Source organism: Silurus aristotelis (genome assembly GCF_946808225.1).
Source record: "Silurus aristotelis genome assembly, chromosome: 27".
Lineage (NCBI taxonomy): Eukaryota > Metazoa > Chordata > Actinopteri > Siluriformes > Siluridae > Silurus > Silurus aristotelis.
The window spans coordinates 1,143,162-1,215,250 of record NC_139600.1 but is presented as its reverse complement, the minus strand read 5'-3'; the positions used below and the strand labels follow the sequence as shown (position 1 = coordinate 1,215,250).

The 72,089-nt window shown below is 39.5% G+C and overlaps 2 protein-coding genes and 1 long non-coding RNA gene across 7 annotated transcripts; all 3 read right to left on the bottom strand.

The window, feature by feature from the left end:
- Positions 1-15,770: 15,770 nt before the first annotated feature.
- LOC310721010 (putative C-type lectin domain family 20 member A) lies at positions 15,771-65,332 on the bottom strand. 4 transcript variants are annotated; one of them, XM_083532204.1, is made up of 8 exons: positions 65,261-65,313; positions 64,437-64,494; positions 21,480-21,872; positions 20,849-21,190; positions 19,918-20,006; positions 18,416-18,519; positions 16,811-16,827; positions 15,771-16,245 (listed from the first exon to the last, which is right to left on the bottom strand). In XM_083532204.1, the coding sequence occupies exons 2-8, from the start codon at positions 64,480-64,482 to the stop codon at positions 16,241-16,243; spliced, it is 996 nt and encodes a 331-aa protein (XP_083388330.1). In that variant the 5' UTR covers positions 64,483-64,494; positions 65,261-65,313; the 3' UTR covers positions 15,771-16,240. The 4 variants fall into 4 exon arrangements, with proteins under 4 accessions (XP_083388330.1, XP_083388329.1, XP_083388328.1 ...); XM_083532203.1 differs by lacking the exon at positions 64,437-64,494 and adding an exon at positions 22,486-22,543 and having other exon boundaries at positions 65,261-65,297; XM_083532202.1 differs by lacking the exons at positions 64,437-64,494; positions 65,261-65,313 and adding exons at positions 22,486-22,543; positions 23,282-23,341.
- On the bottom strand, positions 29,391-32,105 carry LOC310721012 (putative C-type lectin domain family 20 member A). 2 transcript variants are annotated; one of them, XM_083532209.1, is made up of 5 exons: positions 32,056-32,105; positions 31,172-31,567; positions 30,119-30,460; positions 29,775-29,866; positions 29,391-29,639 (listed from the first exon to the last, which is right to left on the bottom strand). In XM_083532209.1, exons 1-5 carry the CDS (start codon positions 32,090-32,092, stop codon positions 29,532-29,534), a joined length of 975 nt encoding a protein of 324 aa, XP_083388335.1. In that variant the 5' UTR covers positions 32,093-32,105; the 3' UTR covers positions 29,391-29,531. The 2 variants fall into 2 exon arrangements, with proteins under 2 accessions (XP_083388335.1, XP_083388334.1); XM_083532208.1 differs by lacking the exon at positions 32,056-32,105 and having other exon boundaries at positions 31,172-31,635.
- On the bottom strand, positions 39,350-40,629 carry LOC310721571. The gene is made up of 3 exons (XR_014532101.1): positions 39,779-40,629; positions 39,590-39,701; positions 39,350-39,503 (listed from the first exon to the last, which is right to left on the bottom strand). It is a non-coding gene; the product is annotated as an uncharacterized lncRNA (long non-coding RNA).
- Positions 65,333-72,089: the final 6,757 nt, after the last annotated feature.

Below are 72,089 nucleotides of genomic sequence, written 5' to 3'. Positions count from 1 at the left end.
ATACAGGTGAAGTCTGATGGGAGTGTGTTTGATGCTGCTTTACAGCAATCCATTTTAGAGCTGGTGAGTGACATTTATACTTTAAGCTATGGCAACCTTTTATTATGTGATATTATGCACATTCCTCACATATGCCAGGGAAATGACTGGTTGGACCCAAATGCAGGATGCAGACAAGGTACAATTAAAGGTAAACGTCAATGAAAGAAGCAGGCAGAGATACACAGTCCGAAAAACAGTCTTAAGTTCGAGAGCCAGTAAGCAGAGCAATGCAGGAGAAACAAAAAAACAGAGTCCAAAAACACGGTGTGTATAATTTAATTTAGTTAAGGTAATGGCATGTCTTGGAATTAAGGACTGTCCAAGCAGTAATAGCAGTCATAAGCTATCTTTGGGAAAAAGAATATTGATCAGCCATCAAATTAAATCCAGTTACTTATTTTGACTGGGTCCTTCTTGTCACTAAAACTGCTTTGACGCATCAAAGCCTGAACACCACAAAAATTCAGAAATATCAGAAGATGACTTCTATAAATTGTGAGTTCGGGCCTTAATAGATCAGACATGCTTGGCAATCATATCCCACATACACTCGATCGGACCAAGAACAAGGGACTTTGGAGGCCGAGTCAACACTATCAAAGTTACCCAGGTTCTTAGATTGTTTTATTTAGTTATAAAATTCTCCTGTATTAATATATTACTTTTTTAGGTGAAGCAGAAACTGGCACGACATGGCATGTTGGGGATCTCGACAGTGACCTGGAAGTTGCAGCCAGATGAAAACATTTTTCACTTTGATTGATCTGTGCAATAAAAATATAACAATTATATATGGTATATTAATAAAACTTCATTTTTTTTGTAGTTTTTCTGCCTGTTGAAGAAAAAAAGCATTTGTAGCTATAAGGCAGTTAATAATCTTGCTAATGTATTTATATTGAGATTGTATGACACTTTAATGGATCACAGGGCAACTCCATGTTACTAGTTACAGCTGAACTAAATTTGGGCTTTCCTGTCAATAAAGGGAAATAATTATGCTAACATGATTGAACTGGTATTTATTTGTAAATGCTTTTTGCAAACTACACATTTCTTTCCACATCAATAAAGCTACTTTGATTTTCTCAACTATACAGTTCATCAACAGTTTTTATTTTAAGAATTTAGAAGAGAAACAGTGAGCTTCATGAATGAGGGGCTAGCTGTGGGATCGGAAAAAAAATCCTATACAATATATATATATATATATATATATATACATACACACTCACCGGCCACTTTATTAGGTACACCTTACTAGTACCGGGTTGGACCTTCTTTTGCCTTCAGAACTGCTTTAATCCTTCGTGGCATAGATTCAACAAGGTACTGGAAACATTCCTCAAAGATTTTGGTCCATATTGACATGATAGCATCACGCAGTTGCTGCTGATTTGTCGGCTGCACATCCATGATGGGAATCTCCCATTCCACCACATCCAAAAGTTGCTCTATTGGATTCAGATCTGGTGACTGTGAAGGCCATTTGAGTACAGTGAACTCATTGTCATGTTCAAGAAACCAGTCTGAGATGATTCGCGCTTTATGACATGGCACGTTATCCTGCTGGAAGTAGCCATCAGAAGATGGGTACATTATGGCCACAATGTACCCATCAGAAGATGGGTACATTGTGGCCATAATGGGATGGACAAGATCTACATGCAACCTGCAAGTCAAAACAAACATCAACAAATGCTGGAATTAACTGGATTTAAACAACCAACCTATGAGTCCAGCAGCAAGGCTTTTACCACTGAGGCACCAAGTACCACGCTCGGTGACAGTGCTCCTGGCACTTTTTATCTTTTAAAATTACACCTGAAAAAACTCAATGAAATTGTTTTCCTCTTCTGCCAATCACACACCTCCACTGTCACTGTCTCTACTAATTGAGAGGATTGGGGACAGTGAAACTGTTCCAACACTTTCTCATGAACTTCTAAGGAGGCACAATGAAGAACATACAGTCATGCTGCATTTCAACACTAATTTCCAGCTGCACAACATGGCTCGAAGCCAAACATCTGACTGACTTCACCCCCAGAGAAGCTAAGTGGTGTGTTTGATTGCGTATGTTTTTTGTTTTTTTTAAAAAAACCTAATATATAACCTGTTCTTAGTACAGATTGACATAAAAAAAAAGTGTTTCCTTGAAAATCAGAACACAATGTTTGCTAGCTGTTTATTTTATGACTAGCAGTAGAATACAGACCCACACACACACACACCAAAACAAACTGTATATTCAGAACAGTATCAGTAGAAATCAGAGTTAAATCAGTGCTTTATCAGTGCTTCTGAAACAGTGTATTATTAAACGTCAAGAGCAGACTGTTCACCTGCTGCATATGTTGCTTCTGTCTTGGTAACTGTTGTCTAATGGTAGTGTCCCCTTCCAGTAGCTCCTTGCACATCCACACTACAACACTCTGTTCAGGAACGAGTGGAGAACCTGACTCAAAAACTCAGGGTGTTGACCATCAAACTGCCCAGATCTCAGATAAAAAATTAAAAAAGGCTTTATGAGTACCTCCTAATATCAGAAATCGCTTCCCCTTGTGTGCTGAACTTTAAAAGTACCTCCTAATATCATATAGCTCCCCCTTGTGTGCTATCAAGGCCAATTTCATTATATGTTTTTTTCAGGTTTTGTTTTAAAAGATCAAACTGCCAGGAGCACCGTCACTAAGTGTGGGTGTTGGTGATACAGTGGTAAAATTCTTGCCTCTGGGCTCAGCGGTTGCTGGTTTGACTTTAGCTAACTCTGCCCTTTACTGATGCTTATTTTGACTTGCAGGTTGCGAAAAAATATCAAGTTTCAAAGATGAGCAGCTTGTAAGAGTTCCTGTGGCTCTTACGGCTGAGCGCGGACACTAATTCAAACCCTGGTAAAGACTCTAAGGGATAAGCATGTAAGCTTTCAGGAACATTGGCAGGGTCTGTGAAAGAGGGCAGAATGTGTAAAGAAAGTTTGGATGTTATATAAGTCTTCAAGTTCCATAAGCCTCTAGTACTCCTGCTCTGGACCTGGTGGGGGTGGAGGGAAGCAGTGCAGATATAGCCCCACATTTTGGTAATGCTCTCCAGCCATTTTTTTTTTCAATCAAGCATCCAGACACTTTTGGCTTGCAAGCTTTCTTTACACATATCCAGTCACTGTTTCTGGAAAATTTCACACTCCTACTCTGGGGTCCTTGCCAGGGTTTGAACCAGCAACCTCTTGCACAAGAGGCAAAGCTCATCCAGCTGAGCCACAGGTAAGCAGATATTTTTTTTTTTCTTCAAGATCTTGTACCCCAGATCTAAAACAAGAAGGCAAGTTGAAGGAAAAAATAATGAACTAAAGGGATGAGTTAAATTCCAACCTGAAACATCTTGCTTGAGAGGAAAAGCTCATCCACATGAGCCATAGGAGGTTGTATAAACAGTTTTTTAAAGGTCTTTTAACCCAGATCTTATGTTAACTGGATGTCAAAATAAACATTAATACATGGCAGCAGGACTCAAACTAGCAAACTCTGAGGCTTAAGGCAAGGATTTTACCACTGGACCACATGCAACATCACTGCCCCTGGCACTTTTATCTTAGAAAATTACATCCCAAAAATAATAAATAAATAAGCCAGAATTTTAAAAGTACCTCCTAATATAACACGTGTGCTATCAAGGCCAGGATTTTACACAACCTCTAAAGGAGTGCTGTGGTATCTGGCACCAAGACTTCAGCAGCAGAGCCTTTAAGTCTTTTGGGTGTGAGGTGAAACCTATTTAAATCAGACTCGTTTCACCAGACACCTGATTGGACTGAGATCTGTGCAGTTTGAAGGTCAACACCCTGAGTTTTTGAGTAAGGTTCTCCTGAACAGAGTGTTGCAGTGTGGATGTGCATGGAGCTACTGGAAGAGGACACTGCCATTAGAGAACAGTTATCATGACAGAAGCAACATGGTGTCTGCAACTCACCTGCAAATCACCTTCTTCTTACATATTCATTGAGAGGGTTGGTGATGTTGATCATGGCGTCCGTTCTGTCACTTGTGAGGGTGCCTGATTCACTACGCAGCAGTTGAGCAGTCTGCTCTCGACATTGAATAAGGCAAAGCTAGAGAGGGAAAATATTATATGTCATTCAATAACACACATGGCATCAAAAACATTGCGTGGCTCTGGGGAAAAGGTGGAGATAGGTTGTGGCTCTTAGTCTACACACTTTTCTTTTACAGCATGTTTGGCAGAGACCCTTATTCAGAGCAACTGACAATCACACTACTTATACAACAGTCAGGTTGAGACTCAAACCCACAACCTTCCAGCCAGAAGTCCAACATCTTAACCATTGAGCCACTAAGTACCTCTGTAATTGCCCTTCAGGATTTAGATATTGATCCTGAGCTCTACTAGCAGAAGAGCCCCTGTAGCACCAACTGCTGAAGAAATTCATGCTAGTTCTACACACCCTGAGTTTTTGAGTCATGTTTCTACAGCCATGCTTGAACAGAGTTTTGCAGTGTGGATGTTCAGGGAGCTGCTAGAAGAGAACACTGCCATTAGAAAGCAGTTACCATGAAGGGAGGAACAAAACGTCTGCAACTCACCTGCAATTCAGCTTCTTCTTACATATCCATTGACAGTGTTGGTGTTTTGATGTTGATCTTGGTGTCCGTCGTGGCACCTGTGAGAGGGTCTGATTCATTACACAGCAAGTGAGCAGTCTTTTCTCAACGTTAAATAAGGCAAAGTTAGAGAGGAAAAAGATTATATATCATTCAGTAACACACATGGCATCGAAAAAACATCGCGTGGCCTCTCTAAAGAAAAGCTAGAGATACTTCACTGCTCTTGGTCTACACACAGTTTTTAACGGCATGTTTGACAGAAGCCCTTATTCAGAGCAACTGACAATCACAACATTTACACACCTACAGGTTTGAGACTCAATCTCCAATAACCATTGAGCCACTAAGTACCGCTGTAGAGTCTCTTCAAGATTACCAGTTTTGATCCCCTCTAGTTCAAACTGCTGAAAAGGTCCTGCTGGTTCTAAACAAATAAGTCAGAACACACAGGGCATCACAGTTTGCTCTGTATAAAGCAATTTAGCTGCAAAGCTATATGTTCATGCTGACCATGTAAACCACCTAAAGCTCATACAATCATGGTTGTAGAGAGGAGATGGCTTTAGAATGCAATATGAAGAGAAGAACAAAACATGAAAACAAGATTAATCAGGCCGGACCATCTTCTTTTAGTATGGTCTCTCTGGAGCTACACAGCTCCATTGTGCTCCATATGACTGATCTTTGCCTCTGGTCCTAGAGGTTGCTGGTTTGAACCCAGCAATGCCTCTGGAACCTGTTATGCTTATACCCAGGATTTTTTGTCAGGAATTGAACCAGTGACCTCATGCACAAGAGGTGAAGCTCATGTAACTGAGCCACATGAACGCACGAAAACAACCTTTTTTTAAAGATCTTTTAACCCGAATCTAAAACAATTATAGAAGTTGAAGAAAAATAATGAAATTAATGGATGAGCTGGATTTGAACCAGGAACCTCTTGCTCAAGAGACAAAGCTCATCCACATGAGCCATAGGGCCTTGTACTAACAGTGTTTTTTAAAGGTCTTTTAACCAGATCTTCTGCTTACTGCATGTCAAAACAAACATTAGAACATGGCAGCAGGAGCTGGACTTAACCCAGCAAACTTTGAGTCCAGAGATAAGGTTTCTACCACTGAACCACCAAGTACCACATGCATTAACACTGTCCCTGGTGTTTTTATCTTATAAAATGACATGCCAAAATAAATAGAAATAAAATACAAAAAATCTGCCAGAACTTTAAAAAGTATCTCCTAATATCACATAGCTTCCCCTTGTGTGCCTTGACCTTCTTATACACACTTTTTACAGTATGTTTGGCGAGACCCTTATTCAGAGCGACAAACAATAACACCATTTACACACTGCCTGACATGAGACTCAAACTCATGATCTTCTGTTCAGAAGACCAACAGCTTATACACTGAGCTGAGTTTCCTGGTCACCATTAGTCATCTTTATTTAGACCTTCCGAAGAGAGCATTTGAGTTAAGCAGGACTTGAAGCAGTGTAACTATGAAGAAGGTTCTGTGATGAATAAACCACTGTGTGTTTGCTGCCGTGATGGGAAACTCATCAGTAAATGGGTGCTGTGATGGAGTGGAGCATAAAAAGTGAAAGCTAGCCCATCTGATCCGATTCCACAGAAGAGTCCCTGTAGCACTAACTGCTGAAGAAGTTCATGCTGGTTCTAATAACTGTGAGTTTTTAAGTTATGTTTTGGTTACGTTCCCTACTGTGATCCTGATAAGATTGTAGGTGCTGCGGAGGTCGAGCTTAGTGAAGAAACGTGTTTCCCAGAGCTGTTTGAGAGCAGATGGCACCAGAAGGAGTGGGTATGGCACAGTGATGGAATTTAAGCCTCTGTAGTCATTACAAGTTCAAAGATCTCTATTCTTTTTCTCCAAAAAGAGAAAGAGTCAGCCACAAGAGTTATGTTGATTTTGGAGGATCAGGTTGCCTGGCTGGCATAGCGTGGAAAGCTTGTAGTGAGTGGTATTTATAGTACTGATAAGCCTTCAGCTACTTCAGTTAAGCTGCCAGGATTTCTTGACAGCTTGCATTTGCTGAATTCTCCAGGTTTCTAATTAATCTGTGAGGTAGACTTGGAGTCCAATTGTGTAGAATCCATGTTGAGGTTTAATAAATCCAAACAAAAATAATCCACAAGCACAGAACATGAAAAGGCAGGGTGATTAGTCAGAAACAATAGCAGGGGCGATGCACAGTAGATGGAAGAACTGGCTTGGCATGAGCTAGGAGACATGATACTAAGCAACTTTTCTTAGCATGAGCACTAGCTAAAAACACTAAAAACGAGAAGTGAACTTTGTCTCAAAGGTGTTTAAAACTTGAGTGATGGCTCCCTCTGGTGGGGCAGCTGGGCAACTGTATATGGAATTGTTACAGTTTGAGGAAATTTCTGGAGAGCGAGGATATGCTGCAATCAGATCTACAGCTGTGCTGTGATGGTAATCCAAGTCTGATGGATATCTGGATTAGATTGTATTTGCCTGATTGGATAGAAACTTCAACATAAACAGACATTCAAAACTATGAAATGAAGACAAAGTTTGGGAAAAATTTAATACATATTTATGGACAAAAATATATTACAACTTAAGCCAGTGACTCTAATAACGTTCACATCACAATAAAATATCACAAAATCTGAACAGCAAAACTTCAAACGAAAATAAATCAATTGTGTGGAAGTTATTGTATGTGGAAATAAATTCATCTTGGGATGAAATTACAATTTGGTGACTTTTTTAGTAATCGAGTAATACATGAATCTTGAAAGTAAATAAAAGTGAGCAAAATTTTAAAAACTAATCACAATCTGAAAATAAAACAATGAAAACATTTTACACAATTTATGGACAAAATGGTAATAAAAGTTAAATATCAAATAAATCATACTCTGCACTATAAACTGATAGCAGCAAATAGTTTTTTTCTTGAATGGTTCTATAAAATGTTCTAAATTAAAATGGGGGAAGAAGGGGGGGGGGATCTTATAAGAGCAAATGGGAACTAAATGTAGAATTTGGAAGCTCAAAAAGAAGCACATAGAGATCTTATGTTTAGACTCTGATTTACTTTTGAATAACATTTCACACTATGCACAGGTGTTTGATTTATTCCACACATTCTTCAAAGCTACAAATGGAATCGTCAGCAACACAAAGAAATGCACACGAACTCAGGAAGACAGGAGACACAGGGAGACTCGAGAAGGGAAAACTAAAGAAGCCAGGAGACTCAAACCAACACTGATCCAGATTCAAATAGAATTATAAAGTCAGAAAAATAACAAGACATATCTAAAGACAAATCTAAAGATTATTAAAAAATCTAAAGACATATCTAAAGACAACAAGAGCCAAGGCGAGAGGGGTAACTTAAATACACACCACTAACGAGGAGCAGGTGGGAGATTAAAAAAGAGTTAGGGGCTAGGGAGTAGGGAATAAGGGGCCCAATGGCGGCATCTGGTGGCCAAAGCAAAAATTAACAACCCAAAATGGCCAGACCCCTACACCACATGCTTGTTTTCTGGCAGTATTATCAGGCTGTAATTTACAGACCAGCGCCAGCTATTGATATCATTGTACAATCCGACTCAGGGAGATGTTGCTAGACCTTTGCTTCTTTTTTCAGTCGCAAACAATTAAGATCACTTTGGTTTGCATCCAGGTCAGTGTACATCACCCTGCAGTGTTGTGCCATGACACTCTTGTCAGTATCAGGTCATAATTGTGAGGGACACTTCTAATTAAGGATACACTGGTTGGAAGAAGACCATTTGGAAGCATTTTAATTGAATAAAACGCACAAATTCTTTTTGAAAGACCAGAGGGCAACCTCTTTATGCCCTCCCCAAGCCCCCAGGTCCAACATTTAATACATTCATTAATAAATAAATTCATATCATCTGTAGAAAATTAAATTTTTTTCTGTACATACTTCACAGTTATGCAAAGGGGGTGGGGTGGTGGGGGGGTGGGTCGAAATAAAATTCAGATGCATCATGACCATATGCAATTTGTACAGATTTACATTAAAATTACATTTTTAAATGCAGTTTCATATTTAAATGATCAAATTAAGTTTTGCATTAAAAAATTAAAAGGAAGTAATTTGAATTGAAGATATTTGCTTATTCAAACTTTATTATTATTATTATTATTATTATTATTATTATTATTATTATTATTATTATTATTATTATTATTATATTTTAAAAGATAAATTGAAATAATTCTTAAATCATTAATCAAAATTGTCTTTTAATTAATGATACTGATTGCTATTTTTTTTAGTTCAGTCTGTTCTACCAGTTTGGATAAGCATTGAGAATTAAAACATACCTGGGATATGGAAATTGGTGTTCTGGGTTTGCTTTACTAGTTCTGTTTCAGATCTTGCCTCTCTAAAAAGAATCTCTTTACTTCACCTGTCCACTTAATTCTGGAAAGATTACGACATGGACAGATTTCCATTTGTCTTCTTTTTTCCTTCACACTCCCGAATCCTTATTTCAACACAAACAAATGCTGACCCACCATGATGTAGTGAAGCCCAGAAACAGGTCAGCACACGAATCTTACAATGTTATTTCAACTGCATTCTTACTGTTTGAATAGATTTTCTTGGCAAATGAAAAGTAGCTCCATTCTCCAGTGTTGGATTTACAGCTAAAACAAACCTCAGCTTCGACTCTACAACTATAAAAACAACGAGTGCTGTTTTCCATAGGAAAAGTGTAACCTAAAACCAGCTTTCAGTGTCACAGGTCTAAATGTAAGAGTTTATGTCTGTGTACAGACAGAGTAGCTTGTTAAAAAAAAACTACAATTAAAAGTAAATCAATTGTACAAATAAAAGTAAAACATGATGCCAATATGATTAATTGCTAATATATGATATACATAAAATGAAAATGATCAATTCTCACCTTCAATCCAATGTGGAAACTGTGATGTATTGTCATTTTTCACAAAGTTTCTTTGGGTACAGCTTTGGCCTCTATAGATCTACTGCATCAGCAAGGTCTCTCCTGAGCAAAGATCTCAAGATATGCTCTTAAAGCTACTTTGAGGAAGCACAAAGAAACAGGCAATGTTGAGGAACATAGATGCAGTGTTCGGTCAAGAAAACTTAGCAGATCCATATCCCTTCAACATTGGAAGATGTTTAGTGGTTCCATCACCAAAGACTGGCAGAAATCAGTGGGACTCAGGTACAAACTTCTACTATCCAGAGCAGTCTGGCCAGAAGTGGTCTACATGGAAGAATTGTGATTAAAAGCCATACCTCCAACATGGAAACAAGGTTAAGAGTCTCAACTATGCACAAAAACAGGAACTGGGGAGCAGAAAGTCTGAAATCTTCGGCTATAGTAAAAAATCAAGTTGTTTGCTTAAGGCCTGGAGAGCAATACAATGATGGGTAAACAGTGAAGCATGGTGGAGGTTTCCTTGCAAGTTTGGAGCTGGTGTTTTTGATGTTGAGAAAAATAAACAGATGCTTCTCCATCATGCAGAACCATCAAGGAGGCATCTTATTGACCCAGAATTTATTCCACAGCAGGACAATGACTTCAAACATACAGTGAATGTCATTAAGAACTCTCCTCGATGTGGAGAAGAACAAGTCCTGGAAAAGTTTTTGCCTGATCTCAAAATCATAGATTCTGTTTGGGATTAACTGAAGAGAAGGAAGTAGGTGTCTACATCCCCATAAGATCTGTGGTTAGTTCAAGATGTTTGGACCAAACTACCTTTAAATACTGTGTGCACTTGTACCCAGAGGTTTTCATGCTGTTTTGGAGGCAAAGGAAAGTCACACCAAATATTGATTTGGATTTTTCTTCTGTTTGTTTACCTTCTATTTAGTCAATTGATATAAATAAACTATTAACACTAATTTGTGAAAGCTTTTTTACTTTACAGCATTTTTTTCACAAGTGCCTAAAATGTTTGCACAGTACTACAAGCATGCATTAGAAGCAAACTGGTTATTACATTTGACATAGCAGGTATATTATACATGACTATTTAAGGCACACATACACACAGTCTATTAGCTGCTTCTGTCACATTCTATATTGTTTCTTATTAAAATGTTTATTTAATATTACACAGTAATAGATTCAATCCTGGGCTCCAGTATTTAAAAATGGTCGCGTTTGTACCCATGCTAAGTACTCGCTTCCAATAAACAATAAGAATATGCAATATTTAATATTTGTCATAAAATTGACAATCCGAAATTTGAGGTAAAAAATGTTTACAAGCAGTAAAAAAAAAAAACATTCTCTCTTAATTCCTTCACTTGTAGCAAATCCCTGAAACCCCCTTCTGAGTAAAAGTATAAATTAATGGAACTTCTTTGAGTTTGTTACCTACTTGACATGAAGGTGAGCATCTAGACTTTAGGTTACATTTTAATTACAGTTTAATTTCAGGTCATCTTTTTCTTTCTTGCGGAAGATGTTTCCATCTGACTGCACCTTCCAGGTGATGGTAGTGTTCATCAACATGCCATTTTTCGCCAGTTTCTGCTTTATCTAAGGATTGAAACCAGGATTTTATCAGTAAACAAATAAAGAAGACAAATACTTTTCACCTGGAAGCCAAAAATTTGCAAATTAGATTATTATAATTTTTTTTTTTGGAATATCAGAAATTTGAGCCATTGATCACATTGGTGTTGAAGCATTAAATTTGAGACATCATGTGACTCACTTGCTCAAAAATGGAAGATTTCATGGCTGCAGGATCGAAGACACTCCCATTAGACATCACCTGCAGTCTCACTGTCTGACTTCTTTTTGGGGAAACTGTGGAATACACACACATTATATATATATATATATATATATATATATATATATATATATATATATATATATATATATATATATATATAAAAACCCCTCTGTTTACATTGATAGGAAGTTGGATCAATAAGTACTTACTGTTATCACAGAAAAAATTCAACTGACTGGTGCATACTTCGCCAGATATATATCCGTTTTGAAGCACTGCGCAGTCTTTAGAGCCGTATAAACTGTCAGGTTCTCCAGGACTCCATGGGACGTTCAAAGCCTCGGTCCCGTCTGACCACTTCCAAATGTCCATGGTCCTATGCAGACCAATCCAGGAATCACCCTGGGAAAGTCTAAACTGCACGCAAATGTCATCGTCTTTACTGTTAAGAATGATGGCCAGGTCCGAGTGATATGTGCGGCAGTAAACCTGGGCATCAGGCCAGGTCATTGAAGAACCGATTGGAACGAACCTTGCAGCGCCAATGAATTGAGCTGTGAAATAGCAAAAAATAAATCATATAAATAAATTGATAATAAGGCACACATGCACAGTAAATATAAAACCAACAAAACAGGACATTGTCTCACCATCGTAGCAGATGAATGGTCGTAGTATGTAACAATCTATATCATACCACTGATTATTTCCTGCTATTATAGTACACATTTCCATTTTCCAATAATTATCAGGTTGTCCCGGGTACCAATTTGTATAAATGGTATCGGTCAGTGAGACGTTATTTATGGTCCAGCGCCAGTTATAGATATCATTATACAATCCACTCCAGGCAGGAGTTATCAGACCCTTGCTTGTAGATACTTTCTTCACTCTTAACCAATCAGTATCACTTAGGACGGTTGCCAGGTCAGTGTACATCAACCTGCAGTAAGCCTGTGCATCTTTCCATGTTGATGGTGTCATTATCAGGTCATAATGGTGAGGGACGGTTTTCAGGACGGATACAGAGACTGGAAAGAGACCTGTTGGTAACAGTATGTTCAGTCAAACACAAAATATATTTACACTTGTCAGCAATTTATTATAAATATTTGTAAAAATAAAATAGTGAGGTGAAAGAAGAAATATTTTAATGGACACCGTCGAATTATTTGTCTTGTTCTGATTCTTTAGTATTCAATGAACATAATGTGTGTTGCATTACAACCCTTTTATTGTAATTATGTTGTATTGGGATGACTGAAGCATTTACACTGTCGATTTATATCCCAGTCTGCAAAACATAAATCATTCCTATGGTGTGTTCACGTGTTTATTTAGTAGAATCTGGAGCTCATACAGTATTTATTGTGTTATAATATATCACATCAGGGTACAAACAATTCTAAAAATATTTGTGAGACTCCTGTTATTGTATTGTAAAAAATTAGAATAAATATAAATTATTATACAGACAGAGAAAGAAGAAATAAAAAATAAAAAAAAAAACGAGTTTTGAAAAGTGAAAAATAAAATTACCAAAAGGACAGTAAGGACAACTTTTTTTATTTAATACTTATTTATTTATTTATTTATTTATTTATTTATTTATTTATTTATTATTATTATTATTATTATTATTATTATTATTATTATTATTATTTTTATTTTTTTACTTTTATTTCTATGTTGGGTTGGTTAAAACTTCTACTATCAGTATTTATCATTTGGAGAATGTTATGTAGTTTAGCAAAACTAAAAATAATAAAAAATAAAAATAGTGATCTCTGTAATATTGATTATATTAAGTAGCAAAAAACATGTAGTTTATAAAAAGCTCTCACCAGTGAAACACAGGATCAGAAAAGGATTTAGCTTCATGATGGAAATGTGGCTTTGGAGTCTAAACAAATAAACAAAAATAAAAGATAAAAGAATAAAGTACAAAATAATGAAATAATTGATTTTAGTCATTAAAATGACTGACCATAAAAAGTCATTCATTTATGCATAGAATTAAAATTATGGAATTTATTAATACACCAGTGAATCATAGAAATTTGTGAGAATCTGCAAGATTTTCAATAAAATCAGAAATTATTTTAGTTTTAAGCAATTTCAGTGATAAAAATAAAGCATACCTTTAACATGGAAACTCTGAAGACGGGTTTCTTCAAATCTCCATTTTAGCTTTTCGGAACGTTCTACAAAACCGATCTGTTACTTCACCTGTCCACGTCTTACATGTGACAAGTGTGACGCAGACTGATTTCCATATTGGTTGAACTTTTTCCCAGACTCCAGATTTCTTATTTAAAAATAATATAAATACTGAAAAAATACTTTACATTTGATCCCAGAAAGGAGTCATGAGGTTACATTCCGTGTGTCGATAATCAGATCCAACATCCAGCACGTGCAACGTTATCAAGACGGAGTTATATGTTGCAGTCGTCTTCAAAGTCGTCTTGAAAGGATATTATTCATGAAGAAAAATCCGCAAGATGCAGTAAAGGCCAGAAACAGGTCAGGGCTCGATTCTTACACACCTCACAAACTTATGAGAGGCTTTGTGTAAAAGACATTTCGTGTAAAAAAAACTCTTCATGTTGCACTTAACAACTATAGAAACAAAAAGTCTTGTTTTCCATAAGCAAAGGAGTGTCACCTGAGCTCAGCCTCCACAGCTGGAAATGTCACAGGAATGATCTGTAATTACACAGTTTAGGCTTTAAACAAGTCTGCAAACTGAATGACAGATTCAATTGTAAACAAGCCACATTGCACTTTTTTTTTAATTTCATCACATATTTCTATATACGATTCTTTTTCAATGCCATTATATTGTGATTTATACTTTATTTATCTGTCTTCTTTTTCTTTGTTTTATTTTTTTTCCCCATCCTATTCCCTCATGCCAGACCGTCGTAAAAAGCATTTCACTCTATGTCGTACCCTGTATGTATGTGTATGTGACAAATAAAATTTGATTTAATCATACTAAGTTCATGAATATACACATAATAGCCAAGTCCAGTAACTCACACACTATTAATAAAGTCAATCACCCCAATACAGTGTGTTAGTTCATGATGTCTTACTTAGATGCTAATTTTAACTGCTAAACGTTTCTCCATGTGATATTTTCATAGTATTGTGTGCCTGCTTGTAGGATGCTGGGATCAGGGGCAAACGTCCAGCAGGAGGAGGAAAAATGCAGGGAACTGGAGTTGGAACTGGAGTTCACTAACAGTGACAAAAGAGTGATTTGTGATTTAATATTGTTTTACTTGTTTTTTTTTTTTGTTTTTGTTTACTACCCTTTATATCTCCATACCCTTACATATCTCCATACACTTGTTGAGCACTTTATTAGAACCACCTGTACACTTACACTTTCATGCAATCATCTAATCAGCCCTATTATGCAGTAGCAGTACGATCGATCAATCGATAGATAGATAGATAGATAGATAGATAGATAGATAGATAGATAGATAGATAGATAGATAGATAGACAGACAGACAGACAGACAGACAGACAGACAGACAGACAGACAGACAGACAGACACAAGGCTCTAAGCGACTCCGGGTCCATAATGAATGATTAATTGAACAGGGGTCACCAACAACCGGGCACCAGGTCGCCTGCCAGGACCACACGAGTCGCCCGCGATCCTTTTCTAAAAATATCTCACCATAGCGCCACTTACCAGTCAAGTCAAGTTCAAGTTTATTTCTATTGCGCTTTTCACAACAGACATTGTCTCAAAGCAGCTTTACAGAAATCAACAGTGAAGGTGAATGGTGTGCGTTTATCCCTGATGAGCAGCCGTGGCGACTGTGACAAGGAAAAACTCCCTTAGATGATATGAGGAAGAAACCTTGAGAGGAACCAGACTCAAAAGAGGAACCCATCCTCATTTGGGTGACATCAAGAGTTTGATCATAAATCCTTCAACAGTACAGAACACTGGAGAGTGAGAACTAACATGATTAGTGGAGTGTGTGATTATAATTAGTTCATTCTACAGTCTTAAACAGTCTTTATGGTTATAAAACTAGGAGCTACTAAGCAACCTACCAGTGAGATGCATCAATTTTTTTTTGTTGCTATCCTTTTTTAAATCACACTTACATTGGATTCATGTAACAAATTGATATCCATTTCAGTAATTCTTTACAGCAGTGCGAGAAACACTAACACGCAGCAAACCTTCACCCGCACCAGCAGATTCCTTCGTCTCCTTACAGCTCTTACAACAGATGATCATTTGCAGTAATGAGTTTAAAGTTTACTGTGGAATTTAAGAAGTGGCTGAAAGAAAACAGGTGAATTATTGATTCACAGTACATTTTTATTTATGGCATTCAGCAGACACACTTATCCAGAGCAATGTATTAAAGTAATGAGGTTACAGTCAGAGGTGTTTTACTACTTTGACTAATGCATGATATTGTATTGTGGTACTGATCCCAGTCTCACAGCCACGACTAAACCAACACAACAGGACCGACTTGCAGTCAAAAAACTTCTATATCACAATAATGTGGTTATTTGCAGTATAATAAAACCATATTCATATTTGAGTTCGATCAGAAAAGCAGAAAAATGTTATGTGATTGTTAAAGTATACCAGTGTCATTAAGAAGCAGGTTGATTACAGAGAGCATGAAAGTGTTAAAAAGAGAAAATGTTTAAACATAACAGGTTACAGATCTTGTTTTTTTTCTTGTAAATGTGGTTTCCATCAGGCCACAGCCTCCAGGTCACTCTGGTGTTCGCAAGCATTTCATCCCGGTTATGTTTCTTTCTAATCTGGAAAATAGAATTTTTATATAACTAATATATATATATATAAATAACCCCTACATTATAATTGTACTCTCTACATAAACATCCTGTGGTGTAACAGCAGTTTAGAACCGCTGCATAAACACTCATTAAGTATACACAACTGTATGTGCATTTCTCCTAATTAAAGAATTTTTTTTTTATTAATTATAATAATTTTGCATTTTTAATTCTATGAAAAATAGTTTTTTATTTCCATTGGATTTAAATTGTTTTTTTATTGCCATCTTTTTTTTTTCTTTTCTACTTTCTTTCTTTCCTTTTTTTTCAAATCACTTAAAAGCTTTTTTGTTTCTAATTAATTCTCATTTTGGAATCACAAAAAAACTGTATATTAAAATTCCAGCAGGGACCCAAGAAGGTGGAATTTAAACAGCATATATCTGGTTTTCAGCCTTTCATGTGGATCGATGTACAATTACCATTCTAACAATGCTCGCGTTCCTACAATTCTTATACTTTATATCAAATTTGGCTCAGGAGATCTTGAAAAGCTGCCTGAACACAAAGTTTTTAATGAAATACTCACAGCAGCTCGGATATGTCCTGGGAAAGTAAAAAAGAAAAAAGAAAACATGAGGGTGTATCTCAGCAACGCATCCAAACATTATCATGAAACGTACAAATGTTTTAATGATCTAATGATCGCACTCTAAAGTTTCGTACAAATACTTTGTTATTGCGTTAAAGTGGATTTGTTTCTGGTATCGGTATTTTACTTCACTATTTATTCGTCTGACAACTTTTTACTTTCACTCATCAAAATCGTACACAAATTTCTGTACATTTTTGCTTACATTTTCAAACCTCGTTACTTTAGTTTTAATCGATTTGCTGACATGATCAATATGTTTGACAATAAAGCTTGACTTTGAAATGGACTAATTCACATCGAATAAAAATATTCTCTGATTCTGTAATACGTGAAATAAAACTTTCTTTGGTGTCACCTCATTAAGCGTCCGTGTGGAAAAAACAGCGAAGGTTCCGTTTGGTGTCCTGATCATTTATGTCATTTAAAACACCATAATTATTTAAAAACCTTTACAGGAATATTTTGTCATCGTGCCCTTTGTTGAGTTCAGTTTTGCTAATAATAAACATACGTTTACATAAAACATCTGCATGTTGATTTAAATATAAAAAAAAATAGAAAAGTATGAATTGAAGGTACAGATAAACAGATAAAATGTGCGATTAAGTTGTGATTAATCGCAAATTATCACATGACAATCATTCGATTATTTGCGATTAAATATTTTGATCGGTTGACAGCCCTAATATTGATATGACGTGAGGTCCAGGTACCAGCGTGACACTAAAACAGGTAGTAGTAAAGGTCACTTTTTACTGAAGTACATCTCAGAGCCCAAACTTCTTTACTTAGTCAGAACTTTTAGAGTCTTTTAAATCTGCACTTTGAATAAAGTGAATGATGTGTGTACTTTTTCCATCTCTGTCATACACCATCTTCCCAACAGCAGTAGCATTGGAACACCTTGACTACCACTTCCCTCTTTACTTCTATAATTGCACACATCATGAGTGAATCTTCATATTACTCTTGAATCCCTTTGCATAAACTAACAGCTAAGACAGGAGGTGGAGCTGGAGGTAGCAGAGCTGAAGATGTTGAGATGTTCATTGTTAGGGAAGATGATGGACAGGATTAGAAATGAGTTTATTAGAGGGACAGCGCATGTAGGACGTTTTGGAGACAAGGTGAGGGAGGTGAGATTGAGATGGTTTGGACATGTGCAGAGGAGGGACATGGGGTATATCAGTAGGAGAATGCTGAGGATGGAAACACCAGGAAGGAGGAAAAGAGAAAGACCAAGGAGGAGGTTAATGGTTGTGGTGAAGAAAGACATGCAGGTAGTTGGATAGAGGACAGAGGGGGTATGGAGATGGATGATCCTCTGTGGCGCCCCCTAATAGGAGAAGCCAAAAGAAGAAGAAGAAGAGTTGTTGTAGACGTGTGAATGCATGTCTCAGGGATTGTCACTGGCATGTTTCATTAACTAGTTTCATTAAGACTGTAGTTTGATTGTAGTTGGCAAAATTGAAACTTTAGAGTAAACGCGATCCGTAAAAAAACAAAAAAAAAACAAAAGAGTGACCGTTTAGACATTACAAGTATTGTGTTTTTATCTTGTGAAAGACGTTTCCATCCGGCTGCACCCTCCAGGTCACTGTGGTGTTCTCCAACATGCCATTCTGATCAAGTTTCTGCCTGATCTGAAAAACAGAAACAGAATTTTGATTGCTCAGTACCATTCGGATATAATTACACATAACTCTTGGACATTACAATTTCTACATTAACTTACTACTGATTTCAGAAAATAATCTTTATTCCTAAAACCTTTGTTCAAACTGTTTTCATGTCGGTCCCCGGAATGTAAAAAAAGGACCAGTAAAATTTTCTCTGTGGTTCCAGAATGAAAGTCTTTTTTGATGCCTTAATTCTGGAATCACAGATCAATTTCAGTCATTCATTGGTTATTCTTTTTTTAATCCTCGCAATCCTTAAAACAGTCTGAATAAATAGTTTTTGTGAGCGGTGCCAAGCCACCAATCCGTAACTTAAACATCATTTCCTGTATGGTTTCTTATTGGTTTATGTATTTAGGCAAACGCTATGCACTTGAGGCTCTAGTTGATACGTCACCATTAAGAGATACTGTAGCTCTTAATGAATATACTTGTTCAGTATTGATTTATTCATTCACTGGGGACTTCAAAGCAACTTTTGTACGTCCCTCTGAAAAAGGGTGTCTGCTAAATATCCCAAATTCAAAAACAAATGTTGTGTTTTGGATTCGGGGTGTTACATCACCCTCATCACTCTTGATTTTGATGTCCATCAACCAGAGTTTTTGGGGAGATGCCATTTCATTATACATTTTTATGAATAAAAATAAAAGATTATTACTTTCCCAAATAGGTTAAAGTCAAAAATACATAATCAGTAGACATAATATATTTTTTAATTATCAATATATATATATAATTGGCACAGTACAATTTGTGTAAATCAAACATGATTTGCTCTGGAATGACAAACAATTGCTGCGCTCGTACAAATGCAGAGACTTATCCAGACTGCAGTAGTAGAGACAGTAACGCTGAAGACCCACTGTATTGTTTTGACAAAGATGTCAATCATGTAAGTAGACTAGTGTTTGCTTCTTAATCACCAGTATCTTTTTTTGGTTGTTTAGATTTATTTTATTTTAAAATGTCCCCCTGCCTGTAGATGGCGCCCTAAACAAAATTTTTAAGGAAGTAAACTGAACAGATAGGAAAAAACTACTGTGTTGGTATTGATTTGTTTTTAGGTTTTATACTTTTAAAGTTTGTTATGCAGAATTAGATGTTCAGCCTGTAGTGAAGGTTATCTGATTTTCAAGATAATCAAAATATTTACCAAAATTTACATTTAATAAAAAATCTTGACAGTCATTAGATCTAATCAACCCTGCAGTCAGTCAAGGATACCGAGTGTCAAGCACAAGAAACCCAACAGTAGCAAACAAAAACCCACAAAGAGAACGATCTCATTCGAGAAGCTGAACAGTGGGAAATTCAAATTGCTGCATTGTAACACAATTTGAAAGGAAGTCGGCGACTCACCTGCTCTAAAATAAACGACTGCAGAACTGAATCAAACACACTGTCATCACCCTTCACCTGCAGTTTGATGTAAGTCCTCACTGGTGGAACTGTGGAAAACACACATCCATTCGTATTTTTATTTTTATTATTTATTAGAAAGAGTGTGTGTGTGTGTGTAAAATCTCTTCAATTTTAGATGATTATTAATATTATTCAATTTGGAAATACAAATTATTGAGGCATTTCCCTTCATGAACTTTGTTCTGATTCATTTCCTGCCATCATTTATTTTTGACTGTAATCTACACTATGGGTTTGGAGGCACCTGACCATAAGTATGCAATGTGTTTTATTGTATATCGCGTTCCACATTTAGTCTCCATTTGCTGATGTAATTTATTTTGGGGTGCATCCAGTGCTTATCTTCCTCCCAAAGATCTTCATGAAGGTCAGAGCTCTATAGCAGGAGATCTTCCACTCTTACCCATTCAAAGCAAATCATCCTTGTGCACTGGGGCATTGTCATGCGCTAATATTTTGGAGTTTTCTAGATCAAATAAAGGAAATGATTCATGCTAGCACATTAAACAGACAAACTACACAATTGTGTCCAACTTTGTGCTAACAGTTTGGGGATGAACCACATGTGCTTTTTAAGGTCAGGTGTCCCAATACTTTTTTTGTTTGTCCATATAGCGAACTTTTGCAACATACAAATATTTGAATTGTCCCTCATCAACTGTCCCTCCTTCTACTTTGTTATAAAAGATCTTGGGGAACACCAGCGGCATTGCAAACGACAAAATACACAGAAAGCTTTTTATAAGCAGAAACAGGCGCAATTGTTATATTCCTTATTTCTTAGCTACGATTCTGAAAAAGGTGATTTTCATTTAAATGGCTCTTCATCATCATCAGCAAAAATAAAACCAAGCAAACCAAGACTCACTGGTGTGACAGAAGAAGTAGTTCAGGTTATAGCAGGATTCATCAGAGAACAGCCCATTACTAACTGATGCACAGCTCCCCCAAACTCTCGCAGCATTATTCGGTTTTCCAGAAGCCCAAAAGAGGGTTGTAACATTGGTCCTGTCTGACCACTTCCAAGTTTCCCTGGATAGGCCAATCCAAGAATCACCCTGGGCCTCTTGCAGCGCCGCCAGCAAGCTTTGGTCCGAGCTGTTAAGTGAGCTGGCCAAATTTGTGTAGTGCAATCGGCAATAAGCTTGAGCTGCAGCCCAGGTCATTTGTGTGTTGATGGCTACGAACTTTTTATCATCAGTGAAATTAGCTGTAAAATGGAGAAAGAAAAAGATCTGAATAAAATGAGCAAACATATTGTATCCACCTCGAATGTGATCCCAATACTCTTTATTACTTATTTGATATTTCACAGTTTAATTATTTGTGTTTACCTACAGGGCAGAGAAACCTTAGATCCTGTATTATAATACAATTACTAATAAAGTATAGATACTATAATAATAATAGTTAAATAATCACAACAGAAAAATGCATGGAAAAGTCTTGGCCTCTCAACCAGTACTTAAACAAAAAAAATGAGCAGGATATTGACTCACCGTTGTAGCACACGATGGCTCGTACAAAATAACACGCCGTATCGTACCAATTACCATTGACACCTAAAGCAACACATGATTCTAATGACACAGCATTATTAGGCTGTCCAGAGGACCAAGAAGTATAACCAACATCAAGCAGTAGGAGGTTGTTCAAGGACCAGCGCCAGCTTTTGATATCATCATACAAACCAACCCAGGCAGGTGTGGCCAGACCTTTGCTTGCAGCTTCTTTGTTCAGTCTTCGCGAATCAGCATTACTAACGACTGTTGCGATGTCAGTGTACTTTTGTCTGCAGTAGATCTGTGCATCTGCCCATGACATCTTTGTCATGATTAGATCATACTTATGAGGAATCCCTTCTGGGAGTAAGACATCAACTGGGACGAAACCTGTTGGGTACATTTTATAGTTGAAATTTGTGTTAAATTAAATTATGGATGATTTCAGAAAAGCTCCAAAGCAACTAAGAAAAAAAAACAGCCACAATGGAGGGTTTTCAAAAAATAAATGTCCTGTTTATGGTCCTGCCACAGCATCACATTTAGATTTAAGTCTGGACATTGACACTCCAAAACCTTTTTTTAATTTTAGTTTTTTTGTTTTTTAAATAATGAAATCAAATTTTTAAAACTGCATTTTGTATCTACTTGGGTTTTCTTTGTGCATTATTAAAAATTAGCTTGGAAAAAAAAAAGTGGGGAAAATTCCAGCATAGTAAATAGACCTACATGTATGCAATGTATTACTGCTCACCAGCTTTAGAACCGAATTTACAATCAAGCCAAAACAGCTTCAAATGTTCAACAATTTGTTACTAAAATGTTACTTGAGCTGCGTACACGATTTATTTATTTATTTATTTATTTTTCTTTTATCGCTCTGACTGAATTCACCTTTAAACCCCAGCAGTGCAGGTAACTCAACCCTGAATATTGCAATTTGTGTCTCCATCCATAATCCGTAAGCAAAAAAAAAAAGAAAATAGTTAATAAAAACACTCACTAGTGAGATACAGAGTGAGATGCAGGAAGAGATGTTTTTGCTCCATGGTGTACTGTAGCTGTGGAGTCAGGAAAACAGAGAGGAATCAGAAAAACGAGCAAAATATATGCAAATAGACAAAATATACTTAATCTTTAAACACAAGCTGCTGTGCAGTTCCATGACAGAGTTTCAAATAACACCCAAACACTCCATTCTGAACTTATGATTTCAGCACATTTTTGCTTATACATTCATAAATCCAATGAAGACATTTAACTGATAGTTGTGTACATAAGTTTTGTCCACAAGCAATAGCATTTTTGTAACTTTGCCCCTGTATGTCCCCATAGTGAGTTTCTTATACGAAGGCTTTTACAAAGGAATTCAAATTACGGTTGGGTTCATAAATATTTGTCTATAAGTGCAAAGTCTTTGCAATTGTACCCTGTTATGACACCACAGAGGATTAAAAATGAAGTCATGATAGAGTGACTGTAGACTTTTATTGTTGATATTTCAATGGGGTGAAGAAAAACATTGCATTACCCATTGAGGTAATATTCCCACAGTCCCTTCCTTTTTTTTTTTTTTTTGCAGGTTATATAGTAAGTATATTTTATATATCATATTTTGTAACAAATTAAGGAGCTATGAAGTCAAAACCAATGAATCTATTTACTTGCATTTTTAAATGCAGCACAAAACCCTTTTTTTTTAAAAGGGAAAAAAATGATTAATTGGCCAATAAATGAACACTAACCAAACCATTGAATAAATAAATAATGCATGCAGTTCAACATCCATTAAATCGTACCTTGATTGTGATGTTGTTTCTTCAAAAGCTCTCTTTACCTCTGTCTATCATCACCGCTAATATGAACTTAACACGTTTAAGTCTTTTTTAAGAAAGATAATTGGCAAGAATTTGCATCACAAATAGAAGAAACTGATTTTCATATTGACGCTCCTGGATTATCCAACTTAGTTGACCTTTTGAGTAGTGAGGAAACGTAGCAAACTAAATTGTAGCAGTGACTGTGAGCAAACGATGCCTTTGAGACGCAACAAAAACAAGGGCACAAAAAAAAAAAAAACACAACAAGCTTTAAAAAGAAAAAATGACCATCCGTGTGCCAATTGAGCCCATTTAAGCCACCGTATGGTTTAACCATTTAACTTCAAATAATAAAAACATTTTTATTTTTGTGCTGCGTTCCGATAATGAATGTGCTCCACCAGTGTGCATGCATTCCCTTGACCTGGCTCTTTTACAGTTTTGTTCATGCTGACCAAATCACTGTAATATTTGCTTTCAGATCCCATCTCTCATTTTACAGTACTGAGGCTGAAATCAATCTATCGGTAGGAGAATGCTGAGGATGAAGCCACCAGGAAGGAGGAAAAGAGAAAGACCAAGGAGGAGGTTTATGGATGTGGTGAGGGAAGACATGCAGCTAGTTGGTGTGAAAGAGGCAGATGTAGAGGACAGGGGGGTGTGGAGACGGATGATCCACTGTGGCACCCCCTAATGGGAGCAGCCGAAAGAAGAAGAAGAAGGCTGACGTCAACCTAAGGAGGAAATAAAGCTTCTCAATACTTATTGTGGAACAACCTAATAATTTCCTGTGTGATATTGTGATAATGAAATAAAAGAAAAGGAACACTAAAAACATTTGTAAGCAAGAATACAGAACAAGTGAAGAACAGGTGATGTGAGCAACACAACCAGGAAAACAAATCCGAAAAAGCGTCTGAAAAAACACACGTTTGATGTTGTAATGGAACGACACTCATTTAAATGGTTGTTTAATATTGCTCTACCATGGTTTTATGAGACAGGCAAACTGGAATCTTCTCTGGTCTTTCTGTAGACTTATTTGAAAAATTTGCTTAAAACATTTGCTTTTTGGCCTCATTTGCCTTCATTTAGATTTATCCTTCATGGTTTGCCCTCTGATTCTTTGAAGTTACATAGAAAACCAGTCAGAAGTATTAGCAATTATACTGGATCAAGCACATCCTCCAGGAATGAGGCAAATCTGTGAAAGTCAAGAATCAAGGGAATAAATAGCGATGCAACACCTTCAAAACCGGAGTAAAAAAATACACATTCTACAGGCAGAAAGACACATCGTACCAGAACAACATGATGAGAAGAATATTCACTGGGGAAAGAACTGTTCATCAGCTAATGCAACTGCACTGTGTACGTTTGGTACTTTTTTGACATCAGTGCTGACAAAAGAAGGAAGAACATTCTAAACTGTAGAGGACTACATCTGCTCAAATTCAGCCACATTCTTCAAACCTCACTGAATGTGTTTGACAGTGAATCACTTGATACTTCAAGAGCACCCAGAAGTGGACAGTAACAACGTAAATGTAATTCGTTACTGTACTCAAGTAGCTTTTTCATGTATTTTGTAGTTTCTGAAGACTTTTACTTGACTGCTTTTCAAAGTAAAATATCAAACTTTTTACTTTTACGCAAAATCGGTCGTTCTTTTTTATTAATGAGTATAAAAACGTAACTGTTCAAGCGCACCAGCAAACCACCAATCAGGGTAGAGCGTGCGCTCTGTTTTCAACTTGTATTGATCGTTATGGTCCGGGCGTCCACGCAAAAAACCCCAACAAATAATCATTATATTTTTATTTGTATCTTTTTTAACGCTCATTTTCATGGTCGTGTCAATTATCATATCATGTGATGGTGAATGAAGCTGGTCGGGACTCGGAGTCTGCACCCACCACCCGAGAAGGTCCCTCACTCGTACACTCAGAAAGGGTTGGGTGACGTCACGACATTAAGGAGAACAGGATCTTAATTAAAAATTATGAATGACAAAAAAGGTTCTAAACCCTCAGTAGCCCAATTTATTCAAAAGAAGAAAATAGTAGGGGGAAAACATGCAGAAGATAAAGGTCCAGCTCAATCGCTCATCTTGGATTGGTCTAGGATTGTAAAGAATAATGCATTTAATGAAAAAGGCTAAAAACAAATGCAAATTACTTGCCTGAAAATCAGTCTAAAGTCATGTGATAGATGGGCTGAATACAAGTCAGAAACATCAGAATCACTTGTTTTCGCTGTAGGAAATAGATCTCAGTTCAGGACAGTAAATTCCCAATCCAGATAAGAGACAACATGTCATGAGCTTCACCCTTAGGTCAGATCAGGAGCTAGCTCAGTGCTATGCAAAGCAAGCTTCGTAAGCATTTTAATCGCAAAAATACTTTTTTTTATCTTAACCTTGTTAACACCTGAGTTCCAGTAGACCCAAAGGAAATCCAAAATGGTGTTAATTAAAATCTAAGAAAATAAAAATATATATAATCTAAAATACAGATCGTACATCTTACATTATTACATATAAAAAACTAAATAACTTTATTTCAATATTTAGCACCTCAAAAATCAGAGTTTAACATAGAAAATACTTTCACACTGCACTTTAAATACATTTCATTAACAAATTATCCTGCAAATAAGTCTCCTAAAATAAGCAAAGCTTCCACATTCACCTTGAACCGCCGTGTGTTAAACATTATTCAAATTCTAGATCATACAAACCCAATTGACAATACACAAGTTACACAAACATTAAAATTCAAATGTTGCCCAAAAGTCTTGTGTTGCATATTTGTTGTATTTGTTCAAAAATTAATTAAAACTACATAAAATGCACAAAAAAAACAAATGTACTATATAATATGATGGCAAGCATGTTACAATACTGCAAGACAGCTTGTTCAAAATTAGGATTCCCATTAGGGGGCGCCACAGCGGATCAGCTCTCTCCACACCCTCTGTCCTCTACATCTGCCTCTTTCACACCAACTACCTGCATGTCTTCCCTCACCACATCCACAAACCTCCTCCTTGGTCTTCCTCTTTTCCTCCTACCTGGTGTCTCCATCCTCAGCATTCTCCTACTGATATACCCCATGTCCCTCCTCTGCACATGTCCAAACCATCTCAATCTCACCTCCCTCACCTTGTCTCCAAAACGTCCTACATGCGCTGTCCCTCTAATAAACTCATTTCCAATCCTGTCCATCGTCGTCAATCCCAATGAACATCTCAACATCTTCAGCTCTGCTACCTCCAGCTCCACCTCCTGTCTTTTACTCAATGCCACTGTCTCTAATCCATACAACATCTCAGGTCTCACCACAGTCCTATAAACTTTCCCTTTCACTCTCACAGATACTCTTCTATCACAAATCACTCCTGCTATCACTCTTTTCCACGCACTCCACCCTGCCTGCACTCTTTTCTTCACTTCTCTAACACACTCTCCATTACTTTGCACTGTTGACCCCAGGTACCTGAACTCCTCCACCTTCTCCACCTCTTCTCCCTGCAACCGCACCCCTCCACTGCCCTCCCTCTCATTCACACACATGTACTGTCTTACTCCTACTGACTACTAATAATATCACAAGTCCAGGGACACAATCCAAACTTAAAGTGGTTTAAGAGAATGAGCTCAGGTGATTGGTGAATAGGCATAAATGGGTTCAAACAATATCATGAACTGAAATAGAAACAAAGTTGAGCAACTAAACAGAAACAAGCTGCTTGGTAAAGGAAGTAACATTAAGCAAACTTTTGGGAGTCTATTATGTGTGTATGTTTGTGTGTGTGTGTGTGTGTGTGTGTGTGTGTGTGTGTGTGTGTGTGTGTGTAACAGGGAAAACCTGCACTGAATTAGTAGTGTGTTGAGCACTGTGGACCATGGAAACGGTCTGTGTTGGCCATATTTGAAGGTTGCTGGGAGATATTTGGCTGTGATACACCGCCCCATTTGGCTCAATTAGCTACCTCTTGGTTTGCAATTGTAAGTTGGGGCTAAGATACTGGAAGCAGAGATATTGGTAGCAGTGATTTAGTCAACCAGATATTGTAAATAAAAGAAAATTCCTTTTCTGCAGCGAGATTTCAAGATAGTCCTAAATCAGAAAGTGGGCTGACCATCAATGTCTGTTGGAGCAGAGGGGAAAGTTTGGTCACATATTAGTGGTTTATCAGATAAAAAAAATAGAAGCAAATTGGTATTATTTCAAACAGCATGGAAGTCAAGTCAAGGCAAGTCAAGTCAAGTCAAGTCAAGTAGGCTTTATTGTCATTTCAACCACATACAGTGCAGTACACAATTCAACAAAACAGCGTTTCCCCAGAACAAATGTGCTACAGCAAACAACATAAATGAACAAAACGAACACTGTCAGCTGTCCAACATTAGATTAACAATTTTCTTTTTTATCTCCGAAATCCAAGAAAATGTTGTGGTATAACAATTTAGCTCAGAACTACAGTACATAGGAATATCATTCACTTGAATAGAGACTGTATGAATAGAGCATGAATGGAGTTTAGCATTTGGCTCCCAAACAGGGGGAGGGAGAGAAGGATCAGACGTAGTCTCATATAAATGTTTGTAGGAATCTAATATGTCATGACGAGATCATTACATTTGAAATATAAACTCAGGAGACATGTGGCTTTCAGCTGAGTACTTTTCTGGATCGCTCCAGGACTGATTTCATTTATTTATATATAAAATAAAAATTTAAACATCGAAATTTACATTCAAGGCACTTCAACATCTATAACATCTTTTTGAGCTTTGGATGGTAAAGCCCAAAGTGTCTTCTTTCCACAGCACTGATTGAGGTGGTAAATGATGTGTCTCTAGTTTTGGGGCTCTGATCAGGGCCGTGTCCCCTTGAATGAATTTAGTGCAGCTTTTGAAAGCATTGATCCTGGTATTCCCGTTGCTAAGGTCATCTGTACTCCATCTTTCCTCAGCACAAGACAACAAGACAATAAATGCCTAATGCATGTCTTTCCCTCTCTCCCTGTTTTCCCAAATAGTGTTCATTAGTCAGACAATTTCCTCCTGGATCACATAGTAGTTGAAAAACACTTCAGCTTTAAATGTTGCTTCAGCTTCTAAGTTTTAAAATGCTGAGGAATTGATGGGAATGCGATATATATATACATACGTGTGTGTGTGTGTGTGTGTGTCAGTATCAAATGCTTCAACCAAAAATAATACTAGTGTACCATGTCCAGGTCGTTGGCCGAACAGGATAAATATTTATTGAACACACTAAAACAATGTTTTTTGAACATAAATATGAACAAATACAGGCAGGAATATTATTCCAGAATAAATAAACCTAAACTTTAAATAAATAGCTCTCTATAAAAATTTCTTCTGTCAAAATTATACAAGTTAGAAATATGAACATGCTGCGAAAAAACCCTGAACAAATCAATACAAATTGTGCTTTTAAGTAAACGTTAAAATAACAACAAACGTTGTTCATAATAACAAACGTTAATCAAAACAATCAGATTTATTTGCTCTCGCAGTTCCGTCTCAGATTCAATTCCTTAATTACAGTCACATTCACTCCACTAATAACACACACGTGTTTACCGCCAGTGTCAGTAAACATCTACTCAGAGTCAACTTTTCTCTTCACCACTGTGAGGCGCTGTTTCACAATAACTGTACAATAGGGTTAAATACATCGACAGAAGCTCGACTTGATTGACGCTGGAATGTTCTCAGGTAGTCAAGTGTTCGGTGAGGCAGCTGAAGCGCTGCATTATGGGATCTGTAGTTTGTGTTATCAGCGCTTCATATCGCCGGGACATTAATAACAATAATAATAGATCTTTATAAAATCATCTCGCGGGCCGGATATAATTGTACGTCGGGTCGGATTTGACACTGAGTTTGACACCCCTGATCTTTGTGAAGTCACTGATCATTTTAATGATTTCTCACAATAATTGGTGACCCCCAGACTAGAGAGAACAAAAAAATGGAAAAAAAACTCAAGAATATATTGCATTTAGTAAATGCTGTAAAGCTAAAAATTAGGAATTGCATAATAGTGGAAAGTATATAATATTTAAAATGTTCAAATACACACGGGTTGTTAAGTTGCATCATCATTTTCATAAATTAAATATAAATGATTTACTACAACAATAAACATGTAACAGTAAACTATGTTCATTGTACATGTTTAACATTTAGGCATTACAGGCCATGCTTTTTTTTCTTATAAAAGATATTCCCATCTGGTTGCAACTTCCAGGACAGTGTGATGTTCTTGAACATGACATGTTCCTCCAGTTTCTTTTTCATCTGAAGATCAGATTCAGGATTTAATCATTAAAACATACAAGAAAAATGATATTAGAGCAGCATTCTTGAGAATAACAAAAATGTGTGCAGGTGAGCAGTAAGAAAGTTGTAACTCTCCAAATTTCAGGGACTCACCTGCTCTGAAATGGACGACTGCACAGCAGGATCAAACACACTTCCATCAGACTTCACCTGCAGCCTCACTATCTGTTTTGTCACGGGGGAATCTACAGAATAAACACACATAAATTGTTCTTTTCCATTTTCTTTTACTTGGACTTTTTCTTATGTGGTTGTTCTGGAATGAAGCCAATAAAATCCAGTCATGTTCATAAAAATGTAATGTAGAATCTTTATGCTGTATTTGTGGTATTTTGTTTTGTGAACTTTAATCCTTCATATTAGGCATCATTTCAATTATGAATAAGGCTGTTTGTGGTTTTAGTTCATTTGAGTAACAGGTATTTACTGTTACTTACTGGTGTAACAGAAGAAATAGTACTGAGCAGTGCACGGTTCATCAACGTACAGCCCTTTATAGAATGCTCCACAGTTATCTGAGCCATAGTAATTATTGGGTTGTGCAGTATACCATGGGAGTTTTGAGGTCTTGGTGTTGTTTACCCACTTCCATGTCTCTCTGGACAGCCCAAACCAGGAATCCCCCTGGATAGTCATCACCTGTGTTATGAAGTCATTATCTGAGCTGTTAAGAGAGCTGGCGAGGTCTGTGTAATGTGTTCGGCAGTAAGTCTGAGCTCCATCCCAGTTTAGCAGAGGACTAGCAACACCGATAAACCTGTCAGCTACACTGAGATTATCTGGGAATAAAAATATATATATATATATATATATATATATATATATATATATATATATATATTTATATATATATATATATATATATATCCACACACATTCAGTATATAATCTTTTGCATTTTTTATCATTACTTTTTCATTTTTATTTTGAACTTCAGCAACCACTAACCTTTTAAGCACAAGTTAAGACCAGTTTTACCTGACAATTTGTTTCCATGAACCAAGAAGAAATCAATGTGCACCCTGAACCACACACTGTATACCAACAGGCTTAGATCCTGAGAATCACCTATTGCAGTGACCCCATAACTTGAACATGAGACTTGATTTTTCTATTAAATTGAACTTTTTTTTTTTTTTATGACATTCTTGGAATCTTAGTGCTTGCTTATGGTCTAATGTATTATTTCATAGATTAAAAAAACTACAGCTGAAACAAGTGTGGAAAATTAGCTTGGATGAAAGAGGTCACATTTTATTTACCCTCTGCAGACCACAAACAGTAAATACAATGGAAATTAAAATAAAAAATGTAAACTTTAAATCTGAGCAACCTGGTACCAAATGAACTACATTTCAGTTCTGGTCTGCAAACTGGTGCTTGGGGACCCCTGAGTTACAGTATAATTGTATTGTTGTATAAAGAAAGGTGGAGGGAATGATTAAGGACTCCAAAACTAATCACATCACAATCTCGATAATGAGACTCACCGTCGTAGCATATGAAAGGCTTTAGATCTGCACATGGTTTATCAGCCCAGTCTCCAGTTGTATTCATTATTACACAACACGATTCTTCCCCATATTTATTATTCAGCTCTTCAGGCATCCAATTGGTAAAAATGCTGTTCTTCAGCAGGATGTCATTTAAGGACCAGCGCCAACTATTGGCATCATTGTACAATCCGATCCAGGCAGATGTGGCCAGTTTTTGTCTTGCTGCCTCTTTCTTAATTTGTAATAAATCGACATTAGTGATGATGATTGCCAGGTCAGTGTACATCATCCTGCAGTAATTCTGTGCATCAGGCCACGACTTCTTCATCAGGATCATGTAATAATTGCGTGAAATCTCTTGTGGGACGGATACGTCGAATAGTATAAGACCTGTTGGCGATAATCTGTTATAGAATATTCTAAACATTTTTGATATCATACAGCATGCACTGGAAGAACTTTACAGTGAAGTTCACCACAAATGAAGAATCAATTCTACAACCCAAATTCAGAAAAAGGTTAAAGGAGAATACTGAAGGGTGTCAAATTAGCAGAAAGTTTAAGAGAAAACACACACACACACACACACACACACACAAAAAAAAAAGCGAGCTTTTTGAATGTATCAGTAATGTTTTTCACTATAAGACTGGAAGATTGTGCTAATAAATAAAATCATGTAGAAGTAAAACACATGGAAAAATATATATTTTTAAATACTTCAACAATTATGAGAGTTGGATATGAATAATGTGATGTGCATGACAACTCTGAATATGGGCCCTGTGTGTGTGTGTATGTGTGTGTGTGTGTGTGTGTGTGTGTGTGTGTGTGTGTGTGTGTGTGTGTGTGTGTGTTGTGCTTAGAAATACACTTACCATTGAGATAAAGGATGATAAAAAGTCTCTTCATCATGAATAAACACGTGGTCACTGTGGGGTTAAAAAAAGTTATTAAAACATTTAACAGTGTAAAATGTCTACGGTGCTGAAATAAGCATCCATCCATCCATCTATCCATCTATCCATCTAGATCTGAAATCTGCTTCTGTTTCTATAAAGTCTTAGTTTTCACTGCCTAAATACTTCAACTAAACACCTCGTAATTTCTTTACACAAATCACTTGTGTTCAAAATATGCACATAAAACAAATTTAGAGTATTTACATTAGGCAGAGACTCATTTCCATTCTGAATGGGGCAGGGTTGAATGCCCCTGCGTGTTGCTGCTGTAATGTCCAACTGGTAGTTAATTAGATGTTTAATTGGTGGTGGTATTTAAATTCTTATAAAGGAAGCGCAGAAAGGTCCGTTAATAGATGCCCTTTCCTGTTGTCGCGCTCGTTCCTGGTGCCGTGGAGTCCTTTCGCTTTTACAGTTTTTCTCTGTTAATTTGGAGCGTTTCTCAGGTCAGAAAATAAATTCTCAAAACTACATCTTCAATGTCCACATCATTTAGTCATTTGTGCTCATCATTAAAACATTTACTTGTTGATTTGATAAAATTGCGAATGCTTTGGTAGATTAGTTTATTCGATTGTGTACAAGTGTCTGCTGTTTCCTTCATTATTTATTGTTTATGTTCATGTTGATCAAAATCTGTTATACTGGTTTCATCTGAATAGTTCTGACCCGCAAAACATCTCAGCTTCAGTTCATTACATGATTCATTGAATACTAAATGATTAAATCAGTTGTCAGAATCTGTCATTTAAAATTTTTATTAAACTTTTGTTTTGTAAACGTGTTGAATTGATAAATTGTGTCACTAATGAAGGCGAATGAATGGCATCAAATCAACCAATAGTCAATTAGTTCTCTAAAACAGGTCAAAGGTGAATCTTGTGAACCTTCAATTGTTTAGTGAATACAGACAGAGCAAAACAAAGAAGTATAAACCAATGGCCATGTTGTTTTCTGCGTAACTGCTGTGCTACAAACTTTTCTAGAATCCTGGAGATAAAGGGCATGTTTGGTATTGGCCTATAGTTAGATAGCTGACAGGGGTCAAGGTCATTGTCGTGGCGTCATCAGCGGGCAACGTCGCGTAATCCAGAAAGCTACAAAATGGCTGAGTGATGGAAGCGCTAATCCCCATGAGGAATGCGTCTGTCATTAGCGTCACTCGACAACAAGGCACTCCCAGGACAGGGCCTTGAGACAGGAACGTGCTTTCCCTCCATACATCCAAGGTTCAAGAGCACGCCTCGATACCCTGATAGTTCAAAGTGGGCTGCCACCTCGGGAGAACCCTCTTTCTCTAAAACACCACTGAAAGGGGCCTCATATGGAGAAAAACAAGCGGAATCACGTTGGTGGTTCTCTGCAAAGGAGACATCTCGTTGCCGGACCACCTGAAGCTCTGACCGAGCTAATACCAATCAGTCATCAATAAAGTTCAGAATGCGGATGCCATGAAGCCGTATTGGGGCTAGAGACGCATCCATGCACTTTGTGAAGGTGCGGGCGAGAGTGCCAGGCCAAAGGAAATGACCTGATTTTGGTAAGCTTTTCCCCCGAAAGCAAACCTCCAGGAACCTCCTGTGAGCAGGAAGGATGGCTATGTAGAAATCGGCGTTCCTTAGATCTATTGTGACAAACCAGTCTTCGGGCTTGATCTGTGACACGCCCTACTGAGAGTAAGCATCCTGAACCAGAGCTTTGTGAGTGAGCGGTTCAAGGAGAGTAGATCTAGGATCGGCCTCAATCCACCGTGTCCTTCCTTCAAAACAACGAAGCACTTGCCATATTAGCCCGACCAAATCGATGGCCCCTTGCCTCAGGTGGGTGCATACTTCTTGCTCCAGGACTAGAGCCTGTTTGGGTCCCACCAGGGTGGACAACGCGGGGCGTTCCCAAATCGTTTTGACGCAGCTCGAGCTCCTGAAAGGAAACAGTATTTTTAACAAACTAAAACAAAATTACCCCAAACCCCCCCATCTTATTAAAGTGTACACTACTTCAAAGATATAAAAGGCGATTAAACCTAAGATTAAACCTCCCTTTTATCTTCAACATCCTGGAAAACCTAGTAGCACAGCAGTTCTGCTCATATCTGCATTACAGCATGCGTATTAGTGTATGCACACAATTTCCTCCGGTTCTTCATCTGTGGTATGGGCCAGGACATTCAGGATATGCTTGCTGAGAATCGTCTCATATCGCAAATATAGGAAATATGATGTCTTTTCACAATGCAGGAAAAAAAAGTTTGTGGTTTTGTTAAATTTAGGTTTTGCAGTGCCTTACTTTCCTGATAAAAAAGGTTAAAAATCCTTACTACAACCAGAACATTCGTTTAGTCACACCTTTGTGTGAATAGTTTTGCTTAATGTCTGGAGAGGTCAAGGATATCACTCACAGTCTTAATGTTTAATTCATGCTAAACTTGTGGATAAGAGTCTCTTAAAGATGTGGTGTTTGTGTAAATGAGCACAAGTGAACTTAATCACATGGATACTGAAAGCAGTAATTATGGGAGTGCTCTGGCAAACTTAGACTGTGGCAGCCATATTTGGAGGCAGAGGTGGCTGCTAGTATTTGGAGTCTCTCAGGGGCAGAAATCTGATGCTTTTCCTCCGATACAATCTCCTCCTGAGGAAAGGATACACTATCTCACATAATTGAGTACATTTCAGCAACCTTTATAGTATCTTCTCAAGGAACAATACTATAGAAATGAAAAGGGATATATTTTAGAGGATGTGCAGCTTGTGTAGCAGTACAGATTTACTGTCCTTTTAAAATAACTTATCATACAGCCATTATTGTCTAAATAGCTGCCAACAAAATTGAGTACACCCTGAGTAATAACTTCTCTAGGTTACATATGTAACTGCAGGGATGCCGCAGTGTGACAAGGGGAACGCAGCATCTCGTTCTCTCAGTTACCCTTTAAACGGCACCAACCGTTTTGCGAACTGTTCCATGCAGTGAACAGACGCCATCTCGCCGCATACGACCTCCTCATGGATGGAGCTCTGGAATGGACCTCGGGGGCAGACTGGACCCTCAATGCTGTGCCCCCTCAGGGGCCACAGCCACAACCTCCACAGCTCTGATTTGGCACGTTTTACACTGAATGTCCTTCATAACGCAACCAGGCTTGGGACCAGCACTAAGAGTGCACTGGCTTGTGCAACACTACAAACTCACTTCACAACTTGCAAAAATGTCACCTAAAATTGTTGAGATTCCTTCAATTAAAAACAACTAGTTTGATATTTATATCCTTTGTCCTTTATGAACTACACTACAATCCCCCACCCGACTCCCCGCTGTAAACAAATAACTCAGTAAATTTTACTCCAAGTAAATAATACATGAGCTACTTTTTATTTTTAATTGGGTAGATTTTTAGACCGGTAACTTTACTTGTCCTTACCTATAATCTTATAACAGTATTTTTACTTGAGTAGAGTAATTTATTACCTTTTCACTTCTGGTGAAGAGACTTGTTTACTTGCAGGCATGGTATGTTGTAGAGTGGTTTTGGAACATGTAAAATATGAATGTAAAATACATGTTGTGGATCGTAGCAACTCAAAAAGTTTAGAGGTAAATTTCAAGGTCAAGGTATATCAGTGTCATATCGCACCATCCGTCGATATTTAAGCCAAAGTGGATTTAATGGAAGACGACGGAGGACGACGCCAATGTTGAAAGCAAATCATAAAAAAAGCAAGAAAATTTGTGATTTGTGAATCATGTGATTAAAATTTGGCTGCTACACAGAAACTGTACACTAACTTGATTAAATTATTATAAAGTACAATGTTTATAACAGACGAAAACGAAATGAACCCCACATCATATAAAAGTATACACGTCTTAAAAGATATAAAAGGCGCACAGACTCTTACAGAGCACGTAACTGGACATCAGGAAATTTACACAGCACTCCATCACAGAACTGAATCATATGATTGGTATTTGCTTTGTAGATTACAAGTACCCAGTACACTGAGCGGGTTTGTGCTTGCTGAAAATCGTCTCATATCGCAAATATAAGAAATATGCAATGCAATAAAAAACTAAACTCGTTCATGGTTTTGTTAACTTTAGGTTTTGCAGTGTCTTACTTTCCTGATGTTAAGAGTCCTTACTACAACCAGAAGATTTCACCGCATCACCCCTATCCCATCCACTTTACATTGGCTTCGAATCAAAGATAAAATTTGGTTGAAAACATTTGTTTAGTCACACTTTGTGTGAATAGTTTTGCTTAATGTCAAGATCTGGAGAGGTCAAGAATATCACTCACTCTCTTAGTCAATGTTTAATTCATGCTCAAATTGTGGATAAGAGTCTCTCACAGATTTAGTGTGTGTGTGTAATTGAGCACAGGTGAACTTAATCACATGGTTACTGAAAGCAGTGATTATGTAAATGCTCTCAGTGATCTCAGACTGTGGCAGCCATATTGGAGGCAGAGGTGGCTGCTAGGATTTGGAGTCTCTCAGGGGCAGATATCTGATGCTTTTCCTTCATTACAATCTCGTCCTGAGGAAAGGATACACTATCTCACAAAAGTGAGTACATTTTAGTAACCATTATAGAAATTCAGAACTTATTTATAATTATAAAGAGATTCCTTCAATTAAAAACAACTAGTTTGAGATTTATATCCCTTGTCCTTTTTGAACTACACTACAATCCCCCACCTGACTGTTGCTCTTAAAAAATAACTCAGTAAATTTTACTCTAAGTAAATTATACATGAGCTACTTTTTACTTTTAATTGAGTAGATTTTTAGACCGGTAACTTTACTTGTCCTTACGTAAAATCTTATTTAAGTAACTTATATTTGAGAATACCTGCTGTACTCACTGTACACATACAACTGTGTGGCCACTTCCAACTCCACCACCATCATCAAGTTTGCTGACGACACTGTTGTGGTGGGCCTGATCTCCAACAACGACGAGATGGCCTACCTACAGGGGGTTAACAAGGAGGAACAACCGTCTCCTGAACGTCAACAAGACTAAGGAGTTAATAGTGGAATTCAGCATGAAGCAGGAGCAGTCATACCAGCCGCTAAACATCAACAGGACCAGTGGAGAGAGTGGACAGTTTACGTTTGTCACACCAACACCCTGGTGAAGAAGGCCCGGAAGCGTCTGTACCATCTGAGACGCTTAAGGGACTTTAAACTTCAATCTCAGGTGATAAAGATTTTCTCCACCTGCACCATTGAGAGCGTTCTGACGGGTAGCATCACTTCCTGGTTCGGGAACAACCCCATGCAGGACAGACGAGCCCTCCAGAGGGTGGTGCGTTCAGCTAAACGTACCATTCACACAGAGCTCCCTAACCTGCAGGACATCTACAGCACGCGGTGCAGGACATCTACAGCACGCGGTGCAGGACATCTACAGCACGCGGTGCAGGACATCTACAGCACGCGGTGCAGGACATCTACAGCACGCGGTGCAGGACATCTACAGCACGCGGTGCAGGACCTCAGACATCCCAACAATGGACTTTTTTCTTTGTTGCGTTCAGGGAAACGCTTCTGCTCCCTAAAAGCGAACACAGAGAGAATGAGGAAGAGATTCTTCCTGCAGGCCATTCGGAGTTTAAACCAGGAAACACCCAGGATCTAAAAACTGGTCCACTCTCTCCATCATCACACTTCTTCTCTGCACTTATTTCTTTTTTCGCACTACGACACTTTAAACTCTGGACTCGCACAGCACAGTGCACTTTATATTTTATACCACACCATACCGCACACTGACACTTTACACCACACCATACCGCACACGGACACTTTATGGAATCACAAAAACACCTTAAATTGTTTACTGTTTTACTGTTTACTGCCATAAGCATATTTGTATATACATATTTTTTCTCATATATATATCTTTATGTATTCTTTTATTTTATATAGTTTTTTTTTATTTATCTGCCTTCTTTTTCTTTGTTTTATTTCTTTCCCCATCCTATTCCCTCATGCCGGACCGTCGTTAAAAAGCATTTCACTGCATGTCGTACCCTGTATGTGTGTGTATGTGACAAATAAAATTTGATTTTATTTGAGTTGTAAAATGCACGTCTGCACAGCAGGATAATAAACACTCCCATCAGACTTCACCTGCAGCCTCATTACCGGTTTTCTAACAGCAGAATCTAAAGGAAAAATAAAAAAATAATAATTTATTTCATTCTCTTTTTCCTTTCAGTCATGTTCTTAAAAATGCATGTGGATCCGTTATGTTGGAGAAATATTGTTTATGTAATGAATTGAGGGTATTTTGTTCTGTAAATTTGAATCCTTCAAATTAGGCATCTTGTGATGTTTAATTATTTGTGAATGAATCGAATCGAACCGGGGGCCAAAACTCAAAGCACACTTGAGGTCGTGGGCCGAACAGGACAAACATTTATTAAACACACTAAAACGAAATGTTTATTTTAACATGAATAAGAAAAAAAAACAGACAGGAATATTATTCCAGAATAAATCAACTTAAACTTTAAATAACTTCCAATATTTTGCTCTCCATAAAAATATCTCCAGTCAAACACCAGACGTCTCACAGCTTCATCATGCAGCTCTTCAGAAACTCTCCCTCAGTGAATAACCTGCTGATGAGACTCTGATTTCTCCTCTGTTTTCACACCAGCTTCACTTTGGGATTTTGCTCTGGTGAAAAAACATCTGCTGAAATGTCAGATTCTTCTTTAACTCTTCTACTTTCTGGATCTTCTGCTCTGCATTCAGGTTTTTCAGCTTCTCCTGATGTTTTGTCTCGTAGTTCCGTCACAGATTAATTTCCTTAATTACAGCCACATTCGCTCCTTAAATAAAGACACACGTGTTTACCGGCAGTGTCAGTAAACATCTATTTAAAATCAACTTTTATTTTCACCACTATGAGGCGCTGTTTCACAATAACTGTACAATAGAGTTAAATACATCAACAGAAGCTCCACTTGATTGACGCTGTTCCCAGGTAGTCTAGTGTGCGGTAAAGCATCTGAAGCGCTGCATTATGGGATCTGTAGTTTGTGTTATCAGCGCTTCATATTGCCGGGACATTAATAACAATAATAATAGATCTTTATAAAATCATCTTGTGGGCCGGATATAATTGTACGTCGGGTCAGATTTGACACTGAGTTTGACACCCCTGATCTATGTGTGGCGGTGCCACACAAAGCAGAGCACAGATGATGTAGCGCGGAGCAGCTGCAGTCAGATAAAGCAGACAGTCAAGCCAACATCAAAGCGGTGTAAACGATGCACATAGCGCAGGAAAGCCACACAGCAAACGAAAAGCCCACTACAGCAGCCCACTACAGCAGCCCACTGTAACTTCCCTTGCACATTGACCCGCACTTTAAATAGGGAAAACACACTTTAATCAGCCGATTGTTAAAGCCCATATCGTTAATAATGACATCAGTGTCAACACATACCTGTACGGCGACTCACGAGGCACGGATGCAGACTTTTAATAAGCATGTCTTCCTAAACACTTAGCGGCTTCCCCACAAAGCTCCTCAGTCCACCCTTAAATGGAATAATTTCATAAGCCCCAGTGTGATAGACCATAATATTACAAAACATTCACTGCCAACAGCTCCTACCTTGACACTATCCGCACGTAAACCCGGAAGTACGGCGGCTCGCTCGTGGACAAAGAGCAAACACACCCACAACATGAACCGAAACGACTTTATAGGCAGGTAAATGAGCATAATCAGCCTCAGCTGACTAGATGACATCAGACCATACTGCTACATTCTACCCCCCATTCGTCATCGTCGTCCCGACGGTGGAGTATTTAAACCCAAGACCCTAATTCCAGCACCTGAAAAATGCCATGACTGCATTAGCCCCACAAGCTGAAGGATCTGGAGCACTTACATTTCCAGCTCTTACCGTTCGTGGTAAATGGTTCACATTAGAATGTTGACCTGCTCCGACTCGTCCTGTCCGACGTGGAACCACCCCTAACGGATTAGGAGGGTTCAGGGAGGGAGACCTTACCAGGGGTACCAACTCAACATTGGACATATCTATAAATGCCGGAGGATCATCAGCAAGCACCATCCCCGATGGATCTGGCCTTGCAATGCTCCCCCTGTGAGCTAATGGTGGAACCTCAGAAACCACATATGCCAGGTCCCCATCTAATTCTATCTCGGGCTCCAAAGGCACTGGTGATTCATCTGGACCCTCAGAGAGGTCAACTGCTACCACCTCCCCTTGGGCTCGAGGTTTCAATGCAGACCGATGAACGTGCCGAACTCGACTCAGGACACTTACCAGAGCTACTGTATACACGGAACCACCAGACAGAGGAGCTTTAACCACCTGATATACAGTGGAGCTCCATAGATCATGTATCTTATGTCGACCCCAGACCACATAGTCTCTCAGATAAACCAACTGGCCCTCCCACAACTGCAGCTCTTTTACCCATTGATCATGTCCTGCTTTACGCCGGCTTGCAGGCCGCTCTCGGGCACCATCAACCGCCACCTGCAGCTGTGCCTGATGCTCCTCTATCCACTTGTGGACTCGACCTGCCACAGGCCCTCGTACCTGACCGAGCAGGAAATCTCTAGGCAACCTTGGCTCTTGCCCAAACATTAAAAAGAAAGGCGACTCACCAGTAGCTTGGTGAGGAGTGGTGTTGCCACCTGGGCTAGGCATGATGCCCAATCTCTCTTCCGATCAGTGGGCAAGGTCCGCAACAAATTGTTTAAGGTCCGATTGAACCGCTCACACTGGCCGTTGCCGGCCGGATGGCATGGAGTGCTGCGTGACCTTCCCACCTCATACAGGCGGCACAACTGTTGAATCAGGCTGGACTCAAAATTGCAGCCCGAACCCCAAATTTGAAGAACCACTCCTTTACCAAGACCCTGGCCACAGTATTAGCCTGCTGATCCCAAGTAGGAATTGCCCTTGTGAACTTACTGAAAATGTCAGTCACCACAAGCACGTTTTCTTGCCCAGCCTGAGACGGCTCTAACACAGTAAAATCAATGGCTACAATCTCATTTGGACGAGATGCCAATAAGTGGCCCATGTAGCTTTGAGGAATTGGTGCCACATCTTTAGCTTGTTGACACCGCTCGCACTTCTGAACCCACTGAGCCACATCTGCGGACATCTGCGGACATACGCTGCCCTTGCCGCCAAAACCTTAAGGCTTCTTCTACCACTGGGTCCGCCTGCTTTAAAATGCTAATCTCAGATGCCGAGCAACTGGGCCAAACCTGCATCGCATGCAAAGTGGTAACCTCCGCTTGTCCTACAATCACTGCTCCCCGCAAAAGCTCAGGCACCACAGCCCCTAACTGCCCACTACCATCGGCCTCCGGTTGCACAGTTGTTAATTGCGACAGCGCATCGGCATTTTGATTGGTTCTGCCCGCCCGGTACTGAATCACAAAATCAAAGGCAGCCAACTCAGCAGCCCACCTTTGCTCGGTAGCACCTAACTTGGCTGTAGCCAGATGACTTAGTGGGTTGTTATCCGTACGTACGACACACTTATGTCCCAACAGATATTCCCGAAATTTCTCAGCCATGGCCCAATTAAGGGCCAAGAATTAGAGCCTCATCGAACTATAAGTGGCCGTATTCCGTTCTGCAGGCCGAAGACTGCGGCTAGCGTATGCGACTGGTCTAACCTTCCTTTCAACTTCCTGCGACAATACAGCTCCGAGCCCTGCATAACTGGCATCAACCTCCATTATAAAAGGCCACGTAAAGTCTGCATACGCCAACACTGGCGCAGTAGTAAGCTTTCGCTTCAAAGATTGGAATGACTCCTCACATTGTGGAGACCACACAGCTGCCAACTCTATACTGCGCTTACCTACCTTACCTCGTGTTAGCTCTGCCACTATTTGATGTAACGGAGTCACCAAACCCTTCAACAAAACGCCGATAGTAACTGGCAAACCCCGGGAAGGTCCGCAGCTCGGCCACTGTCACAGGACAAGGCCACTGAGCCATGGCCTCAACCCTACCCGGGTCTGTTGCTACTCCCAAGGCAGAGATTACATGCCCCAAATATGTAACCTTTTCCTGAAAGAACGCGCATTTTTCCAGTTTTACCTTGAGGCCTTCAGCCCCAAAGCGACTCAGCACTATCCTTAACCGCTCTAAATGCTGTTGCACTGACGAAAAAACACAATAATGTCATCCAAGTACAACAAAACAGACTGGTGCCGCTGGTCACCAAAGAGCCGCTCCATCAGGCACTGGAACGTACTTGGCGCATTGCACAAACCAAACGGCATCCGATTCCATTTAAATAACCCAAATGGCGTGCAAAAGGCAGTCTTGGGATGGTCAGATTCAGAGACGGGAACTTGGTTATACCCACTGGCCAGATCTAAAGTGGAAAACCAGAGGGCACTAGTCAATGAATCCAACGTCTCCTCAATCCGAGGTAACAGAAACGCATCCTTACGCGTTTTGGAATTAAGCTGACGGTAGTCTACGCACATGTGTAAGCTACCGTCCTTCTTCTTAACTAACACGATGGGGGAGGCGTATGGGCTGCAACTCTCCCGGATGATTTGTGAGTCTAACAACTGACTGATGTGGGTCTTAACCACTTCATACTCGGATGGTGGAATATGTCGGTACCGCTGCCGGACTGGAATGTCGTCGGTTAGGGGGATCTCGTGGAAGAGTAAGTTGGTACAACCCAGGTCTCCTTCATGTACCGAGAACACATTTTGATACTCATGAAGGAGAGCCCTAACCTGCTCCTGTTCCTCGACCGACAGTCCTCCTAAATCAACCGACTCTATCTGCTCCAACATATCCGATGTATCACAAGAGGCCACCTGCACGATCACGGTTGAGACCTCGGTCAATCCATTTGGTAGCCCCACTAAATATACCGCCCTTAGTGTTCCAATAACCGTAGTGGGACACAATACTAAGTCGACGGTACCAACATTTATGACAGGGACCGAGACAGTCCCCCCTCTCACCTGTACTAAAGAGGGTGAAGCCAATAGTCCCGCAGGCAAACCGGTCTCGGTGGGCTCAAACAACACGGTCTTACCAGCAAACAAAGTGCCGCCAGAAATGCGGCATACCCTTACCTTTACGTTATTCCCATGGTCAGCAGCACGGACAACTTGTTGGCAATTTTTAAATACTTGGGTCAAATCATATTTTCATCCTTGACCACACTTGGCAACTCGAACAAATTGGATCCGTGTCAAACGAACAGCTCCCGATAACAACAACTAAGCACATTCATGCCCAAAATATCAGGCGTGTCTGTGCCACTGCCCGGAGGATCACGGACCACCAACACTCCACAATTAGGGATTTTATTACCACACAGTTCAATAACCAATTTGAGATAGCCAATATACGGAATTTCCAGTCCATTCGCTGCGCGGAGCTGCAGCCAGTGACATGACTGCAAACAATCCGAGCCCCAAGGCTCAAACCCCAACCGAAAACAAGATTTCTTGATGGAATAGCTCGGTAGGCGCTAGTTTTCCCAAACGGTTAAAGCCAGGCAAGGACCTTGGTTCACCGGTCGAAGGGGCAACAACTGGGCGTGGCAGAGGGCGAGGGGGGCAACGCTTCCAATCGCACTCCCTTGCAAAATGACCCGGTTGTTGACACCGTTGACAGATCAATTGAGCTGGAAGAGGTGCACGACCCTGGGAAAAGGTAGTCTGACTCCGGGCGATAGTTTGGGTAAGCAAATCTAACTGCTGCTGCCGCCGATGCAGCATTTCTCTTAGCTCATTTAACTCAGATGTATGAGTTCCCTGAGCCCAACCTATCTCTGGGCTTCCCCGGACCTCATACTGGATTCCGCTCACTAGGGGGACCGACTGACTTCTACCCCTAGCACCCCCTGGCAATCCCTCTCGTTCCCAACGAATCGCTTCTTCCCGAACCTCTAGCAACGTTACAGTGGGCTGACGTCGTATCAGTTGTTTTAATTCTCTACGAAGCGCATTTTTTAAAACGCATTCAACGAATTGATCTCGCACAATGAAATCACCATTTAAAACTTCACTTGGCGGCTGGCTTTTAACCCTCTCAAAAAGGCTTAACAACACCAAGGAGAACTCCAATAATGTTTCTCCTTCGCGCTGCCGCCGAGAGAAAAATGTTTCTTGCAGCGCAATATACGACTCTGCACAACCATACACTTCACGCAATGCTGCAATAATTTTGTCTGGATCGCTCTTATCAGCACTAGACCGGTATTTAATCTCGTTTCTGGCCTCCCCTTCAAGGTGATCATACAGGAAAAAGGCTTGCTCCCTAGGGATCATTTTACGAACACGCATACATGCTTGGGCCTCCTCAAGCCACTCATCGATACCGATACCAGACCTGCCATTGAAATTTGGGCAGCGTCGATCCCTCGGAATAAATACAAATCGTTCAACTGTACTGGCACTCACCTCAGCTGATCGCGGTGTAGATGGGCATGCTGCACTAACAGAAGGTGCGCCAGGTTTGGGCAGCTCAACCGCCGCACGCTCCTGTCGCAACCTCTCATTATCCATCCGTAATTGGGCTACTAAATCCCGCATCTCCTGCAATTCATTATCCATGGCGTGCTACAAAGGTACTCACCCAACCACTGTTCTGTCACCAGTGTGCCATAAAACACACAAAGTCCTGCAGTCAACTACGGCCAACTCGTTAATTTCTACCGGCTACGCCAACTGCGGTGTTACCAACTAACAATTTGTACCGACTACGCCACCCGGGGGCTATTTCCGGGACTGCCCTCAACCTTAAGGCACACAGGTTCATCACGACTGGGTCAGGTATTAGACCAGAGTTGAGTGAATAACAAAAACTTTATTTAAAATAACTTTTTTATTCACTACATCAAATAGTAAAAACAGAAAAGAAGACAAACACTTCAGGGTGGGAGAAGGCCTGATGTCCTAAGCAAAGAGCACACAGGGTCCTAAGCAGAGAGAACACTCACATGTGCACACGCACCACAGCACACCACACCTGTGAACACTGCACTGCAATCAGGTAAGGAACCCACCACCACAAGTTGCTAATCTGCTGCCACTGGCCACCCCACTCCTAAAGGCAAAAGAGAAGACAGAAAAGTAATTTAAAACACAAATTAAAACTAGCATCGCATTACAACAGCCTGGCTCTCGACACAGTCAACAGCCCAAAAACTGCTTGTTACTTGATCCGTACAGAGGCACGTGAACAGAGGAAAGGTACTTAACAGATCACAAAAGAAATTAGAAAATAACTACACTTGACTAATAAGAAAACAAAAAAGACATTATACCACATATTCAAACTAATAAAAAGAATAGAAACCAAAATAAATAGATTCCCATTACAGTAGGGAAACCTCAACCCGATAAAGTAATCTAATAAACTAATAATCATAAACAAAAGAATAAAGCTAATGCAAAAACAAATGATTATATCACAACACAAAGAATCAGGTAATGACTACCCTGTAACACGCCACTTCTAAATCAGTTACTCACACTGCCATTGGAAATAAGCACCATGCCCCCGGCCCAGCTGATCTTGCAGGTAGTTAAATGCTGCAACAAGAAACTGTTAGCATACAAGAGCAGCAAAATGTCAATCAGCTGGTGCCAAATGGAAATAACACGGAGCTCCAGAGAACAGGAACGTAAATTAACAATGCCCAGCTGAACCCAGTGAAGCAGACAACGCAGAGCAAAGCAGGCAAAGCAGAGCACAGATGATGTAGCGCAGAGCAGCGGATAAAGCAGACAGTCAAGCCAACATCAAAGCGGTGTAAACGATGCACATAGCGCAGGAAAGCCACACAGCAAACGAAAAGCCCACTACAGCAGCCCACTACAGCAGCCCACTGTAACGTCCCTTGCACATTGACCCGCACGTTAAATAGGGAAAAAACACTTTAATCAGCCGATTGTTAAAGCCCATATATTTAATAATGGCATTAGCGTCGACACATACCTGTAGAGCGACTCACGAGGCATGGATGCAGACTTTTAATAAGCACGTCTTCCTAAACACTTAGCGGCGTCCCCACAAAGCTCCTCAGTCCACCCTTAAGGACTGTCCAAGCAGTAATAGCAGTCATAAGCTATCTTTGGGAAAAAGAATGTTGATCAGCCATCAAATTAAATCCAGTTACTTATTTTGACTGGGTCCTTCTTGTCACTAAAACTGCTTTGACGCATCAAAGCCTGAACACCACAAAAATTCAGAAATATCAGAAGATGACTTATGTTCTATAAATTGTGAGTTCGGGCCTTAATAGATCAGACATGCTTGGCAATCATATACCACATACACTCGATCGGACCAAGAACAAGGGACTTTGGAGGCCGAGTCAACACTATCAAAGTTACCCAGGTTCTTAGATTGTTTTATTTAGTTATAAAATTCTCCTGTATTAATATATTACTTTTTTAGGTGAAGCAGAAACTGGCACGACATGGCATATTGGGGATCTCGACAGTGACCTGGAAGTTGCAGCCAGTTGAAAACATTTTCTCCAAGAAAAAAAATTTGAATGTGCAAGACTTTGATTGATCTGTGCAATAAAAATATAACAATTATATATGGTATATTGATAAAACTTCATTTTTTTAGTAGTTTTTCTGCCTGTTGAAGAAAAAAAGCATTTGTAGCTATAAGGCAGTTAATAATCTTGCTAATGTATTTATATTGAGATTGTATGACACTTTAATGGATCACAGGGCAACTCCATGTTACTAGTTACAGCTGCACTAAATTTGGGCTTTCATGTCAATAAAGGGAAATAATTATGCTAACATTATTGAACTGGTATTTATTTGAAAATGCTTTTTGCAAACTACACATTTCTTTCCACTTCAATAAAGCTACTTTGATTTTCTCAACTATACAGTTCATCATCTTCTTCTTCTTCTTCTTCTTTCGGCTGCTCCCATTAGGGGTTGCCACAGCAGATCATCCGTCTCCATACCACCCTGTCCTCTACATCTGCCTCTTTCACACCAACTACCTGCATGTCTTCCCTCACCACATCCATGAACCTCCTCCTTGGCCTTCCTCTTTTCGTCCTTCCTGGTGGCTCCATCTTCAGCATTTTTCTACCAATATAATTCATGTCCCTTCTCTGCACATTTCCAAACCATCTCAATCTCGCCTCCCTCACCTTGTCACCAAAACATCCTACATGTGCTGTCCCTCTAATAAACTCATTTCTAATCTTGTCCATCCTCGTCACTCCCAACGAAAACCTTAACATCTTCAGCTCTGCTACCTCCAGCTCCACCTCCTGTCTTTTACTCAATGCCACTGTCTCTAATCTATACAACATCGCAGGTCTCACCACAGTCCTATAAACTTTCCCTTTCATTCTTGCAGATACCCTACTATCACAAATCACTCCTGTCACTCTTCTCCACCCACTCCACCCTGCCTGCACTCTTTTCTTTACTTCTCTAACACACTCTCTATTACTTTGCACTGTTGACCCCAGGTACCTGAACTCCTCCACCTTCTCCACCTCTTCTCCCTGCAACCGCATCACTCCACTGCCCTCCCTCTCATTCACACACATGTACTCTGTCTTACTCCTACTGACTTTCATTCCCCTTCTCTCAAGCGCATATCTCCACCTCTCCAGGCTCTTCTCAACCTGCTCTCTACTCTCACCATAAATCACAATATCATCTGCAAACATCATAGTCCAGGGAGACTCCTGTCTGACCTCTTCCGTCAACCTGTCCATTACCACTGCAAACAGGAAAGGGCTCAGGGCCGATCCTTGATGCAGTCCAACCTTCACCCTGAACCAGTCTGTCGTACCTACTGCACACTTCACTGCCGTCACACTGTCCTCATACATGTCCTGCACCACCCTCACATACTTCTCTGACACACCTGACTTCCTCATACAATACCACAACTCCTCTCTCGACACCCTGTCGTACGCTTTCTCTAAATCCACAAATACACAATGCAGCTCCTTCTGTCCTTCTCTATACTTCTCCATCAACATCCTCAAAGCAAATAAGGCATCTGTGGTGCTCTTTCTCGGCATGAAACCATACTGTTGCTCACAGATGGTCACCTCTTCTCTTAGCCTGGCTTCCACTACTCTTTCCCATAACTTCATGGTGTGACTGATCAACTTAATTCCCCTGTAGTTACTGCAGGTCTGCACATCTCCCTTATGTTTAAAGATTGGTACCAGCACACTCCTTCTCCATTCCTCAGGCATCCTCTTCCCTTCCAGAATCCTGTTAAACAATCTGGTTAAAAACTCCACTGCCATCTCTCCTATACATCTCCACGCTTCTACCGGTATGTCATCTGGTCCAACCGACTTTCCATTCTTCATCCTCTTAATCGCTGCTCTCACTTCCTCCTTACTAATCCTATCTACATCCTGCTTCACCAACTCCACATCCTCCAACCTTCTCTCTCTCTGATTTTCCTCATTCATCAGCTGCTCAAAATACTCCCTCCATCTTCTTAACACACTCTCCTCATTAGTCAACACATTTCCCTCTCCATCCTTTATTGCTCTAACTTGCAGTACATCCTTCCCAGCTCGGTCCCTCTGCCTGGCCAATCGGTATAAATCCTTTTCTCCTTCCTTAGTGTCCAACCTCTTATACAGCTCCTCATATGCCTTTTCCTTGGCTTTCGCCACATCCCTTTTTACCTGCTGCCGCATCTCCTTGTACTCCTGCCTACTTGTCTCATCACTCTGTCGATCCCACTTCTGTTTTGACAACCTCTTTCCCCTAATGCTCTCCTGCACTTCCTCATTCCACCACCATGTCTCCTTGTCTTGCTTTCTATTTCCAGATGTCACACCAAGTACTTTTCTAGCTGCCTCCCTTATCACTCCTGCAGTAGTTGCCCAATCATCCGGCACCTCTGCACCACCACCAAGCCCCTGTATGACCTCTTCCCTGAACCTGACACTACACTCTTCCCCCTTCAGTTTCCACCATCCTATTTTTCTTTCAATCCTTACTTTCCTCCTCTTCTTCTTCGCCTCCAATACCATCCTACAGACCACCATCCGATGCTGTCTAGCTACACTGTCCCCCGCCAACACCTTACAGTCTCCAATCTCCTTCAGGTTGCATCTCCTACACAGAACATAATCCACCTGTGTGCACCTTCCTCCACTCTTATACGTCACCCTATGATCCTCCTTCTTCTTAAAATACGTGTTCACCACTGCCCTTTCCATCCTTTCAGCAAAATCCACCACCATCTGCCCTTCCACATTCCTCTCCTTAAAACCATACCTACCCATCACCTCCTCATCACCTCTGTTCCCTTCACCTACATGCCCATTAAAGTCTGCCCAGATCACCAATCGTTCTTTCCTAGGTACACCATCTACCACTTCATCTAATTCACAACAGAATCTTTCCTTCTCCTCCATCTCACAGCCAACTTGTGGAGCATAGGCACTGATGACATTTATCATCATCCCTTCAACCTCCACCTTCACGATCATCACCCTATCAGAAACTCTCTTCACCTCCACTACACTCTTACTGTACTCTTCCTTTAGAATCACCCCTACACCATTTCTCTTTCCATCCACATCATGATAAAACAGTTTAAACCCACCTCCAATGTTCCTGGCCTTACTCCCTTTCCACTTCGTCTCCTGAACACACAGCATATCTACCTTTCTCCTCTCCATCATATCAGCTACCTCTCTCCCTTTACCCGTCATAGTACCAACATTTAAAGTACCAACCCGAACCTCTACTCTCCTACACTACTCCTTTTCCTGCCGTCTCTGTAGACGTCTTCCTCCTCTCCTTCTCCTCCTTCGGCCAACAGTAGCCCAATTTCCACCGGTACCCTGTCGGCTAACGATACCTGTGGCGGTCGTTGTTAACCCGGGCCTCGACCGATCCGGTATGAAATTCTCATTTGTGATCCGCATATTTGATTTGGCACATGTTTTACGCTGGATGCCCTTCCTAACGCAACCCTCCCATTTACCCGGGCTTGGGACCGGCACTAAGAGTGCACTGGCTTGTGCCCCCCTAATGGCTGGGTTCAACTATACAGTTCATCAACAGTTTTTATTTTAAGAATTTAGAAGAGAAACAGTGAGCTTCATGAATGAGGGGCTAGCTGTGGGATCGGAAAACAAATCCTATACAATATATATACATACACACTCACCGGCCACTTTATTAGGTACACCTTACTAGTACCGGGTTGGACCCACTTTTGCCTTCAGAACTGCTTTAATCCTTCGTGGCATAGATTCAACAAATGCTGCATTTCAACACTAATTTCCAGCTGCACAACATGGCTCTAAGCCAAACATCTGACTGACTGAACGCCCAGAGAAGCTAAGTGGTGTGTTTTTTCTATTTTTTTTTTACTAATATATAACCTGTTCTTAGTACAGTTTGACATAAAAAAAAAAGTGTTTCCTTAAAAATTAGAACACTATGTTTGCTAGCTGTTTATTTTATGACTAGCAGTAGAGTACAGATCCACATACACACCAAAACACACTGGACATTCAGAACAGTATCAGTAGAAATCAGAGTTAAATCAGTGCTTTATCAGTGCTTCGGAAACAGTGTATTATTAAACGTCAAGAGCAGACTGTTCACCTGCTGCATATGTTGCTTTTGTCTTGGTAACTGTTGTCTAATGGTAGTGTCCCCTTCCAGTAGCTCCTTGCACATCCACACTACAACACTCTGTTCAGGAACGAGTGGAGAACCTGACTCAAAAACCCAGGGTGTTGACCATCAAACTGCCCAGATCTCAGATAAAAAATAAAAAAAAAGGCTTTATGAGTACCTCCTAATATCAGAAATCGCTTCCCCTTGTGTGCTGAACTTTAAAAGTACCTCCTAATATCATATAGCTCCCCCTTGTGTACTATCAAGGCCAATTTCATTATATGTTATTTTCGGGTTTTGTTTTAAAAGATAAAACTGCCAGGAGCACCGTCACTAAGTGTGGGTGTTGGTGATACAGTGGTAAAACTCCTGCGTCTGGGCTTAGCGGTTGCTGGTTTGACTTTAGCTAACTCTGCCCTTTACTGATGCTTATTTTGACTTGCAGGTTGCGAAAAAAATCAAGTTTCAAAGATGAGCAGCTTGTAAGAGTTGCTGTGGCTCTTACGGCTGAGCGTGGACGCTAATTCAAACCCTGGTAGAGACTCTAAGGGATAAGCATGTAAGCTTCCAGGAACATTGGCAGGGTCTGTGAAAAAGGGCAGAATGTGTAAAGAAAGTTTGGATGTTATGATGACCAGGTTGAAAAATCTTTATATTGCAAAACTAAGCCTTCAAGCTCCATAAGCCTCTAGTACTCCTGCTCTGGACCTGGTGGGGGTGGAGGGAAGCAGTGCAGATATAGCCCCACATTTTGGTAATGCTCTCCAGCCTTTTTTTTAACCCTCAATTAAGCATCCAGCCACTTTTGGCTTGCAAGCTTTCTTTACACATATCCAGCCACTGTTTCCGGAAAATTTCACACTCCTACACTAGGGTCCTTGCCAGGGTTTGAACCAGCAACCTCTTGCACAAGAGGCAAAGCTCATCCAGCTGAGCCACAGGAGTTCATGTAAGCATTTTTTTTTTCTTCTTCTTCAAGATCTTGTAACCCAGATCTAAAACAAGGATGCAAGTTGAAGGTAAAATAATAAACTAAAAGGATGAGTTAAATTCCAACCTGAAACATCTTGCTCGAGAGGAAAAGCTCATCCACATGAGCCATAGGACCTTGTACAAACATTTTTTAAAGGTCTTTTAACCCAGATCTTATGTTAACTGGATGTCAAAATAAACATTAGAACATAACAGCAGCAGCTGGACTCAAACCAGCAAACTCTGAGGCTTAAGGTAAGGATTTTACCACTGAACCACTAAGAACCACATACAACAACACTGCCCCTGGCACTTTTATCTTAAAAAAATTACAACCCAAACGTAATAAATAAATAAGCCAGAACTTTAAAATTACCTCCTAATATCACACTTGTGTGCTATCAAGGCCAGGATTTTACACAACCTCTAAAGGAGTGCTGTGATATCTGGCACCAAGACTTCAGCAGCAGAGCCTTTAAGTCTTTTGGGTGTGAGGTGAAACCTATTTAAATCAGACTCGTTTCACCAGACACTTGATTGGACTGAGATCTGTGCAGTTTGAAGGTCAACACCCTGAGTTTTTGAGTAAGCTTCTCCTGAACAGAGTATTGAAGTGTGGATGTGCATGAAGCTACTGGAAGAGGACACTGCCATTAGAGAACAGTTATCATGACAGAAGCAACATGGTGTCTGCAACTCACCTGCAAATCACCTTCTTCTTACATATCCATTGACAGGGTTGGTGATGTTGATCATGGCGTCCGTTCTGTCACTTGTGAGGGTGCCTGATTCACTACGCAGCAGTTGAGCAGTCTGCTCTCGACATTGAATAAGGCAAAGCTAGAGAGGGAAAATATTATATGTCATTCAATAACACACATGGCATCAAAAACATTGCGTGGCTCTGGGGAAAAGGTGGAGATAGGTTGTGGCTCTTAGTCTACACACTTTTCTTTTACAGCATGTTTGGCAGAGACCCTTATTCAGAGCAACTGACAATCACACCACTTATACAACGGTCAGGTTAAGACTCAAACCCACAACCTTCCGGCCAGAAGGCCAACATCTTAACCATTGAGCCACTAAGTACCTCTGTAATAGCCCTTCAGGATTTAGATATTGATCCTGAGCTCTACTAGCAGAAGAGCCCCTGTAGCACCAACTGCTGAAGAAGTTCATGCTGGTTCCACACACCCTGAGTTTTTGAGTCATGTTTCTACAGCCATTCTTGAACAGAGTTTTGCAGTGTGGATGTTCAGGGAGCTGCTAGAAGAGAACACTGCCATTAGAAAGCAGTTACCATGAAGGGAGGAACAAAACGTCTGCAACTCACCTGCAATTCAGGTTCTTCTTACATATCCATTGACAGTGTTGGTGTTTTGATGTTGATCTTGTTGTCCGTCGTGGCACCTGTGAGAGGGTCTGATTCATTACGCAGCAAGTGAGCAGTCTTTTCTACGTTAAATAAGGCAAAGTTAGAGAGGAAAAAGATTATATATCATTCAGTAACACACATGGCATCGAAAAAACATCGCGTGGCCTCTCTAAAGAAAAGCTAGAGATACTTCACTGCTCTTGGTCTACACACAGTTTTTAACGGCATGTTTGACAGAAGCCCTTATTCAGAGCAACTGACAATCACACCATTTACACACCTACAGGTTTGAGAGTCAATTTCACAACCTTTCAGCCAGAAGTCCAACACGTTAACCATTGAGCCACTAAGTACCTTTGTAGAGTCTCTGTAGAGGATTAACAATTTTGATCCAATCTAGTTCAAACTGCTGAACAAGTTCCTGCTGGTTCTAAAAAAGAAGTCAGAACACACAGGGCATCACAGTTTGCTCTGTATAAAGCAATTTAGCTGCAAAGCTATATGTTCATGCTGACCATGTACACCACCTAAAGCTCATACAATCATGGTTGTAGAGAAGAGATGTCTTTAGAATGCACTATGAAGAGAAGAACAAAACATGAAAACAAGATTAATCAGGCCAGACCATCTTCTTTTAGTATGGTCTCTCTGGAGCTACACAGCTCCATTGTCATCAAGGTGTGATGATCTGTATGCCAGAAATTTAAAAGGAGCTTCTAATATCACATAGCTCCCCCTTGTGTGCTATCAAGGTAAAATTCATTATATGTCTTTTGGGTTTCATTTTAAAAGATAAAACTGCCTGAAGCACCTTCACTAAGTGTGTGTATTGGTGGAACAGTGGTACAAGCCATGCCTTTGGGCTCTGTGGTTGCTGGTTTGAGTCCAGCTTACTTTGCCCCTTATTGATGATTATTTTGACTTGCAGGTTGCAAAAGATCAATTTTAACAGAGCCTTCTGTTAGGAGTTCCTGTGGCATATATGACTGATCTTTGCCTCTGGTCCTAGAGGTTGCTGGTTTGAACCCAGCAATGCCTCTGTAACCTGTTCTACTTATACCCAGGATTTCTTGCCAGGGATTGAACCAGTGACCTCATGCACAAGAGGTGAAGCTCAACTAACTGAGCAATACGAATGCACGAAAACAACCGTTTTTAAAGATCTTTTAACCCGGATCTAAAACAATGATGCAAGTTAAAAAAAATTATGAAATAAATGGATGAGCTGAATTTGAACCAGCAACCTCTTGCTCAAGAGACAAAGCTCATCCACATGAGCCATAGGGCCTTGTACAAACAGTGTTTTTTTTAAAGGTCTTTTAACCAGATCTTTTGCTAACTGCATGTCAAAACAAACATTAGAACATGGCAGCAGGAGCTGGACTTAACCCAGCAAACTTTGAGTCCAGAGATAAGGTTTCTACCACTGAACCACCAAGTACCACATGCATTAACACTGTCCCTGGTGTTTTTATCTTATAAAATGACATGCCAAAATAAATAGAAATAAAATACAAATCTGCCAGAACTTTAAAAAGTATCTCCTAATATCACATAGCTTCCCCTTGTGTGCCTTGACATTCTTATACACACTTTTTACAGTATGTTTGGCGAGACCCTTATTCAGAGCGACAAACAATAACACCATTTACACACTGCCTGACATGAGACTCAAACTCATGATCTTCTGTTCAGAAGACCAACAGCTTATACACTGAGCTGAGTTTCCTGGTCACCATTAGTCATCTTTATTTAGACCTTCTGAAGAGAGCATTTGAGTTAAGCTGGACTTGAAGCAGTGTAACTATGAAGGAGGTTCTGTGATGAATAAACCACTGTGTGTTTGCTGCCGTGATGGGAAACTCATCAGTAAATGGGTGCTGTGATGGAGTGGAGCATGAAAAGTGAAAGCTAGCCCATCTGATCCGATTCCACAGAAGAGTCCCTGTAGCACTAACTGCTGAAGAAGTTCATGCTGATTCTAATAACTGTGAGTTTTTGAGTTATGTTTCGGTTACGTTCCCTACTGTGATCCTGATAAGATTGTAGGTGCTGCGGAGGTCGAGCTTAGTGAAGAAACGTGTTTCCCAGAGCTGTTTGAGAGCAGATGGCACCAGAGGGAGTGAGTATGGCACAGTGATGGCATTCAAGCCTCTGTAGTCAATACAAGGTCAGAGATCTCTATTCTTTTTCTCCAAAAAGAGAAAGAGTCAGCCACAAGAGTTATGTTAATTTTGGAGGATCAGGTTTATGGAATTGTTACAGTTTGAGGAAATCTCTGGAGAGCGAGGATATGCTGCAATCAGATATACAGCTGTGCTGTGATGGTAATCCAAGTCTGATGAATATCTGGATCAGATTGGTTTCTCTTCATGACTAGTCCTCTTGTATTTGCCTAAAATCTGATTGGATAGAAACTCCAACATAAACAGACACTCAAAACTATGAAATGAAGACAAAGTTTGGGAATAATTGAGTACATATTTATGGACAAAAATATATTACAACTTAAGCCAGTGACTCTAATAACGTTCACATCACAATAAAAAAAAAAAAAAGAAATCACAAATTCTGAACAGCAAAACGTCAAACGAAAATAAATCAATTGTGTGGAAGTTATTGTATGTGGAAATAAATTCATCTTGGGATGAAATTACAATTTGGTGACTTTTTTAGTAATCAAGTAATACATGAATCTTGAAAGTAAATAAAAGTGAGCAAAATTTTAAAAACTAATCACAATCTGAAAATAAAACAATGAAAACATTTTACACAATTTATGGACAAAATGGTAATAAAAGTTAAATATCAAATAAATCATACTCTGCACTATAAACTGATAGCAGCAAATAGTTTTTTTCTTGAATGGTTCTATAAAATGTTCTAAATTAAAATGGGGGAAGAAGGGGGGGAATCTTATAAGAGCAAATGGGAACTAAATGTAGAATTTGGAAGCTCAAAAAGAAGCACATAGAGATCTTATGTTTAGACTCTGATTTACTTTTGAATAACATTTCACACTATGCACAGGTGTTTGATTTATTCCACACATTCTTCAAAGCTACAAATGGAATCGTCAGCAACACAAAGAAATGCACACGAACTCAGGAAGACAGGAGACACAGGGAGACTCGAGAAGGGAAAACTAAAGAAGCCAGGAGACTCAAACCAACACTGATCCAGATTCAAATAGAATTATAAAGTCAGAAAAATAACAAGACATATCTAAAGACAAATCTAAAGATTATTAAAAAATCTAAAGACATATCTAAAGACAACAAGAGCCAAGGCGAGAGGGGTAACTTAAATACACACCACTAACGAGGAGCAGGTGGGAGATTAAAAAACAGTTAGGGGCTAGGGAGTAGGGAATAAGGGGCCCAATGGCGGCATCTGGTGGCCAAAGCAAAAATTAACATCCCAAAATGGCCAGACCCCTACACCACATGCTTGTTTTCTGGCAGTATTATCAGGCTGTAATTTACAGACCAGCGCCAGCTATTGATATCATTGTACAATCCGACTCAGGGAGATGTTGCTAGACCTTTGCTTCTTTTTTCAGTCGCAAACAATTAAGATCACTTTGGTTTGCATCCAGGTCAGTGTACATCACCCTGCAGTGTTGTGCCATGACACTCTTGTCAGTATCAGGTCATAATTGTGAGGGACACTTCTAATTAAGGATACACTGGTTGGAAGAAGACCATTTGGAAGCATTTTAATTGAATAAAACGCACAAATTCTTTTTGAAAGACCAGAGGGCAACCTCTTTATGCCCTCCCCAAGCCCCCAGGTCCAACATTTAATACATTCATTAATAAATAAATTCATATCATCTGTAGAAAATTAAATTTTTTTCTGTACATACTTCACAGTTATGCAAAGGGGGTGGGGTGGTGGGGGGTGGGTCGAAATAAAATTCAGATTCATCATGACCATATGCAATTTGTACAGATTTACATTAAAATTACATTTTTAAATGCAGTTTCATATTTAAATGATCAAATTAAGTTTTGCATTAAAAAAAATAAAAGGAAGTAATTTGAATTGAAGATATTTGCTTATTCAAACTTAATTATTATGATTATATTTTAAAAGATAAATTGAAAGAATTCTTAAATGATTAATCAAAATTTTCTTTTAATTAATGATACTGATTGCTATTTTTTTTAGTTCAGTCTGTTCTACCAGTTTGGATAAGCATTGAGAATTAAAACATACCTGGGATATGGAAATTGGTGTTCTGGGTTTGCTTTACTAGTTCTGTTTCAGATCTTGCCTCTCTAAAAAGAATCTCTTTACTTCACCTGTCCACTTAATTCTGGAAAGATTACGACATGGACAGATTGTCTTCTTTTTTCCTTCACACTCCCGAATCCTTATTTCAACACAAACAAATGCTGACCCACCATCTTCCCATTTCAGCACAGGAAGCAGTTAAGCAAGATGGTCATCAAGTTCCTTTAAGTGTGGAATTTCCATGTGTCAATTTTATTTGCATAAAAATTCAGCATTCAGCATGCGCAATATTGTCGTGTCTCCTTTATAAACTTATTATTGTCTCTTTTTGGTAAATCAAAGGTAGAATTTTCAGGCAGTGAGATGAAAACTAACCGATTAGAAAACCCACCACATGCTTGAAATTCCACCCCCAGCCCCCCCACCCCCTGTCTGTTACTGCTGAGCATGAGTGTACCGAAAGCCTGATTATTTCTCTGCTAAGGAACGGCAGAAGACAGCCCAGATCAGGTCAGCACACGAATATTACAATGTTATTTCAACTGCATTCTTACTGTTTGAATAGATTTTCTTGGCAAATGAAAAGTAGCTCCATTCTCCAGTGTTGGATTTACAGCTAAAACAAACCTCAGCTTCGACTCTACAACTATAAAAACAACGAGTGCTGTTTTCCATAGGAAAAGTGTAACCTAAAACCAGCTTTCAGTGTCACAGGTCTAAATGTAAGAGTTTATGTCTGTGTACAGACAGAGTAGCTTGTTAAAAAAAAACTACAATTAAAAGTAAATCAATTGTACAAATAAAAGTAAAACATGATGCCAATATGATTAATTGCTAATATATGATATACATAAAATGAAAATGATCAATTCTCACCTTCAATCCAATGTGGAAACTGTAATGAATTGTCATTTTTCGCAAAGTTTCTTTGGGTACAGCTTTGGCCTCTTTAGTTCTCAACTAAAGAACCCCATAGTTCTGGGATGAGGTTGAAAGATTCTAGAAATAGATCAACCACAATCTAATCACAATCATAAATTGTGCGAATGCTGATCATGGACGATGTGTTACTGTGACATTTCAGGTGTCTGAACCTAAAACTTTTTCCAGGAAGCACTAGTAGACGAAGGAGATGTTAAACTCTCGAAAGCAACCGGATTTGTTTTAGCAATTCGTGTCTGTAACTCAGCTTTTTATGCATTTCTCAGATGTCGACATGAAGCAGGTGACTGTTGAAGTTCTAGCCAAATTGTGGTGCCAACTACATGTGGATATACAGATGTGTCATCCGATAATGTTTCTTTAATATCTGCAGAAGAAGTTTAGACTTTTTCTAAATTCTGATCCTTTGTTTAGTTTTGTTATGGATTCTTTTGAATGAGGTGATGATGAGTCTGATAGTGTAGTGGTGTTGTGGATGAATATAAAATATACACTACTATGCACAAGTTTTGGGTGGATGCTGTACAAAAATAAAATAGTTCAATTAGTTCACTGCTGCTAAGTTTAGGGTGCGGAAGGAACCTACACCATGACGAGACTGAGCACTTCAACAAGACACAAGGTAGATCTACTGCATCAGCAAGGTCTCTCCTGGGCAAAGATCTCAAGATATGCTCTTAAAGCTACTTTGAGGAAGCACAAAGAAACAGGCAATGTTGAGGAACATAGATGCAGTGTTCGGTCAAGAAAACTTAGCAGATCCAAATCCCTTCAACATTGGAAGATGTTTAGTGGTTCCATCACCAAAGACTGGCAGAAATCAGTGGGACTCAGGTACAAACTTCTACTATCCAGAGCAGTCTGGCCAGAAGTGGTCTACATGGAAGAATTGTGATTAAAAGCCATACCTCCAACATGGAAACAAGGTTAAGAGTCTCAACTATGCACAAAAACAGGAACTGGGGAGCAGAAAGTCTGAAATCTTCAGCTATAGTAAAAAATCAAGTTGTTTGCTTAAGGCCTGGAGAGCAATACAATGATGGGTAAACAGTGAAGCATGGTGGAGGTTTCCTTGCAAGTTTGGAGCTGGTGTTTTTAATGTTGAGAAAAATAAACAGATGCTTCTCCATCATGCAGAACCATCAAGGAGGCATCTTATTGACCCAGAATTTATTCCACAGCAGGACAATGACTTCAAACATACAGCGAATGTCATTAAGAACTCTCCTCGATGTGGAGAAGAACAAGTCCTGGAAAAGTTTTTGCCTGATGTCAAAATCATAGATTCTGTTTGGGCTTAACTGAAGAGAAGGAAGTAGGTGTCTACATCCCCATAAGATCTGTGGTTAGTTCAAGATGTTTGGACCAAACTACCTTTAAATACTGTGTGCACTTGTACCCAGAGGTTTTCATGCTGTTTTGGAGGCAAAGGAAAGTCACACCAAATATTGATTTGGATTTTTCTTCTGTTTATTTACCTTCTATTTTGTCAATTGATATAAATAAACTATTAACACTAATTTGTGAAAGCTTTTTTACTTTACAGCATCTTTTCTTTACATGCATTAGAAGCAAACTGGTTATTACATTTGACATAGCAGGTATATTATACATGACTATTTAAAGCACACATACAAACAGTCTATTAGCTGCTTCTGTCACATTCTATATTGTTTCTTATTAAAATGTTTATTTAATATTACACAGTAATAGATTCAATCCTGGGCTCCAGTATTTAAAAATGGTCGCGTTTGTACCCATGCTAAGTACTCGCTTCCAATAAACAATAAGAATATGCAATATTTAATATTTGTCATAAAATTGACAATCCGAAATTTTAGGTGCTAAAAATTTTTTACAAGCAGTAAGAAAAAAAAAATTCTCTCTTAATTCCTTCACTTGTAGCAAATCCCTGAAACCCCCTTCTGAGTAAAAGTATAAATTAATGGAACTTCTTTGAGTTTGTTACCTACTTGACATGAAGGTGAGCATCTAGACTTTAGGTTACATTTTAATTACAGTTTAATTTCAGGTCATCTTTTTCTTTCTTGCGGAAGATGTTTCCATCTGACTGCACCTTCCAGGTGATGGTAGTGTTCATCAACATGCCATTTTTCGCCAGTTTCTGCTTTATCTAAGGATTGAAACCAGGATTTTATCAGTCAAACAAATAAAGAAGACAAATACTTTTCACCTGGAAGCCAAAATTTTGCAAATTAGATAATTGTTTTTTGGAATATCAGAAATTTAAACCATTGATGACATTGGTGTTGAAGCTCTAAATTTGAGACATCATGTGACTCACTTGCTCAAAAATGGAAGATTTCATGGCTGCAGGATCGAACACACTCCCATTAGACATCACCTGCAGTCTCACTGTCTGACTTCTCTTTGGGGAAACTGTGGAATACACACACATATATATATATATATATATATATACAGTGAGGAAAATAAGTATTTGAACACCCTGCTATTTTGCAAGTTCTCCCACTTAGAAATCATGGAGGGGTCTGAAATTGTCATTGTAGGTGCATGTCCACTGTGAGAGACATAATCTAAAAAAATAAAAAAATCCAGAAATCACAATATATGATTTTTAAACTATTTATTTGTATGATACAGCTGCAAATAAGTATTTGAACACCTGTCTATCAGCTAGAATTCTGACCCTCAAAGACCTGTTAGTCTGCCTTTAAAATGTCCACCTCCACTACATTTATTATTCTAAATTAGATGCACCTGTTTGAGGTCGTTAGCTGCATAAAGACACCTGTCCACCCCATACAATCAGTAAGAATCCAACTACTAACATGGCCAAGACCAAAGAGCTGTCCAAAGACACTAGAGACAAAATTGTACACCTCCACAAGGCTGGAAAGGGCTACGGGGAAATTGCCAAGCAGCTTGGTGAAAAAAGGTCCACTGTTGGAGCAATCATTAGAAAATGGAAGAAGCTAAACGTGACTGTCAATCTCCCTCGGACTGGGTCTCCATGCAAGATCTCACCTCGTGGGGTCTCAATGATCCTAAGGAAGCCGAGAAATCAGCCCAGAACTACATGGAAGGAGCTGGTCAATGACCTGAAAAGAGCTGGGACCACCGTTTCCAAGGTTACTGTTGGTAATACACCAAGACGTCATGGTTTGAAATCATGCATGGCACGGAAGGTTCCCCTGCTTAAACCAGCACATGTCCAGGCACGTCTTAAGTTTGCCAATGACCATTTGGATGATCCAGAGGAGTCTTGGGAGAAAGTCATGTGGTCAGATGAGACCAAAATAGAACTTTTGGGTCATAATTCCACTAAGCGTGTTTGGAGGAAGAAGAATGATTAATACCATCCCAAGAACACAATCCTTACTGTGAAGCATGGGGGTGGTAGCATCATGCTTTGGGGTGTTTTTCTGCACATGGGACAGGGCGACTGCACTGTATTAAGGAAAGGATGACCGGGGCCATGTATTGCGAGATTTTGGGGAACAACCTCCTTCCCTCAGTTAGAGCATTGAAGATGGGTCGAGGCTGGGTCTTCCAACATGACAATGACCCGAAGCACACAGCCAGGATAACCAAGGAGTGGCTCTGTAAGAAGCATATCAAGGTTCTGGCGTGGCCTAGCCAGTCTCCTGACCTAAACCCAATAGAGAATCTTTGGAGGGAGCTCAAACTCTGTGTTTCTCAGGGACAGGCCATAAACCTGACTGATCTAGAGAAGATCTGTGTGGAGGAGTGGGCCAAAATCCCTCCTGCAGTGTGGTTTAAAACTACAGGAAATGTTTGACATCTGTAATTGCAAACAAAGGCTCCTGTACCAAATATTAACATTGACTTTCTCAGGTGTTCAAATACTTATTTGCAGCTGTATCATACAAATAAATAGTTTAAAAATCATACATTGTGATTTCTGGAATTTCTTTTTTTTAGATTATGTCTCTCACAGTGGACATGCACCTACAGAGTTGTGTTTCTTCTGCAGTACCGTGCTTTGGTCAACAGGTGGATTATCTATCTAATATATGCACATGCGCAGATGAAAAGGAGATTCAACGCAAACTTTTTTGATCGGCGCCATTTAATGGGAATCAATTTAAACAAAGTTCACAGTACAAAAAGAGAAAACAAGCAAAGACTTTTCCTTGTAGACAAACAAGTTGGTTAATCGTAAATAAGTGATCGGATATTAGTAGGCTATTTCAGGTTCCCTGGTGGTCTAGTGGTTAGGATGCTGCGGCCCGGGTTCGATCCCCCGGTCAGGGAACCAACCCCAGCCACTTTCAGTGATGGTCCCAAGCCTGGATAATTGGGGAGGGTTGTGTTAGGAAGGGCATCCAGCGTAAAAATGTGCCAAATCAAACATGCGGATGATCCACTGTAGCGACCCCTAATGGGACAAGCCGAAAGAAAGGTTTTTTTTTTTTTATTCTTAATTTAGTTTTGATATGTTTTTGATATGTTTTAACTAAACAACATTACATTAACTTTATGTAATTAACTCAAGTTTACTGAAATCAATATTTTTAATTAAATGCAACCTAACTAAGTTACGTGGAACCTGTTGACATAAAAAAGTTTAGTAAGTCCAACATATCATTTTTTTTGAGTGTGTGTGTGTGTGTGTGTGTGTGTGTGTGTGTGTATATATATATATATATATATATATATATATATATATATATATATATATATATATATATATATATATATATATATATAAACCCCTCTGTTTACATTGATAGGAAGTTGGATCCATAAGTACTTACTGTTATCACAGAAAAAATTCAACTGACTGGTGCATACTTCGCCAGATATATATCCGTTTTGAAGCACTGCGCAGTCTTTAGAGCCGTATAAACTGTCAGGTTCTCCAGGACTCCATGGGACGTTCGAAGCCTCGGTCCCGTCTGACCACTTCCAAATGTCCATGGTCCTATGCAGACCAATCCAGGAATCACCCTGGGAAAGTCTAAACTGCACGCAAATGTCATCGTCTTTACTGTTAAGAATGATGGCCAGGTCCGAGTGATATGTGCGGCAGTAAACCTGGGCATCAGGCCAGGTCATTGAAGAACCGATTGGAACGAACCTTGCAGCGCCAATGAATTGAGCTGTGAAATAGCAAAAAATAAATCATATAAATAAATTGATAATAAGGCACACATACACAGTAAATATAAAACCAACAAAACAGGACATTGTCTCACCATCGTAGCAGATGAATGGTCGTAGTATGTAACAATCTATATCATACCACTGATTATTTCCTGCTATTATAGTACACATTTCCATTTTCCAATAATTATCAGGTTGTCCCGGGTACCAATTTGTATAAATGGTATCGGTCAGTGAGACGTTATTTATGGTCCAGCGCCAGTTATAGATATCATTATACAATCCACTCCAGGCAGGAGTTATCAGACCCTTGCTTGTAGATACTTTCTTCACTCTTAACCAATCAGTATCACTTAGGACGGTTGCCAGGTCAGTAAGCCTGTGCATCTTTCCATGTTGATGGTGTCATTATCAGGTCATAATGGTGAGGGACGGTTTTCAGGACGGATACAGAGACTGGAAAGAGACCTGTTGTTAACAGTCACAATGGAGGGTTTTTAAGAATGAATGTCCTGTTTATAGTCCTGCCACAGCATCACATTTAGATTTAAGTCTGGACATTGACTAAGCCAGTCCAAAACCTTTCTTTAGTTTTGTTATGTTTTTTTAACCCTTTAATGAAACCAAATGTAAAAATTTTAACTGCATTTTGTATTTACTTGGGTTTTCGTTGTGCATTATTAAAAATTAGCTTGAAAAAAAAGTGGGAAAAAAATACTTCTAGCACTTTACATCATTAATAGACCTACATGTATGCAATGTATTACTGCTCCCCAGCTATAGAACTGAATTTACAATCAAGCCAAAACAGGTTTAAATGTTCTACACTGTTACTTGAGCTGCGTACACAATCATTTTTTTCCCCCGCTCTGACTGAATTCACCTTTAAACCCCAGCAGTGCAGGTAACTGAACCATGAATATTGCACTTTGTGTCTCCATTCATAATCCGTAAGCAAAAATAATAATAGTTAATAAAAACACTCACTAGTGAGATACAGAGTGAGATGCAGGAAGAGATGTTTTTGCTCCATGGTGTACTGTAGCTGTGGAGTCAGGAAAACAGAGAGGAATCAGAAAAACGAGCAAAATATATGCAAATAGACAAAATATACTTAATCTTTAAACACACGCTGCTGTGCAGTTCCATGACAGAGTTTCAAATAACACCCAAACACTCCATTCTGAACTTATGATTTCAGCACATTTTTGCTTATACATTCATAAATCCAATGAAGACATTTAACTGATAGTTGTGTACATAAGTTTTGTCCACAAGCAATAGCATTTTTGTAACTTTGCCCCTGTATGTCCCCATAGTGAGTTTCTTATACGAAGGCTTTTACAAAAGCATTAAAGTTACAGTTGGGTTCATAAATATTTGTCCAGAAGTGCAACGTCTTTGCAATTGTACCCTGTTATGACACTACAGAGGATTTAAAATGAAGTCATGATAGAGTGACTGTAGACTTTTATTGTAGACTTTTCAACAGGGTCAAGAAAAACATTGTATTACCCATTGAGGTAATATTCCCACAGTCCCTTCCTTTTTTTTGCAGGGTAAATAGTAATTGAACAATTGACTAGTAATAAGCCTCATGATCAGCCAATTTCCTGATTTATTAAGGAGCTATCAATTCAAAGGCAATTGATATATTTACCCACACTTTTACATGCAGCACAAACCCTTTTTTTTTTTTAAAAGAGAATAAATAATTCATTAGCTCATAAACATAAACAATATGAACACTACCCAAACCATTAAAAAAATATATAAATAATGCATGCAGTTCAACATCCATTAAATCGTACCTTGATTCTGATGTTGTTTCTTCAAAAGCTCTCTTTACCTCTGTCTATCATCACCGCTAATATGAACTTAACACGTTTAAGTCTTTTTTAAGAAAGATAATTGGCCAGAATTTGCATCACAAATAGAAGAAACTGATTTTCATATTGACGCTCCTGGATTATCCAAATTAATTTAGCTTTTAAATAGTCAGGAAACGTAACAAAACAAATTGTAGCAGTGACTGTGAGCAAATGATGCCTTTGAGAATAAAAACAAGGGCAAACACACACACACACACACACACACAAAAAGCCACAACAAAATAAATAAAAAAAATTACCATACGTGTGCCAATTGAGCCCATTTAAGCCACTGTATGGTTTAACCATTTAACTTAAAATAATAAAAACATTTTTATTTTTGTGCTTTGTTCCGATAATGAATGTGCTCCACCAGTGTGCATGCATTCCCTTGACCTGGCTCTTTTACAGTTTTGTTCATGCTGACCAAATCACTGTAATATTTGCTTTCAGATCCCATCTCTCATTTTACAGTACTGAGGCTGACATCAGTCTATCTGTAGGAGAATGCTGAGGATGAAGCCACCAGGAAGGAGGAAAAGAGGAAGACCAAGGAGGAGGTTTATGGATGTGGTGAGGGAAGACATGCAGCTAGTTGGTGTGAAAGAGGCAGATGTAGAGGACAGAAGGGGTGTGGAGAGCCGAAAGAAGAAGAAGAAGAAGAAGAAGAAGAAGAAGAAGAAGGCTGACGTCAACCTAAGGAGTAAATAAAGCTTCTTAAACCTTATTGTGGAACAACCTAATCATTTCCTGTGTGATATTGTGATAATGAAATAAGGAAGAAGGAACACTAGGAAACATTTGTAAACAAGAATACAGAACAAGTGAAGAACAGGTGATGTGAGCAACACAACCAGGAAAACAAATCCGAAAAAGCATCTGAAGAAACACATGTTTGATGTTGTAATGGAACGACACTCATTTAAATAATTGTTTAATATTGCTCTACCATGGTTTTATGAGACAGGCAAACTGGAATCTTCTCTGGTCTTTCTGTAGACTTATTTGAAAAATTTGCTTAAAATATTTGCTTTTAGGACTCATTTGCCTTCATTTAGATTTATCCTTCATGGTTTGCCCTCTGATTCTTTGAAGTTACATAGAAAACCAGTCAGATGTATTAGCAATTATACTGGATCAAGCACATCCTCCAGGAATGAGGCAAATCTGTGAAAGTCAAGAATCAAGAGAATCTTTCCTGGAATAAATAGCGATATAAAAACTTTCTACAGGCAGAAAGACACATCATACCAGAACAACATGATGAGAAGAATATTCACAGGGGAAGGAACTGTTCATCAGCTAATGCAACTGCACTGTATATGTTTGGCTGCCAATAAAGCTGGTTTATGTAAGTGCTGACAAAAGAAGGAAGAACATTCTAAACTGTAGAGGACTACATCTGCTCAAATTCAGCCACATTCTTCAAACCTCACTGGATGTGTTTCACAGTGAATCACTTGATACCTTAAGAGCACCCAGAAGTGGACAGAAACAAAGTAAATGTGTCACGCGGCGAATGCGGAGGCGGAAGTAGAAGCAGGCGTGTTTAATGAAAACAAAAAGGCAGAGCCAACCCAAAACACCCGCAGCGCGGGATAATCCGGTAAACGGCAGTTCGTAAATACTAGATCCATGGAGCATGAGGGAGGAAACGCGGCGAGGAGGCATCGATGGGAAAGCGTCGGTAATCCGAGGTGCGCTGGGGAAGAGGCACGCTGCCGTGTAGAGAACGCGGAGTCCGGGAAGGGACGGAGCTTAGCAGGAGGAGCATACGCGGAGAGAAGCACCACCGGGAACCTGCACAGAAGTACACACACACATACACACACAATAACGGACCGCGTGAGGGTGTGAGTGTGGGGTTTATATAGGTGGTGTGATGGGCCACGGAAATGAGCCTCAGCTGCTCCTCATGAAGCCCGATTGCGAGCAGCTCCGAGCGGGCGGGGCACGCACGCGAGCAGGAGCGCGATGCATAAGGGAATCCCGGGATTTGACAGCCTCTGAAGGGGGCGTGGCAGGGGGATTCCTGACAAAATGTAAGTTGTTACTGTACTCAAGTAGCTTTTTCACATATTTTGTACTATACTCAGGTATTTGCGTTTGGGGAGATTTTAACTTTACTGCATTTCAAAGTCAAATATCTTACTTTTTACTTTTACGCAAAATCAGTCGTTTGTTTTTATTAATGAGAATAAAAACGTAACTGTTCAACCGCACCAGCAAACCATCTATCTATCTATCTATCTATCTATCTATCTATCTATCTATCTATCTATCTATCTATCTATCTATCTATCTATCTATCTATCTATCTATCTATCTATCACATTGTAGCACATGTTGACTTTTAAACCAATGGCTTGCAGCCATGGAATTTTATAAGTTAAATATATTTTTAAATTATAAAATAAATGCCACTCAACACCAAAACATACCTTAGATCTGAAATTTGCTTCTGTTTCTATAAAGTCTTATTTTTCACTGCCAAAATTACGGTGGCTGAGAAGTGCAAAACACATTAACAAATTCAAAAACAAAACAACAAATCCAAAAACACATTAACAAATCCAAAAACAAATTAACAAATCCAAAAACAAATTAACAAATCCGAAAACAAATTAACAAATCCAAAAAACACAACGACAAGCCAGACAAACCGCAAAAGGTAGGTATAGTTTGCGAACGGAAACTTACAGATCATTGGACGAGACACCTGTCACTCACCTGTATATCTTGACTGACAGGTGTCTTGTCCAATGATCTGTAAGTTTACGTTCACAAACTATACCTACCTTTTCCGGTTTGTCTGGCTTGTCGTTGTGTTTTTTGGATTTGTTAATGTGTTTTCTAATTTGTTAATTTGTTTTCGGGTTTGTTAATGTGTTTTGCACTTCTCGGCCACTGTACAAAATACTTCAACTAAACACCTCGTCATTTCTTTACACAAATCACTTGTGTTCAAAATATGCACATAAAACAAATTTAGAGTATTTACATTAGGCAGAGACTCATTTCCATTCTGAATGTGGCAGGGTTGAATGCCCCTGCGTGTTGCTGCTGTAATGTCCAACTGGTAGTTAATTAGATGTTTAATTGGTGGTGGTATTTAAATTCTTATAAAGGAAGCGCAGAAAGGTCCGTTAATAGATGCCCTTTCCTGTTGTCGCGCTCGTTCCTGGTGCCGTGGAGTCCTTTGGCTTTTACAGTTTTTCTCTGTTAATTTGGAGCGTTTCTCAGGTCAGAAAATAAATTCTCAAAACTACATCTTCAACGTCCACATCATTTAGTCATTTGTGCTCATCATTAAAACATTTACTTGTTGATTTGATAAAATTGCGAATGCTTTGGTAGATCCATTTATTCGATTGTGTACAAGTGTCTGCTGTTTCTGATTGTTTATGTTCATGTTAATCAAAATCTGTTATACTGGTTTCATCTGAATAGTTTTGACCCCCAGAACATCTCAGCTTCAGTTCCTTACATAAGATAAGATATACCTTTATTCATCCCACAGTGGGGAAATTTCTTGATTCATTGAATACTACATGGCTAAACCAGTTGTCAGAATCTGTAATTTAAAATTTCTATTAAACTTTTGTTATGTAAACGTGTTGAATTGATGAATTTTGTCACTAATGAAGGCAAGTGAATGGCATCAAATCAATCAATAGTCAATTAGTTCTCTGAAACAGGTCAAAGGTGAATCTTGTGAACTGTCAATTGTTGAGTGAATACAGACAGAGCAAAACAAAGAAGTATAAACCAATGGCCATGTTGTTTTCTGTGTAACTGCTGTGCTACAAACTTTTCTAGAATCCTGGAGATAAAGGGCATGTTTGGTATTGGCCTATAGTTGAACAGCTGACAGGGGTCAAGGTCATTGTCGTGGCGTCATCGGTGGGCGACATCGCGTAAACCAGAAAGCTACAAAATGGCTGAGTGATGGAAGCGCTAATCCCCATGAGGGATGCGTCTGTCATTTGCGTCACTCGACGACAAGGCACTCCCAGGACAGGGCCTTGAGACAGGAACGTGCTTTCCCTCCATACATCCAAGGTTCAAATAGCACGCCTTGACACCCTGATAGTACAGAGTAGGCTGCCCCCTCAGGAGAACCCTCTGTCTCTAAACCACCACTTGAGGGGCCTCATATGGAGAAAACCACACGGAATCACGTTGGAAGTTGGTTCTCTGCAACGGAGACATCTCATTGTCGGACCACCTGAAGCTCTGACCGAGCTAATACCAACCAGTCGTCAATAAAGTTCAGAATGCGGATGCCCTGAAGCCGTATTGGGGCTAGAGACGCATCCATGCACTTTGTGAAGGTGCGGGGCGAGAGTGCCAGGCCAAAGGAAATTACCCGATTTTGGTAAGCTTTTCCCCCAAAAGCAAACCTTCAGGAACCTCCTGTGAGCAGGAAGGATGGCTATGTAGAAATCGGCGTTCCTTAGATCTATTGTGACAAACCAGTCTTTGGACTTGATATGTGACACGCCCTACTGAGGGTAAGCATCCTGAACCAGAGCCTCCTGAGTGAGCGGTTCAAGGAGTGTAGATCTAGTATCGGCCTCAATCCACCGTGTCCTTCTTTCGGGCCATATTAGCCGACCAAATCGATAGCCCCTTGCCTCAGGAGGGTGCATACTTTTTGCTCCAGGACTAGAGCCTGCTCGGGTCCCACCAGGGTGGGACACAACCTGTTGAACCGGAGAGGAGCGGGATGCAGGACGCAGGACGCAGGAAAAGCTCATCCAGCTCAGTGGAAACGCTTTGCTTCTGCTACTCATCGAGCCAAGCTATCACTAGCTTAGTGACGGCCCATGTCTCTACCTCCAGGAGCATATTGAACAACACAGTCTGTGGGAGTCCATGGGTTTGCTAGCATCCGAAAAATTTCCCTGCTCAGAAAAAGAAATCCGAGCTCGAACCAGCAGGAGAGAGGCTAGAGAGGGCTCATCCATCCCCATGCCTTCTGCTAGTTCGGCCTGCGAGCCCCACGACCTTCGCTAACAGTTGACTCTCGAGAGAGCCGACTAAGCATGCTCCTAAGCTAAGCAAACAACATAACTGCTGCATGTTCCCCTCTCCCGAAAGAAGCAGGGCAAGAAGGAACACACAGTTGGAATTCTGCTTGCATTTAAAGCTCATGGCTGCACAGATTGATACACAAAGCGCTTACCTGAACAACAGAAGCTAATACCATCGATACCATAGCTCAGCCGTTTTGGAGCTTCCTGGTTTATGCGACGTCGCTCACCGATGATGTTACGACGTGCCTATTAACTGGATTTTACACGTGATTTAGAGCGTGGAAAACGCAGGGCATTCCCAAATTGTTTTGATGCAGCTCGAGCTCCTGAAAGGAAACAGTATTTTTAACAAACTTAAACAAAATGAACTCCCCATCTTATTAAAGTGTACACATGTCTTTAAAGATATAAAAGGCACACAGACTCTTTCATAGCACGTAACTGGACATCAGGAAATTTACACAGCACTGCATCACAGAACTGGATCATAGGCTAAGCTGACCCCGTGTGGGTTTGTGTATTTGATGGATTTGCAAATTTTTTCTCTTCGATATAAAAGAGCACAGATAATTTAGGGCCATGCTCAAGGGCCCTAAGAGTGGCAGCTTGGCAATAGCACGGCTTGAACCCTGGATCTTCAGAGCAGTAACCCTGAGCTACCACCTCTGGGTATTAGTGAACTGTTATAACTTCAGAAGTAATTATACCTCGTCTAAAATAATACATTTCCCCGTTAGAAATGGTTATGCACATTATCATGTACGCTGCAGTTATCACACCCCTAACCAAAGAACCTGACCTTGATCCCTGTCATATGTCCAACCATAGGCCAAGATTAAACCTCCCTTTTATCTTCAAGATCCTGGAAAACCTTGTAGCACAGCAGTTCTGCTCATATCTGCATTACAGCATGCGTATTACTATATACACACAATTTCTTCATCTGTGGTATGGGCCAGGACATTCAGGATATGCTTGCTGAGAATCGTCTCATATCGCAAATATAAGAAATATGATGTCTTTTCACAATGCAGGAAAAAAATTGTTTGTGGTTTTGTTTACTTTAGGTTTTGCAGTGCCTTACATTCCTGATGTTAAAAATCCTTACTACAACCAGAAGATTTCACCACATCACCCCTATCCCATCCACTTTACATTGGCTTTGAATCATAGATCAAATTTGGTTACAAACATTTGTTTAGTCACACCTTTGTGTGAATAGTTTTGCTTACTGTAAAGGTCTTGAGAGGTCAAGAATATCACTCGCAGTCTTCATTTTTAATTCATGCTAAAATTGTGGATAAGAGTCTCTTAAAGATGTGGTGTTTGTGTAAATGAGCACAGGTGATATCACATGGTTACTGAAAGCATTGATTATGTAAGTGCTCTGGCAAACTTAGACTGTGGCAGCCATATTTGGAGGCAGAGGTGGCTGCTAGTATTTGGAGTGGGCAGGGGCAGAGATCTGATGCTTTTCCTCCATTACAATCTCCTCCTGAGGAAAGGACACACTATCTCACATAAGTGACTACATTTCAGCAACCATTATAGTATCTTCTCAAGGAACAATACGATAGAAATGGAAGGGGATATTTTTTAGAGGAGTCAATGTGCAGCTTGTGTAGCAGTACATATTTTCAGCATCGCAAAGGTCTTGGAGGGAAACTCCAGAGGACCAAGCATTAAATGCTGACACACTCCAGGTCGAGGGCGCTCTGATCCCGAACGAA

What these genes read in the sequence shown, in the direction of transcription:
- LOC310721012 (XM_083532208.1), bottom strand. Translation starts at nt 31,616, where the DNA reads ATGATATCAAAAATGTTTAGAATATTCTATAACAGATTATCGCCAACA. An exon ending in GCCTTTCATATGCTACGACG is followed by an intron (nt 30,461 to 31,171) that starts GTGAGTCTCATT and finishes TTTTATTCCCAG; the next exon opens with ATAATCTCAGTGTAGCTGAC. An exon ending in AGTCGTCCATTTCAGAGCAG is followed by an intron (nt 29,640 to 29,774) that starts GTGAGTCCCTGA and finishes TCTGATCTTCAG; the next exon opens with ATGAAAAAGAAACTGGAGGA.
- LOC310721010 (XM_083532204.1), bottom strand. Translation starts at nt 64,482, where the DNA reads ATGGAGCAAAAACATCTCTTCCTGCATCTCACTCTGTATCTCACTA. An exon ending in TCTCACTCTGTATCTCACTA is followed by an intron (nt 21,873 to 64,436) that starts GTGAGTGTTTTT and finishes TGTACCCAACAG; the next exon opens with GTTTCGTCCCAGTTGATGTC. An exon ending in CTACTTCTTCTGTCACACCA is followed by an intron (nt 20,007 to 20,848) that starts GTGAGTCTTGGT and finishes TGTTTTCCACAG; the next exon opens with TTCCACCAGTGAGGACTTAC.